The sequence below is a fragment of the Schistocerca gregaria genome, chromosome 9, assembly GCF_023897955.1.
Source record: "Schistocerca gregaria isolate iqSchGreg1 chromosome 9, iqSchGreg1.2, whole genome shotgun sequence".
NCBI classification, from domain to species: Eukaryota; Metazoa; Arthropoda; class Insecta; order Orthoptera; family Acrididae; genus Schistocerca; species Schistocerca gregaria.
Genome location: NC_064928.1, coordinates 28,248,164 through 28,320,252, shown reverse-complemented (window position 1 = coordinate 28,320,252; position 72,089 = coordinate 28,248,164). Strand labels below are relative to the sequence as shown.

Below are 72,089 nucleotides of genomic sequence, written 5' to 3'. Positions count from 1 at the left end.
AGTACCTCTATCGGTTTCCCCTTCTATTCCAGTCTCGTATTGTTCGTGGAAAGAAGGATTGTCGGTATGCAACTGTGTGGGCTCTAATCTCTCTGATTTTATCCTCACGATCTCTTCGCAAGATATACGTAGGAGGGAGCAATATACTGCTTGACTCCTCGGTGAAGGTATGTTCTCGAAACTTCAACAAAAGCCCGTACCGAGCTACTGAGCATCTCTCCTGCAGAGTCTTCCACTGGAGTTTATCTATCATCTCCGTAACACTTTCGCGATTACTAAATGATCCTGTAACGAAGCGCGCTGCTCTCCGTTGGATCTTCTGTAACTCTTTTATCAACCCAGTTGCGACATCTTAAACATTTTCCGAAATACTTGAGGTAAACGGCTTAGCTGAGCCAGAAACTATGTACTGGGCAGAACGAAGTGAAAATTTATCTTTAAAACAGATACACGTTAACTTGATAAATTAATTGACGTTAGCCACTTTCCTTTATAGGTTGTTGAAATAAAATGAGTTATCTAATCGTATTTATTTATAAAATTACAGGATACCCAGCAGGGTGCTGAAGATATTTCGAGGGAGAAGACACTTTTGCACTTCCATCATGTTCTGCAGAAGCAACAGTTGGGTCATCTGCGTCCTCGTGGCAGTAGCCATGGCCGCTGACGATAGTGGCTCAGAGTCCACGAGAGGTAAGCTGATAAATACTGGAGCGCGAAAGAAACTCGTCTAGGCATGCATATTCAAATACAGGCGTATGTAAACAGGCAGAATAAGGCCCTGTGGTCGGCAACGCCTCTGTAACACAACAATTGTCTGGTGCAGTCGCTAGATCGTTTACTGCTGCTACAGTGGCACGTTATCAAGATTTAAGTGAGTTTGAATTGGATGATATAGTCGGCGCATGAACGGTCGGACACAGCATCTTCGAGGTAGCGATGAGTTGGGAATTTACCCATAGGACCATTTCACGAGTGGACAGTAAGTATCAGGAACCCAGTAAAATATCAAATCACCGACATCGCTGCGCCCGAAATAAGATTCTGCAAGAACGGGACCAACGATTAATGAATAAAATCGTTCGAGGTGACAAATTGCTGCAGATTTCAATGCTGGCCCATCAACAAGAGTGAGCGTGCGAACCATTCAAGTAAACACCATCGATATGGGCTTCCGGGGCCTTAAGGCCTACTCGAGTGCCCTTGATGACTGCACGACACAAAGCCTTACACCTCGCCTCGGTCCGTCAACATCGACAGTGGGCTCTTGACGACTGTCGGACGAGTCTCGTTGAAACGTCCCCTTTGAACAATTATACTAGACTGTGGTTAAACTGAAACACAATATTTTTGGCGCAACGCAATCTGACTTCCAAAAATCCCTACGAAAGAATGGCCCTGACTAACATTAACCTATACCTTTCACAAATCACTTACCTCACAAAAATCTTCGTTACTCAAGCTACTGCAATACAGCGAGCGCCACTACTGCCAGCTAAATAAAAGATTCAAACTACTGAAGGCACTAACTACTGATAGGCATTGTTAGCAAATGAAAGATTTTAATACAGAACAAACAATGTATTTAACTTAATAGTCATATTACACTCCTGGAAATGGAAAAAAGAACACATTGACACCGGTGTGTCAGACCCACCATACTTGCTCCGGACACTGCGAGAGGGCTGTACAAGCAATGATCACACGCATGGCACAGCGGACAAACCAGGAACCGCGGTGTTGGCCGTCGAATGGCGCTAGCTGCACAGCATTTGTGCACCGCCGCCATCAGTGTCAGCCAGTTTGCCGTGGCATACGGAGCTCCATCGCAGTCTTTAACACTGGTAGCATGCTGCGACAGCGTCGACGTGAACCGTATGTGCAGTTGACGGACTTTGAGCGAGGGCGTATAGTGGGCATGCGGGAGGCCAGGTGGACGTAACGCCGAATTGCTCAACACGTGGGGCGTGAGGTCTCCACAGTACATCGATGTTATTGTCAGTGGTCGGCGGAAGGTGCACGTGCCCGTCGACCTGGGACCGGACTGCAGCGACGCACGGATGCACGCCAAGACCGTAGGATCCTACGCAGTGCCATAGGGGACCGCACCGCCACTTCCCAGCAAATTAGGGACACTGTTGCTCCTGGGGTATCGGCGAGGACTATTCGCAACCGTCTCCATGAAGCTGGGCTACGGTCCCGCACACCGTTAGGCCGTCTTCCGCTCACGCCCCAACATCGTGCAGCCCGCCTCCAGTGGTGTCGCGACAGGCGTGAATGGAGGGACGAATGGAGACGTGTCGTCTTCAGCGATGAGAGTCGCTTCTGCCTTGGTGCCAATGATGGTCGTATGCGTGTTTGGCGCCGTGCAGGTGAGCGCCACAATCAGGACTGCATACGACCGAGGCACACAGGGCCAACACCCGGCATCATGGTGTGGGGAGCGATCTCCTACACTGGCCGTACACCTCTGGTGATCGTCGAGGGGACACTGAATAGTGCACGGTACATCCAAACCGTCATCGAACCCATCGGTCTACCATTCCTAGACCGGCAAGGGAACTTGCTGCTCCAACAGGACAATGCACGTCCGCATGTATCCCGTGCCACCCAACGTGCTCTAGACGGTGTAAGTCAACTACCCTGGCCAGCGAGATCTCCGGATCTGTCCCCCATTGGGCATGTTTGGGACTGGATGAAGCGTCGTCTCACGCGGTCTGCACGTCCAGCACGAACTCTGGTCCAACTGAGGCGCCAGGTGGAAATGGAATGGCACGCCGTTCCACAGGACTACATCCAGCATCTCTACGATCGTCTCCATGGGAGAATAGCAGCCTGCATTGCTGCGAAAGGTGGATATACACTGTACTAGTGCCGACATTGTGCATGCTCTGTTGCCTGTGTCTATGTGCCTGTGCCTGTGGTTCTGTCAGTGTGATCATGTGATGTATCTGACCCCAGGAATGTGTCAATAAAGTTTCCCCTTCCTGGGACAATGAATTCACGGTGTTGTTATTTCAATTTCCAGGAGTGTATATATATATATATATATATATATATATATATATATATATATATATATATATATCAGTTCATGACACCAATTCTTACAAATTTCAAAACTCCGCCATCTCTCTCCCCACGTCCACCACTGCTGGCGGCTCACCTCCAACTGCGCAATGCTATGCGCTGTCAACATCCAGCCACCCAACACTACAATGGCGAGTATTACAACAATGCCAACAAGCCACTGACTGCACACAGCACAGCCAGTGATTTTTCATACAGAGCGCTATGTGGCGTTACCAATAAAAAAAACCTAAACAGCCTACCTACATAGCCCACAGGCTCCCCACAAAAAATTTTACAAATTGTTTTGGGCAGTGGCTAATACAGATTTGAAAAAATTTTTCATAATTACAATAACGAAGATATCAACTGCATACACTTACTGATACAATGTTGGTCAAATATTTTCTCACAGTCCATAAAGACAGTCCTGATCGTTCATCACAGCAAAATTGCGGTGTTTTTCTCAAAGTCTGAGTAGTAAAAGAAAATGCACACGGAAGTAGTGGATTTCCATGCAGTCTTGAAGAAGTAGTGTTGTCCTTCCAACGGAAAGACAGTGCTGACTCTTGACATTCAGACAGGTAATGGGCCACAACAGAGCAAACCCACAGCAGAGTTAGTCGAAGTTGAAGACTATTGGTAGGTAGGTCATCACAGAGCAGACCCACTGTAGTCCTGGTAGAGATTATGGTATTGGTGGGCCACCAGAGGTGCAGACCCACTCCAGTCCTTGTAGAAATAATGGTATTCGTGGGCCATCAATGATGCAGACCCACTGTAGTCCTTGTAGAGATGGCTAGCAGCCATCTGTTGCGACTGTGCAGGTGCACAATCACCATCAAAGAGTCTTGCGGACAACATAGCAAGTCCATAAACCACCACTTGTGCACGCACAAAGTTTTTGGAATTGTCCTTGCTGAATTATCAACACACATGCAAACACTAACAGTCCCTACTTCTCACATATTGTCCATATACTATGACCAACAGAAACATGTGCAGTGAAATGTAATTTACAAATTACTTAATTTGATGAACTGGTGTCAATTACAATTTTATAACATGAGAATACCATAACAAAGGTACAAAATACATCATTAAAGAACATAATAGTACAGATAACATTTGCAGTAATACAGGCTTTACAAAAGAATCGAAATAACAAATACATCAGTGTTACAGGAATTATGACATAAGTAAATACATAAAAGATCAAAATAACTTTTGAAACATCAATTTCACACATGAGCATTAGAACAAAACAGAATAAATAATGTGTAAACATCTTTACAAAGTAAATAACATGTTATTAATGCAAATTATATTTGAGGATAACAGTATTCCTCATCATAGTTAATGTAGCTTAGTATTAGAAGAGAGAAAATTCTGTGACACAGTACACAGAGACAGGAAGAAAATAAATACACAAGGGTACACAAACACATAGTGGGATACACAAAAGGAAAGGACAGGGTTTGTTTTCAGGGTAACATTTGGTACTGCAGTCCAACCCAAAACTTCATACCATAGATCGTCCCTCTTATTTCAACATTTGCTCCAGCCAAAAAAAATCCTATCCAAGCATGCTTTCTGTATTCTGTTCTCATCCTCTTTCAAAAATAGTTTTTCTCCATTGTACACTACTTTTTTGGCCAAACCATTTTCTTATAGCTTCTCAATGCTTTTTTTTTCAATTCATCATAGTTAGTTTCTTATATAGTCTACTCCCTCTTAAGCTAACTTAAACCTACTGAGTTCAGATGCTAAACTAAGGGACGAGGCAATGCAGCAGCACAAAACAATTAATACAAACAGCAATGAAAAAAATGGAAGTTGTCAAAGCAAGCAGCAATATTACAACTAATATAAGGCAATCAAAAAAATGGAAGTTGTGAAAGGAAGCAGCAATATTAGAACTAATATAAGGCAATGAGCAGCAAACAAGAAAAATAAATCAGTCGTAAAACTAGCTTAACAAAGTAATACAAAGTGAAATTTAGTAGCACTATGCCTGGCAAACAGCAGCTGCAAATGCAATAACTTATATCTAAACATGAGAAAGCTCAAGCAGAAAAAATATTACAGTAAAGGCAACAATGCAGAAAAGGGAAGTGTCTATTCACATATTAATATCTATGTCATGAAAGTGGTGCACCACAAGAAGTTATTCTACCATAAAAATTACCAAGTACTTGAACATAAAATTATGTATGCATTTCCTGTGGAGGGAAGTCTTTTTGTGCTCCTTCGTTTTTAAGTACATCATAAAGTTATTATTTACTGGATCTGTAGGCATAAAATATCTATATTAGTACATCCATTAAATTTTATTGTAACCATTGCTGCAGTGCAGCTAGAAACTAGATATTAAACAAAATATGCAAAGCAAGGAGTGAAACGTCATTTGCTAGCCATAAGTCATTTCATAATGCAGTAAACAATCTTCCAACTAGCAAGACAATAGACATGAAATGTTTCTCATCATTTCATTTCAGTAAATATCACAAATTAAGAACTCCAAAGTGTAAATGTTTTCAAATTAGAGCGTATCGTATTTGCGACGCTTTCTACAAAGAAATGTCAATAGCGAGGATAATGGCCTCTTTTTTTCTCCACCTAATGGCTTTCTTTTCTCAGACGACTACCTCTCAGCTGGGCGCCCAAAACGCATTACGTCAAGGTCACTTACCTTTCTTACTGAAATATTTACGACAGCAGTTTCCACTACAGTGACAGTCTAAAATAAAAATATTTCACAGGTCAAGAATTTGCGTTACAAATCTGTAGAAACCAAATCCTATAAATATAACAGTGTCCAGAAAATTTTCGTCGGCATTGTAATACATTCACGCATTTACATGCATTTCATAACTCTTAAAGTACGATTCTTGGTTTCCAACAACCTTTTTCACAAACCAGAGTCCCTAACCACTACTCATTATTCCTTACCTTATTCGTCGACACTTCTTAAATATTTCATCATAACAGATACGTAGCTTAATCAAATAACTCATACGGTAGCATCATCTTATTGATCATAAACATACCTCAACAGCATAATACATATCGTCGTCGTAATAATATCATAACATCTCAGTCAATTCTCAAAAACGTTGTAGCTTTCTGCAATAATGTCAAAACCTAAAAAATTCTGTGCTCATTTCAATATTGTCATCTACCTCAAACGTACTTTAAAAATCATGATCTCATACCAAATACGACATTTAAAGTTCTCATACTATCACAACGGATCCGAAAAAAATATAAACAGTTGACAAAGTACAGACAAATACAATTTCATAAGTGTGAAGTTATCCAACGGTGTAATTACGTAAACATCTGTCATTGATGTAGTAAAATAAATGTTTGTCTCTCTCAGTTAAATAATCAGATAGCTGTGCAATTTATGTGTTAGAGAAATATGGTACCGATGTGTAAATTTGTATAAGCAAATACCATATTAGCTAGGGCTCCTTGTGCTTGCCATACACATGGTACACAAAGTAAGCGTGTACCCTCCTGAGGATTAATGTAATTATATCCTCAGGTGTTACAGATTACAGTAATGGAATGAAATGTATCACAGAAAACTTTCTTTGTAATTCAAATATGTTGAAAAATAAATTGTTTAATGCGTGTCCTGAAGCGCTAAATGTGCGTCTTGCTGTAAGACAATCTCTGTGGAAGTGTCGTAGTTATTGTCCTCCGAAAGCTAAGTTCTGCAGAAGTCAATGTACTTACCTCATGATAAACGAAAGTGAAATGCTTTGCATATAGATATCGTAGTTATTACGCTTATTGTCGTGATGAAGTAAGTACTGTACTGTACGTATTGTTGTGCTACGAAAAAGGCTGTCTCATTGTAGCTATGCCACAAACGTTACTACTAAAACATGTTTTGCTTTCCAGAATAATACAGAAAAACTGTGCAGATATAAAACAGATACAGTGCAAAAGCAACATTGTAAATTGTCACTCATTAGTAGCGTCGTGATAAAATCGTGTATCTGTCACATAAACTAACCACTGAGTCATCTGGTATCTCACAGAAAGTACTTTAAATCCAGAATTTATTTTCAAGTAAACCAAAATGTTGTATTAAAATCTCATTAACAGTACTGGTAAATGTTCTAAGTATGTCAGCCTTATAGTCGTTACGTAATCGTGAGACTAACAAGCAAGAATGTACACACACAATAACACTGTGACGTCTGTTCACTATAACAATGCATTCGTAATTTCTGTTTAAATAAGTTCTCTTGGTTCTTGACTGGATATTTAACTTCAAACATGGTTGCATGTTAACAGAGTCTAAGTCTGACAAATTGTACTAGTAGCGTGAAGTGAAAAATTTTATGGCAAAGACAAAGTTAAAAAGCAGATTATCTTTCAACAAACGGTTTTACATGTGAAATGTGGTGTAAACCTTTACTCTTCCTAATACGCAGAGTTTCAACTTCAACGCAATTATCATGTGGTATACGTCGGTAAAGAAGACCGAAATTTTTCTCAAGGTTAGCGTCTTATGTTATTTTTCTGTGAGCCAGCCGGCGCACGTGGCTGCCTGCGGTGCGAGTCATTGTCTGTCTCTTTGTTGGCGCGCGCCGTTATTGGGATTAGGAGACCTAACTTCTACAAATTCACCTTGTCGAGAGGGCCCTGCCCTGTTTGAATCCGCCAGTTCTGATGAAATTCCGGTCTGTCGTTATGATTATATCGTCTGTCGTCATGTCGGTAGTTCCTGTAGTTTCTTTCTTGTCGGTTACGTGGTGGAGAATTTCTCCCTGAATCGTAACTGCGCGCTGGTCCGTTGCGTCTCAAGTTTTCCTGTCTCCGTTGATAATATTTATTTTGGTTCCCATATTGTCTGTTTCTCTGGTAATCTCTGTCATATTCATTGCTACGGAAATGCGATCTTTCTCTGTAACTATTATTACTCTGCCAGTGGTTGTCATATGGGTGGTGTCTGTTTTGGTCACGATTTGTGTTGTGAGAATAGCCTTGTCGTGTCCAGTTATTGTTTCTGTCGTCACGGAACTGTGACAGATGTGACCTGTAGTGATTGTTTTCTTGTTTTCGTATCCGGCTACGGTCTGTGTCAATTTCTAATTCTTGTAAGAATCCCTGAAAAGCTTCAATGTCATCTTTGCAACGTCCTGCCAAAATAATATTACTTAAATTTTCAGGCAATTTGATTAAGTAAATGCGGATGAACTCTGAGGGGCTGTGTGGGTTTGACAGCTACTGATTCTTGTGCAACATGTTTTCAAAATATTTCACAAGACTGGAAAATTCAGATTGTTCGAAATGTTTCATCATAATGATGCTATGTTTTACTCGGTCTTGTGTAGCTTGAGACCAATATGCTGAGAGGAAGGCATGACAAAATTCTCCTTCACTGTGACAATCTTGAATGACCGATTGCATTCTTACAGCTGGTTCATTCTCTAAGTAGCCACACATAAATTCTAATCTGTGCTCTAATGACCAGTTGGGGGGGGGGGGGGGGGGGCGAAACAATGAGAGAATTGATGAAGCCACGCTTGTAGATGAATGTTGTTGCCAGAATTTCTAAATGTTTCGAATTTACGTATAGTAATGAACAGCTTATAGTCAAAATCATAGTGTCGGCGAGTAGCATATCGGTCATTGTTACGTCGTGTCGGCGGTTCCATTTCAAAATTCGGTGCACCTTGCCAATTTCTTTAATGATTTCCGAAATGCCCTGTGTTATTATTTTGTGGCAGTTCCGTATTTTTATGTCCCTCTTCCCGTGTTGGAGTGCGAGTGTCCTCTGAAATACGTAATTCTTGTATTACCTGTGTCAGCTGATCTTGTACTTGCCGGATTTCTCTTTGGCGTTGCGTATTAATTTGATTCAGATTTTGTTTGAATTTCCTAATTTGTTCGCACTCTTCTGTGTCTTTAAAGACTACCGGTTTTGTGTCATTCAGATTATCATCTACCTTCGTAGATAAATTATTTAGCTGATCCGAAAGTTCAACTACTTTCTCTGATAATGAACTAATGTCCTCCATGTGTCCTTCTGAACCAATTTTCAGAGTATCTACTGTGTCCTTTAAGTTTTCTTGAGTTTTTGCAAGTTGCGTAACCGAATCGGTAGATGCAACTGAGTCAATTTTAGCTTGCAAGGTCTCATGATTTTCTTGAACAATAGTTTGCAGTTCTTTTATGGTTGCTTCCTGATTCTGTAATGCATTTTCATGCCGCGAAAAAATAGGTTAGAAATGCTCACAAATTTGTGTTTTTACGTCATTACAGAATTTTTGACATTTTGATTCGTTTTTATGTAATTCAGTAGTTAAATCTTCACGTGTTTGTTCAAGCGTATGTTCCACTGAGTCTAACTTTTGAAGCTTTTGTTCCATTGTGTCTAACTTTTGAAGATTTTGTCCCATTTGTTTCTGATTTTGTTCAAGCGTTGTGTCTAACTTTTGTAGCCTTTGTCACATTTGTTGCATTAACTGTAATAACAGTGCACTGGTGTTTGAAACATGTTCCTCAGTGCTTTTCGGCAGTGAAGTTGCGCCGGCAACATTCACATTTTGACGAGAAGAAAATGTGTCTTGACTTATTTTAGAAAACGGTGAGGACGCAAAACCTGAATGTATAGTATTTGCAAGATTGTGTCGTGTCATTTCGGATTCCTGACGCGAGCTGTTGCCGACCGATCGATCGATAATGCTTCCCTGTTCACTAACTGTTTCACTTCCTACACCATTAATTGCAGCCCGCTCCATTTCCCTATGCACTATTACCAAATTACTACTTTGAACGTTAGTGAATTCATTACATGGTGGCGCTAACACACTGCTTTCGTCTTCACTGTCATGTCTCAGTTTACTTTGGAGCCTAGTATTACGTTTTTCACACGCCATTATTGTCACAATATTCCACACGATAACACAGAAAAGCACAACTTAAAGAGCAAATATAAGAGAACACATTAACATAGCACTGAAAATAATATCTAGTTAATTGCAAGCGCAGCTGTGAAATACTTGGTGCAAATCTACATGCATACCACAACTGTTTTACTGTACAGCAATGAAAAACTACAACTACAGAGGAGATTCTCTCTACAATTACGCGCTAGCAATAAACAAATTCTACACTAATTACACAAACTACAAGAAAAAAATCAGAAGATTCCAGTGAGGTATCCTCGGCTAAGGGTCGAAATATGAAACGGCCCCTTTGAAAAATTATACATGACTGTGCTTAAACTGAAACACAATATTTTTGGCGCAACGCAATCTGACTTCCAAAAATGCCTACGAAAGAATAGCCCTGACTAACATTAACCTATACGTTTCACAAATCACTTACCTCACAAAAATCTTCGTTACTCAAGCTACTGCAATACAGCGAGCACCACTACTGCCAGCTAAATAAAAGATTCAAACTACTGAAGGCACTAACTACTGATAGGCATAGTTAGGAAATGAAAGATTTTAATACAGAACAAACAATGTATTTACCTTAATAGTCATATTATATATATCAGTTCATGACACCAATTCTTACAAATTTCAAAACTCCGCTATCTCTCTCCCCACGTCCACCACTGCTGGCGGCACACCTCCAACTGCGCAACGCTATGCGCTGTCAACATCCAGCCGCCCAACACTACAATGGCGAGTATTACAACAATGCCAACCAGCCACTGACTGCACACGGCACAGCCAGTGATTTTTCATACAGAGCGCTATGTGGCGTTACCAATAAAAAAACCTAAACAGCCTACTTACATCGTTTCAAATTGTATCGAGCGGATTGAAGTGTACGGTTATTGGGACAGCCTTATGAATCCATGGACCCTATATGTCAGCAGGGGACTGTTCGAGCTGGTGGAGGCTCTGTAATGGTGCAGGGCGTGTACAGCTGGAGTGATGTGAGACGCCTGATACGTCCAGATACGACTCTGGCAGGCGACACGTACGTAAGTATCGTGTCTGATCACCTCCACCCATTCATGCCCATTGCGCATTCCTACGGACCAGGGCAATTCCAGCAGGACAAAGCGACACCTCACAGATGCCTCCAGGAATACTCTTCCGCTGCCACCACACTCCCTAGACGTGAACATTATTGATCATATCTGGGATGTCTTGGAACGTGCTGTTCAGAAGAGATCTCCAGTCGCTCGTACTCTTACGGATTTATGGACAGCTGTGAAGAATTCATGGTGTCAGTTCCCTCCTGCACTACTTCAGACGTTAGTCGAGTCCGTGCCATGTCGTGCTGTGGCCCCTCTTGCTTGCTAGCGGGGCCCTACGCGATATTAGGCAGGTGAACCAGCTTCTTTGGCTCTGCAGTGTATGTCCCAAAATGATACTGAATAACAGATTTATAGTAAGTGAAGATCCGTTTGGATTCCGGGGAACATTAGGAAACGCGGTGCAATACCGACCCTACGACTTCTCATATAAGGTACGTTAAACAGAAGCAAGCCTACATCTATAGCATTTGTAGACTTAGAGAAAGCTTTGAACGACGGTGACTGGACTACTCTGTTTCAAGTACTAAGAGTGGCAGGGTAACGTAGAGGCAGTGAAGGACCATTTAAAGAAACCAGATGGCAGTTATCAGAGTCGAGGCAATGAAAGGGAGACAGTGACTGAGAAGGGAATGAAACAATGTAATTCAACCTGTTCACTGGACAAGCAGTAAAGGAAACAAGAGAAAACTTTTGATAAGGAATTAATTTCCAAGGAGAAGAAATAAAAACGTTGAGGTTTGCACATGGCATTTGCGGTTCTGTCAGAGAGAGCAAAGGACTTGGAAGAATAATTGAACGAAAAAGTGATTTGTAAAGAGGATATAAGATAAACTTCAACAAAAGCAAAACGAGGATAACGTAATGTAGTCGAATGAAATCAGTTGGACAGTAGGACGCATTCTGAGGCATCAAGGGAGCACCAGTTTAGTATTTGAGCGAAGCGTGGCGGTTAAAAATCTTAGAGGAACACCGAGAAGTGACTACAGTAAGCAGATTTAGGAGGATGTAAGTTACAGTAGTCACTCTGAGATGAAGAGGCTTGCACAGGTTAGAGTAGCATAGAGGACTACATCAAACCAGTCTGTAGACTCAAGATCACAACAGCAAGTGATATAATATATATTAAATTCTTTCGTTGAGATTTATATGAATTTCTTTTTCTGGATCTGATGCTGGAGTGACAGTAAATCGTTTAAGAACCGACGATCCAGGTAAGTATTTATTCTCCACTTTTCCTAAAGACATCTTATGGATCAATATGTTCATTTGGAGCCGACTTATCTCATTGCGCCAGTCTTACTTCGTTATTTAATAACTGTTTCCAGTACAGTGTAGTAATATTATTAATGTGAATGAACTGTAGAGTATCATTAAGTTTCGGTATATCACTACTCTTGATGCTGCACACTATGCTAGTTGGGATGACATTTATTTACTTGTTGCATAGAATTTCCATATATTATTACAGCGACAATCGTAGTTGGCTGTGGAACGTATCAATGCCATTTTCACTGAAAATTACGTGTACAACCCATGTCAGTATAGAACGCGAGTAAACTATAAAATTGAAGAAGCTACTGTGTTACGAACGCAGTGCTAACATTCATGCATTTGCGAACTCTTCCAACATTACGATTGAACATGTACAACCTATTCAGGACTCCCTAAGAAGCACCTTACGTGCACAATAGTTACATAGCCAAATAGAGAATACAAAGCTGATAATGGCAATAATTTATTGTGAACTCGTGTTTACAAATTCACGAATAGACTAGAAGCAGCTGTCATACATAAAGAGTTGCATTCAGGTAATGCGTTCTCTATTTCTGACACTTTTTGAGTCCAGTCGATCCAGAATTGTGACACCACTGCATCTAAGGTGCCCATTCACCAGCGGCAGTTTTTCCTGTCTGTATCAGATGCCGTTACTGTGTCTCATTTGCTTTCACAAACAGCAGAGTTCGTGACAACAACCCTCATAAATTGTGAAGCAGGTTTGTGTATTCCTAACTGTCTAAACGATTCTCAGCAAGAGGTTCTTGGACATATTTTACAAATTATTCTACTCAGTTTCTCTACAAAGGAAAAATTATTTGAAAAGGAAAAGAGTTTTCTTAAAAATTATTTAAACGGCACACAATGGAATGCACACGAGCAAAATGGGCAGCTTTATAACTCCCTGATCGCTAACGATATAAAATCAATAAAAAGACCAATACTCATTAGCTCTCCTATTCAGAGTGTAAAACGTGATTTGTTTCCAGTTTTGTTTGTAACCTGAGCGAATACCCTTAATTTTTTTGCGATGGCCTTCCTGTAACAACTCGTTACCGTACGCTAGAGACACTGAATCTCGTTGATCGGATATATGTTGGTTGAAGGGGGGTTTGCAGTAAACATGTTGGAAAACAGGGAAAGAAAGTTACTGGTGTATGCACACTTTTAATCAACCTGTTGGTCTCATCTGTAAGCAAACAATGTACACTTTCCTAACGTTGCTGTGAGCGGGTTGTTACCAGAAATTGGAAACCAACGGGAACACCTATCGGAACACAGAAATACGGAACTCTCTTGTGTGATGCTACATACCGTCGGTTTCAGCGAGACAAGATTTCAGAAGCCTAGCTGATGAGCCACTGACGCTATAGTGTTGAGCGTTTGCCAATAGCAGTTTGTGACCAACACAGAGCGGCAGTCGAATCACAGCATGTAGCTACTGCCAACCAGTCTCTGATGTATCATTCACAGCTGTAAAGACTGGAACATTCCTCTGAAAGCCACACTATTGCAAAACATTCTTCTAGTATGAATTAGTCTGTAGATTAATTTTGAAAAAATAGGAAGAATCTAGACGAGTCGGTAGTTGGAGGTCAACATATGTGTTCTACTTTTCGTGTAGTCGTCTTGCGAAACCCCAGAGGTGCACAGAAATAAAAAAAAAAAAAGCACTCCGTCTTCAGGCCACAAGTGGCCCATCGGGACCATCCGACCGCCGTGTCATCCTCAGTTGAGGATGCGGATAGGAGGGGCGTGTGGCCAGCACGCCGCTGTCCCAGTCGTTATGATGGTTTTCTGTGACCGGAGCGAAGCTTCTACTATTCGGCCGAGTAGCTCCCCAATTGCCATCACGAGGCTGAGTGCACCCCGAAAAATGGCAACAGCGCATGGCGGCCCGGATGGTCACCCATCCAAGTGCCGGCCACGCCCGACAGTGCTTAACGTCGGTGATCTGACGGGAACCGGTGTATCCACTGCTTCAAGGCCGTTGCCTACTCAGGAATAACACAGGGTTTACTGTCGCAGTTTCTACAATGCCTGTGAGTTCCAAACGCTGATTATGATGTCTCAGTACTTTAGGATATCCCTTCTTCACGCACTGATTCTTGTTGAAGTTTCTGTTAAATTTCAACCCACTCTTCTTGATTACTAAATTGTGGTCTCAGTCTGTCTGCTCCTGACTATGCGTTACAGGCCAATAAGTGATTCGAAATTTCTGCCTCACAGCGACGTAGCCCAGGTGGTGGCTGCCTGTGCACCAGGGCCTCTCCCAGTGCACTTGCCTGCCGTGTGACTTGCAGCACTTTTATTGCAGACCTCAATTCCTCTTATTCTCGTCTCATTTATGCCAACAAACCCGCATTACTGGCAAGTCTGTCTCCCGTTCCTTCATATACTTGCAGTACATCGTTCTAATCCCGCTCGATTATTAATGTGTCATGGTGCTTCAGACACGTAGTTACCCGTTCAGTGTCCTCTTAGACTCTCTCCACGTCTTCTCCTCTTGCCAGTGATGCCGATACGTATAGCTGAACTATCGTTGTTGGCGTCCCCAGATCACTGTCGACTCTGATGAAAGTCCTGTCACTGAATTGCTCACAGCAGCTCACTCTGTGCCCTAACTTCTTGTTCGTAACAAGTCCCGCTACAGGTATACCATTTACTACTGCACTTGAAATATCCTGCATTTATCTGAGCAGAAATCTTTCCTTCCATTGTTCTTCACTTATGCCCGCTGTATCTACGAGGGTCGTTCAGTAAGTATTACACTACATTTTTAAAAAGCTATTAGTAAACATAGACCAACGCCCTTGTTGGTTCTTCACATTTGATGTTAGTTCTGTGCGCCGGTGAAATCTCGAACCGTTGTGGCCGGTGATAGAGCCGTACTACAGCGTCAAAGTGACGTCTACATACGACTCACGTTACAAGTAGCGTGCTGTTATTGAATTCTTGTGAATAGGAAAATTAAACCATAGTGAACATCCAAAAACATTTGTGTGCAGCATATGACGATGCTGCAGTTGATAATCGAGTTGCCACGCGGTCTAAGGCGCCATGTTACGCATTACGCGACCCCTCCCGCCATAGGTTCGAGTCCTCCCTCGGGCGAGCGTGTGTGTGTTGTTCTCAGTATAAGTTAGTTTCAGTAGCGTGTAAGTCTAGAGACCGATGACCTCAGCAGTTTGGTCGCTTAGGAATTCACACACATTTGAACATTTGAGTACAGTTGGGCCACAGCTAAAGGAAGTTACAGTTTCAGGAAATGTAGAAACAGAGCTCCATCATCAGCCACGCTCGGGACGTCGTGTCACAGCCACTGCTTCAGGCGTGCTGAATCGTGCGGATGCCATTATTCGCGCGGATCGGCGCATAACAACTCGACAATTGGCTTTACAGTTGTCGGTCAGCATTGGAAACAATGATCGAGACTCGCAGATATTCAAAGAGGTGCTCACGATGGGTTCCACGGATGCTCACAGTGGACTACAAGATTAACAGAAAGGTCATTGCATCTGAATTGTTGGAGCGTTCTGAGACCGAGAGAGAAGCCTTTGTGTCACGGATCGTTACGGGGGACGTAAGCTGGGTGCAGCACTTTGCACCCGAAACATAAAGGCGGTCCATGGAGTGGCATCATGCTCATTCACCACAAAAGAAGAAATTCGAGACAAACCCGTCTGCCGGAAAAGTCACGGTGACAGGCTTCTGGGATTTTGATGGCGTCATTATCGTGGATTTGATACCAAGAGGGTCAACCATCAATGCAGAGGTACACGCGAAGAATGTGAATAAACTCAAGAACCGTTTCCGACGCGCTCGATCGGACAAGAATCCAGCAGAAATCTTGCTCCAACAGGATAACAGATGACCACACACAAGTCTGAGAACCCGGGAACACGCAGCCGAATTGTGTTGGACGTCACTGCCTCACCCACCCTACAGTCCAGACCTGGCACCCTCGGACTTTCATCTCTTTGGGCCGCTTGAAGATTCTCTACGGGGAACACACTTTGAAGATGACGAGAGTATGTGTCATAAAGTGAAAACATGGCTACGCCGGCAGGGCAAGAGCTTTTTACCAGCACAGAATACATGCTCTTCTACAACGTTGGCGCGCGGCCATAGAACGTGATGGAGACTACGTAGAAAAACAGCACATGGACAAGACACGGTGATGTATATTGTCACCAACTCTGACTCTTAAAAATAAATATGGTCTGAGAAAAAAATGTCGGCAATTAACTATTGAACGACCCTCGTGTATTTGGCCCTTGCATTTCCCTTTTCAGATTTTCTGGCTTCGCTACCGCACTGACATTTCTTACATTCTGTGCTCCAATAAATAGAATGTTATCATTTAGCTGAGTGCGGTATTTAATCTTTTTCTCACTGTCACCCCGTGATTGGCAGTCCACTCCCAGAGAAAGGTATGGAGGACTAATCCGAAATCTTTTTCCAATGGAGAGTGCACCATGGTGACGTATTTGTGACTTACAGGCCGCGTCTGCTGTGGAGACACGTCACGTGCCTTTGATGCAGTGGTTACCACTGCCTTCCGCATCCGGATGCCGTTAGCCTTTGTCGGCAGGGTACAGGTTTGGCGAACCTGTAATCCTAGGCTCTCCTCTGTAATCCTAGGCTCTCCTCTCACCCACTTCTCGATCACGAAATGCGGATTCTCAGCCCCGCGCCATTTTTTCTGATTGACGAAACCATCCAAATGGAAGTGGGCTTTGTCGCTGAACCAAAACATGCGTGCGTGTACTAATTCCCACCATGCCCCGCCGCCAACGTCCTGCCGAAACCGTTCAGAAGTAAGGACGGTTTCATTTCAGTAGCTGCCACCCTGTATTCACTGCCTGCACAGTCCAGCCACCGCACAGCGACTGCCACTTTGATGCAACGCCTCAGCGTGTAGCTCAGCCAGTACCTCTTGGAATGAGTACTGAAGTAGTGAATAAACCTGGCACTCTCATTACACATTGTGCTCACTTGTGCTATAGGCAGAGGAAACAACTTGCCCGAGTCCCGGAAAGGGCCGACGGTAATGAGTGATGAAATGCCAATAACAAGGCAAGGCGTCGTTTTCCTTATTTTACGATGGTTCTTTCATCTTCATTGTCATCGGCATTGCTGCAGTGGTAACAGCGGATCCCGTCAGATCACCGAAGCTAAGCAATATCGGGCTCGGTTAGCACTTGGATAGGCCACCATCTGCGTCTGCTGAGGGCTGTTGCAAAGCGGGGTGCACTGAGCCCTCGTGAGGCCAATTGGGGAGCTACTTGACTGAGAAGTAGCGGCTCCGGTCACAAAAACTGCCAAGGGCCGAGAGAGCGGTGTGCTGACCACATGCCCCTCCGTATCTGCATCCTGTGGCTCCTATCACCTGAGGATGACACAGCGGTCGGTCGGTTCCATTGGGCCTTCCGAGCCCTGTTTGCACTCGCCACACAGTGTTTGATACAGGTGGCACACATAGAATCGAGCAAAAATTCGAAATGTAACATGCGCAGACAGTTCCGGATCTACGATATTTCTGAACCGAGGCAAAAACTAGATAGTGGCGTAGTGGCGCCTCACCTCCCCCCCCCCCTTCTGGGGCTAGAGGACATTACAAATTCAAAAAAAAGTTGATTTTTCAAAAATACACGAATTTTGCAGTGCACATCTCTTTGAAGAACTAGATATATTGAGCATATATGTTCGAGGAAACGTAAGACATATTATTCGGTCTTAAGTGCTCCAAAGTGCAGTACCACGCCTCTCCACACAGTATTCTTCCGGCCCACGTCTCTGTATTACGCTCTGTGGAATTCAAACGTGTACATTTTGTAATGGAAGCCATCGAACCTACTTTCAGGACAGCTGAAATTAAGGTGTCCTGTGGTGCCTCTCCTGCACCCAGACTGCCTGATTGACATCCTACCCGCATCACAAAAAACGTAAATACTGGGTGGGATTATTTGTGACCGGGAGAGCAAGAACTCTTCAGAAAAGCTGCACTCTTTATTGCCTATTACCTAGTGACTTTCTCTTTTGTGAGACATAAAATTAAATTCAGGAAACAGTAAACCGTAAAGACAAGAGACAAGCAAGATGTTACTCATTTCTTAAACCGTTAGGTGCCAGTACTTTATTTCTCTAATCTTGCTGCTGCTTCAACGGCGTGCTTTCATTTCTGCGAAAGAATTATTACCTCATCAAAGTTCGTCAGACGTTTTGCTAATAAAGAATAGAAATGTTCTTGTCTAATGCTGAAAAACTGTTAATACGAATCGTCACTGTCTGCTACATAAAACGAAATATCCCTTACTAATATTGCAGCAATTGTAACACATGCCATATAAGTGACACTGTTTTGGCACAAGTGGTCAGTTTTATGTACTTTATTTATATAAATAACGCAACAGAATATAATTCACAAGGTATGAATATCAAATGCGTATTTTCCCTGTTACAAGCAAAATGTCTTATACGGGGATACAGTTTCACATTTCATTCACATGCTCCAGTTTCTCAAGCATAAGATTGAAAAGTAGTAGTACGACATATTTATATAAATTTGGAATTCTCATGTTCTTCCATATAATTTGTGTGATTTCCCCATTCCTTTTCCTTTCTCGTTCTAACAAACATTCTTGTGATCACTAATTCTGGAAATATTCCTATTGTTGGCAAAACTTATTCTCCGGTTAACAATGACTTTCACTACATTCCTCACTGATCCTTTCCTTTTCTGTCTCCCAACTTATTCAAGCTTTCACATATGCTACTCAACTTCACATTCTCTGAACGATTTACATATATGACTCAGCTGATTGACATGTAACTCCATTCTCTCTCCCCATCTTGCACACCACTCTTAATAAGCCCCTAATACCTTGGTTTCTAATTATCACAAACATCCACATTTTCTTCAATACTACATCTTATTCTAATTTTCTTATCATAATTTTCAACTGGAAAAGTTATTCAAGTTGTCTTCTTCATTATTATCTGTCTTGCCTTTTTTCGAACGAAACTACGTAATTATGTGAGACTGGCCGAGCGGTTCTAGGCGCTACAGTCTGGAACCGAGCGACCGCTACGGTCGCAGGTTCGAATCCTGCCTCGGACACGTATGTGTGTGCTGTCCTCAGGTTAGTCAGGTTTAAGTAGTTCTAAGTTGTAGGGGACTGATGACCTCAGAAGTTGAGCCCCGCGCTGCTCAGGGACATTTGAGCCAATTATGTGAGATCTGAGAATGAGAAGTGTGACCGTAGCTGCCCTCTCCTCTAACCCGCAACACATCAGGTGTTTACTGTTTCACATGTTGCTTCCCACTTCGGAATCATATCACCTGTGACTGTAGTAACCTCCATGTACTCTATAATAAGTATGACCTCTCCCTTCTCTAATACCTCTGAGGCTCATATTAATCATAAATCTCCTCTTTTCTTGAAATCCTTCACTATGTCGGGAATCATAATTCCCTTGTCGTTTATCTGTCTCTCCCACTCTTTACAAAATTCTACTAGAGTATGAATACTTCTTATCAGACTTCCTCTCTTATTATAGGGTACTTTTCTTTTATCAAATTTATGGTATCTTTATTTGTATAGGAGTCATACGAATGTTTTTAATTTTTGGTTAGTTTTCTACAATATTCCATAACAAAAGTATCAAAATTTTCAAACCTTGCCAGAACATCGGTATTAAAATTTTAACTTCACTTTTTTGGGAAGCATTGTGCTTTTATTTTATCTTCCCTGTGAAACCGTCATGAAATTGGCTCCTCAAACTATTTATAAAAGTGATGACGTAACCCGATTTAAACTTCCCCCGCTAATATTTAAGTCTGCCCAATCAATCAGATACTTACTTTGGGCCCCCACCCCTGCATGATTTTCGGTTTCAGCCTACTGAACTTATTATTTTATCCCCTTCCCTCTCACTGAAATTTTACCTGTAATCTTACATTCTAGTCTTCTCACTTAACCTGACATTTTTTAGCTGTAACCGTAGATTCTACCCGTTTCACTCCCTCCAAAATTTTACGAATACCTGTCATAACATTTGCCACATGTCGTCCATACCCTATTTCTCACCCTCGTTTGTACTGGCGTTTAAATTCATTCCTGTTTCTTTACTAATAGTTTCTGGGTAAGTGCTGTTGCGTTTTATTTTACTACTTGGAAACTACACCCCACTTCTTCTTCACTGATGTTCATTTTGAACAAAATTACCAAAATAATGATAAATAGGTCTTTGTGATCCACTTAACAGTTATGGATTTCTCCTCTCAAAACACAGGATCAGGACTCTTAAATACAAAAATCTTAAGACCTATCACATATGATGCTACGTATACTGAGTTTTGTACCATGACACAGTGGAGTTCATTATGAGAACGCTTAGTCTTGTTACAAGTTTGACTGTGTTTTAGGCATCATGAATTTCTGTAAGAACTGAAAAACTACTTTTGAACAACTATACCTATCACAGAACAACTACACACTCATTTACTTCCTTGTTTTCCAACAAATCGATCAGTTATACTAAGCAGATTTTGCTGTGATTTGGCAAACTTAACCTGTATCTTTGGTAGGCCTAGACCAAAACAAAGTGCCTGCTACAAAAATGACAGACACAAAAACAGATAACATAATCTATAAAAATTTTATAAATCATTGTCCTCCTGTCTGTTAGCACAAGTGTACACTGATGTCGGCAATGCCGACACGTTCATAGTTTCATAGTCCACATTCGTGTCAGTGGTTTCATACGTGTCACTCAAGTTTCTGATCTCACGCTATGTTATAAATAAATAGTGGCTTCTACTTAAATGCAATGTAGCTGTCATTTATCGTTTTAATTGATACTTGTCAGTTGTTCAGTGCAATGCAACACTACTTTAATAGTGATTGATTAAACAAATATTTGTTTGAGAAGTTTATTACACTGTCTCACTAACTATTACATTAACAGAGCAATAACGGCAGCTACTAATTGCAGGACGGGGAACCATTTGTCTGAAGCTCAAGTATTCACCATTGGCCAAAACAAACGTTTGGACCACAGTTCACAATTAATATAATCTTCTCGGAAAAGTGTCTGAATTTCATAAGTGGCCAGTGCACAAATTAATTAGAGGCTGGACGTAACAAAGCGATACTCAGCACATTACCGCGGCGTTGACTCGTAACTTGTTGCCAGCTGCTGCAGTCTCACGGACCGGGAGTCCATGCACTGCGTGTTAGTGGACAAAAACACTGCCAGGACCTCCGTCAGTGTACTCTCCAAATCAGCTTCTTCTGCTAATCTGCATCCACACACGTTCGGTAAGAAAAATCCATAACCAGCTTACTTGAGATATCCTTTCTCCCGCAGACATCCCACACAGTTATCAATCAAAGACCATGATACCCTGTTAATAGATAACTCTCAAAATGTTTGGATGTACACAACATAACTGCACATAAATTTTCAGTTTAATACGACATTACAGTTAGAATTATTTAAAGCGTACAAACAATAAAAGAAACGGAAAACTTCACAATTCATGTGTCTTAACGTTTGCGTATTGCAAATAGTTGTGATAAAAGTAACTGTTGGCAGCAGATAACAGCCAATATGTCCTTAGAGATTGCTGTGCAGTGGCTGAAGTTATACTGACAACTAACACAGGGCAGTTGCATTCAGTCACAGCCAGATTACTTATCGGACTGTGAAACACAAAAGATCGAAAATAATATTTATGCACCAATCACCGTATTGCTACAACCAGGAAACAAAGTTATTCAGATGAAGAGCTTTCCAGTTTGAAATATCATTGACATACTCATTCATTAAAAGGTTTGCACTTTTGTTGTCCAGAAAAGTAAGCGTAGAACAGTTTGTCGAAAATCCTCTCTCCATTGTATATACAACAAATACTGGGCACCACGTTATATTCTGCGTTTTATGAATATCGTTCAAGCACTGTTCTATTGCAGAAGAACCCACATTGCAGAACATCCAAATGGTAACTGACCCCAGTATAACAGCTTATTCCAGAACAAACCTACCAGTGCTGCAGGTTTAGTGTGATCGTAATCCTGGATGAAATCATAATTGAAGAAGCATACGAGCAAACCAAGAAGTGGAACATTATCGAACTTCTCAGTACTGAAACTTTGGCTCCATGAAGCAAGTGGTATGTAACTGACCTCAAAGCTATAAATCAGTATATTCACGAATCATAACTACATTCGTTTGTGTGGAATCTGTATGTGATAGAACCATCTGGAAACGTGTGCAGCATTGCATTAAACGCTATGGTTGTGTACTAACAAAGAGTTATTGTCACTTCCAGTACAATCAAATGGTTCAAATGGCTCTGAGCACTATGGGACTTATAATCTCAGGTCATCAGTCCCCTAGAACTTAGAACTACTTACACCTAACTAACCTAAGGACATCACATACATCCATGCCCGTGGCAGGATTCGAACCTGCGACCGTAGCGCTCGCGCGGTTCCAGACTGAAGCGCCTAGAACCGCTCGACCACACCGGCCGGCTCCAGTACAGTCACCAACCATGTTTAAAATGTATCACCAGTAAGTTATCAGAGGCAGTCAAAGAACTAATTCCTGCATTATCGACTATTGCTCACGGTCATTCATAACAGATCATTGGATACTGTCAGATAAATCATTTAATTCTTGTGAGTTGCAAGTTACATTAGATGGTGTTTAAGAAACTGAGATTCAGCTATGCAATACGGAGAAGTTGGTACGTTTACCATATTTTTTAATCTTTTCAGTTAAGTAAAATAGCTATAAGGACAAAAAATAAATAAATAAAAAACATAGAAAGTGTATGTTTTGTGCAAACATACACCTTCTTAAATACAGCAATGCTTATTGACATTAACAAACGAAAAGTGGGATAAATTAGAATGTCAGTGGTGTTTACTGCAAGATTCTAGAGTGAGTCATCTATGAGATACCGTATTTTGAAAAGTTCCCACATTGACACTTGTACGATACCTGTGGCAGCATACACTAAAGAACAACACGTGTGCATACACTATTTATGTGGATTCTGAGCAGTAACGAGACGATTCACCATTACAGTACACACTGTGTTCAAAATGACCACCTGCTGCGGCATGCACGCTTCCACACTGGTATAGAACAACTGCTGTACACGTGCCGGCATTTCAGCGGAGATGCCCGAGCAGGCTGCAGTAATACGACGTTGCGTATCATCAGGAGTAGTTTGCGTGTCCTTGTAAACAGCGTCTTCTTGCTTTCCACACAGAAAAAAGTCTACAGGCGTGAAACCTGTGGAACAGGCCGGGCAAGGTACAGGCCCTCTGCAGCCAGTCCGACGATTTGGAAATATTCCATGAAGACACGGTGCAGTACTTTGTGCACCTTGACTGGACAGCCATCATGCTGGTAGCCCAGGTACCGTCTAGCCTGCAGAAGAACGCCTTCTAGCATCCGTGGCAGATCGTCTGTTAGGATACTGCGAAACCTGTGCATGTTCAGTGTTCTGTCCATGAGTATGTTGTTTTAGTATCCCGCATCATACCTGCACACCATGGATGCTGATGCAGCAGTGCATGTTTCGGCAGTGTACCTGGCCTCGATTGGTAAATGTAGCTTCATAACTAAACAAGATGAATGATACATCAGGGGTATCCTGCATTAATGCCCAGACACACCACTTGGAACGATTCTCATAATGGCGCCCATACAGCTACTGATGGAGAGATACGTGAAGGGGTGGGTCCTATGTCCACGGAGAATGCTTAGCACACTCGCCGGCTCATTCCTCTTCCTCGTGCGATTGTGTGGGAGCTAATGTGTGGATGAACTGCAACAGCAGCAAGAACATTAATTTCCCCTTCTTCTGTCGTCTCTTGTTTTCTTCTGTTACGTTCCGTAGGTGTTACACTACTAATTTCACGTAACTGGTTGAAGAAGTTGATAAATAATTGCTGAGATGGTTGATGTGTATCGGGATATCTTGCCACATACACACAAGCGAACTGCATTCTTCCTGCACTGTCCATACACCGTGAGCATGTTGGCTTTTCCTCCATTGGTAAACTCCCTCCTTCACTCACGACCTACACTAACTGACTAGCATGTCGCAATGCACTAGAAACACACTGTACACAAACAAAACGACATCATACCTAGCAGTTACGCAGGCTGAATTGCACAAAAAAGCCTTAGTGTGCAAACTTTTCAAAATACAATATCTCATTAATGACTCGCTGTAGAATCGTGCTACAAATATCACTAACATTCTAATTTACCTTACTTTTAGTTTGTTTTTGTGAATGTGTATGTTTGCCCCAAGCCACTATCTACCAATACTTTATGTGATAACTACACATCAATAGCTCTTTCCATTCCTGCTATACATACAGTGAAAATCTGATGAAGCTTTGCACAGATGCCTTGGACTCTGCGTCTAGTACGCCCATCATATCGCTCTTTTCAGTTCTGAGCTCACAGTAAGAACGCAAAAAAGATGGCTAAAAATTACCGTCTACCGCCAAGTATAAGGGTCTGGCCAAATATTTCGCCTGAAGCTATGCAATCCACATAACTGTCATGCAGTTCGTTCTACACGACAATTCTCTGCCGCACTCTGCAGGGGCAATGACGATACGCCTGCAGCGTTTTCGATGGGAAGTGTTTGATCACCGACAATAAAGTCCGTAATTGGCTACCCCTGAGGTTCATCTCTTCTCAAATGAACCACTGTCTATGAAGACAATATTTTGACACAGACAACGAGCTGCAGTCCGGAGTAGAAAATTGTCGAAAAGCACTCGCGGCTGTCTTCTATAATGAGAGTTTAAAAATGGTTCAAATGGCTCTGAGCATTATGGGACTTAACTTCTGAGGTCATCAGTCCCCTAGAACTTAGAACTACTTAAACCTAACTAACCTAAGGACATCGCACACATCCATGCCCGAGGCAGGATTCGAACCTGCGACCGTAGCGATCGCTCGGTTCCAGACTGTAGCGCCTAGAACCACTCGGCCACCACGGCCAGCTATAACGAGAGAATTGAAAAGTTGGTACAACGCTACGACATATGTCTACGTCTGAGCGGCGACTGTGTAGAGAATAAGGTGGAAGGTGTATCTATCTGTTGCAAATAAAACGGTTTTCATTTTCACTGTGGTTTTCATTCCGCGACCTGCCGTTCCTTACTTTCCGAATAGCTCTCACATATGGTGAATATGTACATATTCTGTGGACGTATTTCAGTGCCTTGCACTATAGCACCAGACAGTGCTGAAAATTCATGACTGTGGACGAAGTGTCTCAGCCGCTTTTCTTTGTAGTAATGATCCTGCACGATTAATGAGGGAGTGCTGATTATGAGTCTTTGGGCTGGAGGCATTATTTGTCTTTTGGGGGCGGCAGGGGGATGGTAGAGATTTGTCACAATTTCCAAAGTGCCTTGCAGCAGTGTGATTTAAATTTTCTTTTTTAACTTCTATATTTCAGAGATAAGTGAATGTCTACTTACTACTTTACTACGACGTATGAATGGATGTGGTTGACTGCAATTACGCAACCGCTCACTACAGAGACCAGTGCATTCGTTTAATAAAAAATAAAAAATGCAATGAGGCACTCCATGTTTGTGCATAAAAGTTACTACAAATATAGACACCGACAATAAACGGAAAATGAGATTTAAGGATTTTCAGTGGGTTCTGCAATAATGTTAAGAGGCAATTGAAGGAGTGTGGCAAAGTACTGCGTTTCGCAGTGGTCTGGTCCCATCTTGAAGCTCATCGAATATGGTCGTTAGAGCTCTGAGTGGGCGACTGTGTGCCTGTTGACGGCTGCCATCACTGAAATGACAGAACTGCCAGCAGTGATTCATGCAGCGAGTCTGGCTTCTGATGCGAGACAGCAGACACAAACATCATCGGCTGTGAAAGGTTTATACGTAGAGAAATTATAGCTGCTGGTAATGACGCAGTGGGAGAGAAAAAGCAATGAGCTGTAAGGCAGCGTGGCCTACTATAAGGAACAGTGTGGTTGCCAGAGGCCTACACGTCACTGACTATAAGGTGACACGGCTGAGAAATTTTCAACTGTTGTGATTCGACATACTTAAGTTGGTACACGCCGATGGGGAGAGGTAAAACACTGCAACAGTAGTTATTAAGTCGCCTAGTCTAGAGTGTGCCAAGGACTTCTGTGCCTCCAGTTCTGAGCCCGAGGACCTGATGACAGCACATCTGTGGTTTTCCAGTCTTTCTGCCTTACTGTTCATTTCTATGTAGGCGTTGCAGCAGACATCTTTTATAGTTTCATAGATATACTCCACTTCTTGTCTCCCTCTGCACTTTTTCCACTGATATTTATGTCTGTTGTCGCTTTTAGGCACCGCTCATACATCCATAGATGAGGAACAATCTCAACTCTTTATTTGAGGACAGCATTCCATAGACATCTCCTCCGCTCTTTTAAGGACATCGCCATATGTCTTTTGTCAGTCCGTTTGATTTTCAGGATGCGCCTGTTACACTACACCTCAGAACTATTTAGCCTCTGTGTTTCCCCAGTCCTCAGAGGCCTGGTCACATAACCATACATTCGCTCACTCCAACCATTTGCTTACATAAAATTCGTGATTCGTGGGCTGTTACTTCAAGAAATTGACATAATATGCATTCTGTTGTAGACATTTTGTTCTTAGACAATTGTGCTTCTTCTTTCTTCTTTGCTCCTTCCACAACTAGTGATGTTGCAGTATCTTGTCACATACACGTAGTCGAACACTGGTTTGTCACCTTTTGTCAAAAAAAATCGATTTAGATTTAGGTTCTTTCATGTTCTACGCTTCCCCCACTAATTTATCCCTTTTGTTTAAGATGGATTCGAGATCTCGTTCCCTTGCAGGTAAAATAACAGTGTCACCAGTGTAGCAATTCTTTTTTAGTGTATTACTGCACCTATGTCTAACAATTACCTTTAATTTTTGTACAGAGGTAGGAGATCTTGGAGCAGGAGAGGCACCACCAGATATTTTAATTACACAGTCTATACTTTTACAAATAAATTCATAAAACTGTGTCAGAATGAGCAAGAAGAACTCAGGATTCACGGTCATAGCAGTGGAAGTTCAAAAACATAAGAAAATAACTTTTTTTACATATGAAATTTCATAATTTTTCCATTTGTTGCTGTAGGTACACTTTTATTCATAAGTAAGAGAGATTCTTCGACGAATTTTGCACAGCGTACAGACCATACATACAGGTGTGTGAAACTCTAGAATTTATTTAATTTATGAGAAAATAAATGAGCTGTTGACATTTTAAACTTCATACTTAGAAAAAAACTCAAGTTTTATGGTTAACTATCTCAACTTTTACCGCAGTTTTTTAATAGCAAGTATGGATTGAATTCTGTGCAAAATTCATCGAAGGACCTCCCTTATTCACGAAGGAAAGCGTATCTGTAGCAACAAATGCAGCCAACAGTAAGTGAAAAAATGATGAAATTTCACATGTTAAAACAATTTATTTTGTTACATTTTTCAGCTTCCACTGCTGTGAGTATGAATCCTCAATCCTTCCTGGTCATGCTGTTAAAGTTTTATGAATTTACTCGTAAAAGTGTAGACAGTGGAAATTAAAATGTCCTGTGGTGCTTCTCCTGCTCCATGTCGGCCCGTTTGACGTCCTACCCAAGTTCAAAAATGGTTCAAATGGCTCTAAGCACTATGGGACTTAACATCTTACGCCATCAGTCCCCTAGAACTTAGAACTAATTAAACCTAACTAACCTAAGGACATCACACACATCCATGCCCGAGGCAGGATTCGAACCTGCGACCGTAGCAGTCGCGCGGTTCTGGACTGCGCGCCTAGAACAGCGAGACCACCGCGGCCGGCCCTACTTCAGTGCCTCCTCTTTGTATGGACTGAAAATAATTGCTGACAGTGGGCATTATTGCTGGAATCCTTTCTGGATATGTACCTCTATGTGTGAAGAGCGCCAACCAGTAACACTCTTCTCATGTAAACTGTCAGTCTCTCTGCTTTATTTTCACAGGACATCACTTAGCCATTTTACAGTATCAAACACTTTCTGTGTATTTACTCAAAACAAGAGAAGTGGCGCAGTGGTTAGCACCACGGACTTGCATTCAGTAGGGTGACAGTTCAAACCCATGTTCGACCATACATATTTAGGTTCTCCGTGTTTACCTAAAATGCGTCCAGGCGAAAGCTGGGATGCTTTCTTCGAAATGGCACATCCGATTTCCTTCCCTGTCCTTGAAACAATCCAAGCTTGTGGTTCATGTCTAATGACCTCGATGTCAAGAGATCGTTAAACCCAATCTTCGCCCGCATCTCGTGGTCGTGGGGTAGCGTTCTCGCTTCCCACGCCCAGGTTCCCGGGTTCGATTCCCGGCGGGGTTAGGGATTTTCTCTGCCTCGTGATGTCCTGGATGTTGTGTGATGTCCTTAGGTTAGTTAGGTTTAAGTAGTTCTAAGTTCTAGGGGACTGATGACCATAGATGTTAAGTCCCACAGTGCTCAGAGCCATTTGAACCATTTTTTTGAACCCAATCTTCCTTCCTTCCTTTATTTACTGAGACTTTATATTGGAACATCATTTCAGTACATTTCTCTATTCCTAATGTGAAAGAATATATCTCTCCCCTGATTCCTCTGTTTTTGCCAGAAGACAAACTGATTTCCTGAGTCCACTGTTTGAGGACAATCGAGATTATTGTTTTAGGATGCATTCACAGCTAGACTGAGCGTTTTGTAATTTTTGCACATTAAGACGTTCTTATGCTCAGGGATGGACACTTGTGATGTCTCAGGTTTTACAGAATTCATTGAAATTCCTCTATTGAGATGAATGCACCAACGGCTGGTGTTGTTTGATACAAAGTACAATAAATCAGTAATTATTTAAACTCTTATTTAAAGGATAATTGCGACCATTTATTGCGGGAATGTTAGATGCTGAGTGTGAACAGTAGCAAGAATTACACCATGTAACTGAAAATTAAGAAAAATTTTCGAAATTTGACGTAAAAATGGTTCAAATGGCTCTGAGCACTATGGCACTCAACTGCTGTGGTCATAAGTCCCCTAGAACTTAGAACTACTTAAACCTAACTAACCTAAGGACATCACACACGTCCATGCCCGGGCAGGATTCGAACCTGCGACCGTAGCAGTCGCACGGTTCCGGAAATTTGACGTAAGTACCTAGGCGACCAAATACCTGAGCTCATTGGTTCCTAGGCTTACATGCTACTTAATCTACCTTAAACTAACTTACTCTAAGGACAACACACACACCCCCATGTCCGAAGGAGGTCTCCAGCCTCGGACGGCGAGAGCAGCACAAACCGTGGCAAGGCGCCTCAGAGCACGCGGACAAAAATTGAGGCCTATGTAGTTATAAGCACCGTTCGCAAAGCTGTGGTAGCACGACGTCAGTCACTGATCGATGTCACTTTTCTCTATGACTGTGTCTGGCAGACTGGGACACGACTGGGTAGTGAAATACTGGGCTGTATCACAAGGCTATCAGAGTGAATTGTTGTCTAATTATGCAGTCTGCATGGGAACATGAGGAACTAGCGGTTAAGAGCAGAGTAATACAGAAGATATCCATGTTTTCTGAAATAACTACAGAGAGCAAGAGGATAATTCGTCGATTTACTTAAAAAAAGTTCTGTATCACATCGTTTCCGAGTTCCGGAACCTGTACAGCAAATTGGAACAGGGATCAATATAAACATCATTTCCGCCACTTTATTGCTCATGAAAACCACACATTGCATGTTGTACCACCATACAAAATACCTTCAGAGGTGGTGGCTCAGATTTCTGTACACACCAGTACCTCTAATACCAAGTAGCTCGTCCTCTTGCGTTGATGTATACTATCCACAAGTTGATCAAGGCACTATTGGTGCAGATTGTCCCACTCCTCGACGGCGAGTCGGTGTAGATCCTCAGAGTGGTTGGTGGGTCACGTCGTTCATAAACAGCCCTTTTCAACGTATACCAGGCATGTTCAATACGATTCAAGTCTGGAGAACATGCTGGCCGCTCTAATCGAGCTATGTCGTTAACCTGAAGGAAGTCATTCACAAGATGTGCACGTGAAGACGAATGCCTCGCCAATATGCTGCCTATATGGTTGCACTGTAGGGTGGAGGATGGCATTCACGTCTTGTACAGCCATTACGGCACCTTCCATGACCACCAGCATACGTCGACCCCACATAATGCTCCCCCTCCCCCTCAAAACAAGATGAAACCTCCACCTTGCTGCTCTCGCTTGTATAGTGTGTCTAAGGTGTTCAGCCTGACCGGGTTGCCTCCAGACACATCACCGACTATTATCTGGTTGATGGCATATGCGACACTCAGCGGCGAAGAGAACGTGATGGCAATCCTGAGTGGTCCATTTGGAATGTTGTTGGGTCCATTTGTACCATGCTGCATGGTGTCGTAGTTGCAGAGATGGACCTCGCCATGGATGTCCGGAGTGAAGTTGCACACAGTCTGAGTCATAATACTACGTCCTACGGCTGCACTAAAGGCGTTAGTCAAAATGATGGCGTTGCTGTCAGGGTTCCCCCAAGCCATAATCTGAAGGTAACAGTCATCCACTGCAGTAGTAGCCCTTGAGCGGCCTCAGCGAGGCATGTCATCGACAGTTCGTGTCTCTCTGTATCTCCTCAACATCGCTTTGGTTCACACTGAGATGCCTGGACATTGCCCTTGTTGAGAGCACAAAGTAACAATGCGGACGCGATCGAACCGCGGTATTGGCCGTCTAGGCACGGTTGAACAAGAGACAACACGAGCCGTGTACCTCCTTCCTGGTGGAATGACTGGAACTGATGAACTGTTGGTCTAACAGCCACTGCTGATGCATAGTTGTTTACATCTTCGGGCGGGTTTAGTGACATCTCTGAACAGTCAAAGGGACTGTGTCTGTGATACAGTATCCCCAGTTAACATCTATCTTCAAGAGTTCTGGGAACTGGGATGATGCAAAACTTCTTTTGATGTGTGTAATATAATATCCTCTGGACTCGTTACTGTTGTTCTAGATCCCCACTTTGAATGACTTTTGCATATCTGTGGAAAGATATTAAGGAGGCGAGGTCTCCACTCCTTCTGGAGCAAACAAACAATAAATCCTTTAAACGGTATTGTCAAAGGTTTTGCAGCTATTCGCCTGTTCCACCAGTTTTAGATATGGCAAAGATATCAGGCAGTTACGGCACGTAGCTAAATATTGATCTGCCTGTGGCTCGAGCAAGTGCAGATGGCACTGTGTATAGGAAGAGAGCTGCTCAGTGACGCCGTGTTCCAGCAGTCGGTGAGGGTGGAGAGACGGTGGCCACTGGCCTGGCTGCCCTGACAATGCGAGTAGCGGCGCTGTGGTGACTCTGGCACAGGGCGAGGTGCGGGCCGGCAGCGGCCAGGTCGGCGCCGCAGACGTGTGGGGGCCGCTGCCGCTGCTGCGCCGCCTTGTGCCCCCCTGGCCCCCCAGCTGTCCGGCGCGGCCCCCCAGCTGCTGGACACCGCCGACAAGTTCGCCCTGCCGGGGCTCGAGGCTGACAGCGAGCAGCAGGTGGCGATGCGAAGCCAGCCCGAGGACTTGCTCCGAGCGATTCGGCTGCTGTCTCATCGGCCAGACAAGACCAGGTAAGCATCTGACAAGCCGCTCCGCTGCATTTCCCAGTTTTACGAATATATGCATTGCCAAACCTACAGTTTTTGCTACCAAGTTTCCCCAGATGTGTTGGTGCTATGCAGTAGATGACTATTTTCTAACAGCTCATTGTGCTTTCATTGACATCTCAGTCTGCAGCTCTTGGTCTAATGGCTAGCATTGCTGCCTCTGGATCAAGAGGTCACAGGTTCGATTCCTGATGGCGTTGGGGATTTTCTCCACCCGGGGACAGGTTGTTTGTGTTGTTCTCATCATGTCATCATCATCATCATTCGTGGCAGTGGCTAGATTGGAATGTGTAAAAAGTGAACTGTGTAAAAATTAGGGCTTGTACAGTTCTGATGACTGCCCAGTTGAGGGCTCCACAAACCAAACATCACCATTTGTTGTAACTGCGGCCGGGATGGTTGTGGGGTAGCACTGACAGGAAGCGTGGCTGGACCCGCGGAGAGGCCCGCGAACAACAACACAATGGAAAAGGACGGACACGACCACTGCAGGATAGAACGAATACAACAACACCGAACAACAGAGTCACAAGGAAACAAACTTGTACACGAACCAGAAAGAAAGCAGTCTGGCGCAAGCTAGGTGTAAACCGACGTAAGCGAGATTAGACTGACTGGCTAAGCGAGAGGCAGGCGCTTAAAGTACTCTTTCGAGGGCGCCGCTATTGGCCGCTGGGACCACGTGTTCATCTGTGGTGGCCTCACCCTAAAAACAGGCCAGGAGGTGCGTGCCGCCACAGCTTGGTGCAGAGACCTCTAAGGGTCTTCCATGTCCATGATATCTGGTGGGGATTCAAATTCTGCAGCTCGGGGTACCAGACCATAGACATGTCGTAATAGGTTCATCAAGTTTCTAAACTTAACTGTGTTTACCAACAAGTAAGTTAGCTAACGAAAACTGTGGGAGGGCCAAATTTTACGTAGCATGCAAGCGCTGTGATCTTATTTGCAGTCACCAGTTGACTTAAATTGTGCAACACGGTGTTATTTAGGTTGTGGTGTAAAGCATCTGAACAGAAAGTATGTCGACTGTGTAGATGGCAGCACCCACTCTGCCTGTGGACGCTACGATGTGCCGCTCACAACAGAAAGACACCAGACACAGAGACGTGTATAGTACGCAGTTGGCGCAAGCGAGCGTGCAGTCTCTACAATGTGTGCTGCACAACTCACTCCACGTCTCATTATTGTTGCAAGCTGTCTCTCTTTCAGTTGACAACGAGCTACCTTTAAATGGTGACGTGATATGCTGACTGAAGGAAAGGCGGTGATGAGAAGCGAGTCTGGCACCCAGTACCAGCACCACAAATGCTTTGGCACGCTGCAGCACAGCTTACAGAGGGTACAATACATTTAAAATTTCCCATTTCTGATGTCCCCACGCTATAAATATTCACCAGTGGGAGACTTAGGTGAAGTGTATTCCTACTTCAATACTACAGTTGATATCATGTGTAGTTCTCTTTCACATTGGAGGTACATGTGTGCCATATATGTACAACTTACATATCAAAATACGTCTGTTCTCTCCAGGTTGGTATAACTTCTAAGATGTACATTAAACTACAAAAAGAAGGTTGTAAGTTTGAAGTTCTTAATCTGAGCATGTAATGGCTCTGAGCACAATGGGACTTAACATCAGAGGTCATCAGTCCCCTATAAGTTAGAACTACTTAAACCTAACGAACCTAAGGACATTACACACATCCATGCCCGAGGAAGGATTCGAACCTGCGATTGTAGCGGTAACGCGGTTCCAGACTGAAGCGCCTAGAACCGCTCGGCCACACTGGCAGGCCAACATGCAACACCCACTCACACTCGCCAGGCGGCGCGCAAGTTGTGCAGGGCGGATGAAGCGTGGTGCATAAACGAGGAAACAGTGCAGCCGCCACCACAGTGCAGAAACGGAGCGATTTATCTGACGTCCAAACATGCACGAACATCAGCTTTCCGGCCAAGAAGCATTTTCGAAACTGCCAAGATTGTAAGCTGCATGTGTGCTGTCGAGATATTATTTCTAAAAAGGAAAGTTTTCTCTATTTTCAGTTGAGGTCTTTAGTGGGAACTCAAAAATAAATTTTGATAAGAGGAAATTAACTGGAGTGCCGTTACTTAAAAGAAGCAGCCAGGTAAAAAGAATGGTATGACAGCAAACGATATGTCCGGCAGTCTCGCAGTTCTTCTAACTGAGACATAGAAAAGTTGGCAGGCAAGGTTAATGTTAATGAACATTGGTTCATATACTGACGATACTGAGACACCCTGCTAAACCCGCAGTACAGGACAGGTAGTTTAAGTTGTGGAAAGGGGCCAAAACAACCGGCGGTCAGTTACAGTCGAACATACAACCTTTTATTTGATCAAACATTACAAGTGCAAAGAAAACAATTAAAAAAAGACACAGCTGTAGTTTTGGAACTTAATTAGCGGCTGAATACGCCGTGCAATCTCATGCCTTAAGGGCAAGTCCACTTTAATTTAAAAACCGCTGAAAGCCAATAACTTAAAGCTCAACCAAAATCAGAAATTTAAAAGGCAAAGCCTTATCTTAATGTAGTTCCTTAATTAGGTTGAAGGCTCAAAGAATCTGACACTAACAGCAAACAGCTTAAATTCGGAATCGTCTGACGGCGCAACACGTAAGACTCAATAACATTAATTTTAAAAATGCCGAAGTCTTTACTTAAAACAGTTATTAAATTATGCTGAAGGCCCAAACCATCTGACGCAACAACCTTAATCTAAAAATCGGCTAGAAGCCATACAAGTACAAACAACAAGAACAAACAAGAAAAGGGAGCTCAGAAGTTCCGAGTGTCGGCCTGGAATTCAAACACTAATGCTCACTTAGGTGAGACATTCAGTTGGCCCAACCATTGTCGATCTGACGACAACCCAACCGACAGGCAGTCAGTGGACCCACCGACAAGATAACCTCCACTTCACCCGACCAGCACACAACAGGGAGTTCAATGGAACAACGTAGAAGGTATTAGAGCCCACATTGAGCTGTCAAACTACACACCGTGCTGGACAGCGAAAACACGATGTGGAAAATACACTGCCTGAATTTACGTCAACGGCCAGGGCAGGTAACAGGAACATTAACGGCCACAAGGCAGAATATTCCGCTGGTGCACTTCAATTCAAATAACCAAGTACAGTTAAACTTCACCGGAGGATTTCTAAAATTTGCCAACTTGAAAACACACTTTGTTGCTCGAGGGAATATCCCAACAGCCGACAGCGAACTCCAAACGACACAATGTAAACAGCCGTGACTTGCTCGTAGATTAAGTGAAAACTCAACTTTCATATGTAGGACCGGTGAGCCACGAACTTCGTAGCAACGGGAACAGCACCACACACTCCAACACTGCATAGAGGCCGTCAGTGGGGCCGGCCAAACTACGCGCCGCGGAGACTTCCTCGCCGCTCCACGCCAACCGACCAACTCCCGCACACAGCCCAGCCAGGAGCTATAAGCGTCAGGCCAAAGATAGTCCAAGGAGCGAATATCGATACACACCGCTGCTGCCACCCGCAGAAGGGGAGGATAATAACTTAATCGCGATAACTGTGGGAGACTATACACAGAATAGAAAACAAGGTCTAATCCAATGCATAGCATAAGCCAGCCACGGCTCAGATACTTTTACATAGATAAGCACTTTACACACCTTGAAAATGTCTTTGAAGTACAATTGCCTATCACAAAATCATTCGAGAGAGCGATCATTAAGAGCGATCGACAAGAGCGGAGACACCGGAAGAGAGCGGGCCTCAGGAGAGAGAGATATCGAGAGAGACCGATCCAGATTCAAGTAGACAACAGAAGGCGACTCTACTGTCATTTTTCCGCAGTCTCTTACTGTTCTGGGAGCCTCTTGCAGAGGAAAATGTTAGAGAGACTTCGCTGCGCTCCTTTCCAGAGCGACTGATCGAATAAAATTTGATTGTTGACGCCTCTTGCGCTGTATCCATTGCATTATTATCAATTAATAAATACAATTGCTCTCTTTCGCTAGTTTTAACATCTGTATGCTCTCTCACATTTAAATATTAATTAAAATTTTACATTATAAGACAACTTAAAGACAATATGCGGAATTTATACAAAAATACGATGTTTCTGACGTAGGTTTACGTAAATTATTTCAATTTTGGGACTTAAATTTATTTACAGATAAAAAGAAATATTTCACCGTCCTGGTTAAAGTACAATATGCATGGCATAATGGCGCCATCCAAAACCGTTGCCAAGGCAACTGCGGTGCATTGCGTGCCATGGATGACAGTGGTGAATGATGGCTGCAGAGGAGTGCATGAGCTGACAGATATGCAGCCATTGAGCAGTTGACTACCCAGATGAACTAAGGGGATGTCAACAGTGCTTATTCAACGACCATTCAGCGAATGTTGGTGCATATGGTCCTGCTGTTCATCAGTGACAAATTCGCATGGCATCATCAGAAGTAGGTGTACATTCAATGGCGAGAAGTGGTCATTTCAAATGAATCACGTTTTAAGGTCGATCAGCGTGAAATTTCCGAAAGCAAACACCCTGCAACAAACATCGGAAAGGTCTAGGCTGCCGGCAGGTGTGCGCGAGCGGTTCTAGGCGCTACAGTCTGGAACCGCGCGACCGCTACGGTCGCAGGTTCGAATCCTGCCTCGGGCATGGATGTGTGTGATGTCCTTAGGTTAGTTAGGTTTAAGTAGTTCTGAGTTCTAGCGGACTGATGACCTTAGATGTTAAGTCCCATAGTGCTCAGAGCCATTTGAACCATTTTTGGTCTAGACTGGAGAAAGGAGTATTCTGCTCTGGAGAATGTTTCCGATGTATTCGCTGGATGAACTCGTCATTCTGGAAGGCACAATTGATCGGCACAAGTATGCATCTATCGTTGGGGAACATGTCCACCCCTACAAGCAGTTTTTTTTCCTCCGCGTGATTGCATCTACCAGTAGGACAATGCAACGTGTCACACAGCTCGCAATACATGTAGATGGTGTGAAGAGCATCAGAGTGAGTGGACTGTAATCCCCTCCCCACCAAACTCCCGCGTTTCAAACCAAACGAGAATCTACGGGACCACTTTGATCAGGCAGTCTGTGCCACGGATTATCAACTGAAAAACCCAGCACAGATGGCCACGGAATGACAGCACGTGCCTGTTGGTGCCTCTCGGAACATCCTTGGTTCTCTTGTTGCATGTCTCGCAGTTGTTCATGCTGCGAACGGCGGTTATTTAGCCTAATCAGGGTTTTGACAGGTGATTACATTAATGTAACTGGACACTGTATGTATGTATATAACACAGGGTGTACGGGTACGACTGCAGATATTTTTGTCGGTGACTGAGATCAGTGAATGCACGACATTATGCGGTATGTAATTCATTTACAGTCTAATAATAATAGATATTACGAGTAATATGGTTTTAGGTTGGTTAGTACACGTGTCGAGAGCGGGGCATTAACACTTATTTTCCCCTGGGCAGCAAGGCAGGTGCTGAAGTGTGGACACGTGGATGTACATCGTGAGTCTATACTGACAGATGTAGTCCACTTACTGGTGCAGCAGTTGTGACCATGCAACAACATCCGATAGTAAATTATGTGACGTATTTTTGGGAACACTGTTAGACACAGAGGAAAAACAACTAACACTCAGGAGTACGTAGATCTTAAGGTACCAATGATGACAATATCTGCACTTGTCAGGCGTATATGTATATATACATTGTTTCTGTTTTCTTTACTGGCGTTACTCAGACACTTAAACCTTACAGTCAAATATCCAACATTCGCCAGATCAGTGAGGGTGCTCATTGGCTAATATGAATCAAATCCAGGTATTAGGAAATGTTTCAGTTTCTTTGATAATAATTTTAACAGCAATTAAATGGCTCACTGGAATGGCTTCATAATATCGCAAATTTTGTAACCCTTGCTTCTCTTAACGTCCTCCCCACTAGTACAAAAGCTGCTCTCCTCGTTTTGCACCTGTGGCTTTACAGCCCGTCCGTGACACACGAGCTGGGAACATCATCCAGTGACTGCAGTGGCCCATCAGTTTATTTAAAGTTTGTTCCAGTTGTAGTTTCTGTGTTATAGTCGTTTTTATCTATTCAAACTGTGCTGCACAATAGCTGTATCTCTCCACTATAACTATCGACCCTTGTATGTACCTCTCATTTACATACTATTTTATACAAAATGTTTTTTGGTATGCAAAGGAATTGTTGTGAGGATCTGAGGAGAAGCAGTGTGTGAGCTGATTAGCTCGATGGCAAGGCATCCCCTTTGTAGACGCGCTGCAGTCGCTGGCAATGTGTGTTCCATTGTTAAGAATGACAACCCCTTAGCAGTAGTGGCTGTAATGAGGTGCTCCCTGGCCTCCTCGCTAACACGGTGTCTCCCTCGGTCCAGAACTCCAGCCACAGGAGACAGCAGGTCCAGCGGGCGCAGGTGCACCCCCGTGGCAGCCGCGCCGCCACTGGCTGCCTGCCCCACTCCAGCACCTGGGGACGCTGCCGTCTCTCGCATGAGGTGAGTTCCATCGCGACGTGTCCACGTTTTCCACGTTTTTTTAATAAGGCAGTTTATCTCTACATACTTCCTTACGTTCACAGAATGAATAGCATTCAGTTTGCAGATTAAATGTCTTATCATTGATTAACGGTGTAGTTTTCTCAGTTCACCAGGTGTCTAAATTACCTTCCCTCAGTTGTTTTATAGTATGCAACATTTGTAAACCTCATCAGGTCTTTAACAGAAAGTGTTTCCACGTTGCCTGGCACTTATCCTCATGGGTCATTAAAGTAGCAACATAAAGGAAAAATACTTGTAACAGACAGCTATTGCCTCACAGTGGCTGAAACTCGTGGAAGTTTAAGAACTGGTCACGGCTGGAAGGTCACTGAATCTTAATTGTTTGGTGTTATACAGGGTGTTACAAAAAGGTACGGCCAAACTTTCAGGAAACATTCCTCACACACAAATAAAGAAAAGATATTATGTGGACATATGTCCGGAAATGCTTAATTTCCATGTTAGAGCTCATTTTAGTTTCCTCAGTATGTACTGTACGTCCTCGATTCACCGCCAGTTGGCCCAATTGAACGAAGGTAATGATGACTTCGGTGCTTGTGTTGGTTTGCGACTCATTGCTCTACAGTACAATCAAGCACATCAGTACATAGCATCGACAGGTTAGTGTTCATCGCGAGCGTGGTTTTGTAGTCAGTGCAATGTTTACAAATGCGGAGTTGGCAGATGCCCATTTGATGTATAGATTAACACGGGGCAATAGCCGTGGCGCGGTACTTTTGTATCGAGACAGATTTCCAGAGCGAAGGTGTCCCGACAGGAAGACGTTCGAAGCAATTGATCGGCGTCTTAGGGAACACGGAACATTCCAGCCTATGACTCGCGACTGGGGAAGACCTAGAACGACGAGGACACTTGCGATGGACGAGGCAATTCTTCGTGCAGTTGTCGATAACCCTAATGTCAGCGTCAGAGAAGTAGCTGCTGTACAAGGTAACGTTGACCACGTCACTGTATGGAGAGTGCTACGGGAGAACCAGTTGTTTCCGTACCATGTACAGCGTGTGCAGGCACTGTCAGCAGCTGATTGGCTTCCACGGGTACACTTCTGCGAACGGTTCATCCAGCAATGTGTCAATCCTCATTTCAGTGCAAATGTTCTCTTTACGGCTTCATTCCAACGAGATCAAATAGTAAATTTTTACAATCAACATCTGTGGGCTGAAGAGAATCCGCACGCAATTGTGCAATCACGTCATCAACACAGATTTTCTGTGAAAGTTTGGGCAGGCATTGTTGGTGATGTCTCGATTGGGCCCCATGTTCTTCCACCTACGCCATCATGATTTCATACGGGATACTCTACCTGTGCTGCTAGAACACGTGCCTTTAGAAGTACGACACAACATGTGGTTGATGCACGATGGAGCTCCTGCACATTTTAGTCGAAGTGTTCGTACGGTTCTCAGCAACAGAAGCGGTGACCGATGGATTGGTAGAGGCGGACCAATTCCATGGGCTCCACGCTCTCCTGACCTCAACCCTCTTGACTTTCATTTATGGGGGCATTAGAAAGCTCTTGTCTACGCAACCCCGGTACCAAATGTAGCGACTCTTCGTGCTCGTATTGTGGACGGCTGTGATACATTACGCCATTCTCCAGGGCTGCATCAGCGCATCATGGATTCCGTGCGACGGAGGATGGATGCATGTATCCTAGCTAACGGAGGACATTTTGAACATTTCCTGTAACAAAGTGTTTGAAGTCACGCTGGTACGTTCTGTTGTTGTGTGTTTCCTTTCCATGATTAATGCGATTTGAAGAGAAGTTTCTTTATTTGTGTGTGAGGAATGTTTCCTGAAAGCTTGGCCGTACCTTTTTGTAACACCCTGTATATCTGCTTCTTGTACACAATAACCAATTTTTATATTCTAGGATACATAAATTCAGTATTTGTTGCTGTGGGAAACGAGTCACAAGTGGCTGGGCAGAAATGACACGTCTGATGGCGCCAGTGCGTTTGGCACGGGAGCAGTGGCTCCCGCTGTGCACGGACATAGACAGGACCTCTTTTTTGTGTCGAGTCATCCGGCTGGCCCAGTGGCACAACCGGTGCAGCCTCTGGGTTGATTTTCACACATACACATCACAACTCGGTGTCCGGAATGAAATTACAATCAAATGAACACCCTTAGCTGCTTACAGGCGTTGACATAGGTCAATGGGGACAGATGAAAATGTGTGCCCCGACCGGGACTCGAACCCGGGATCTCCTGCTTACGAGGCAGACGCTCTATGTATCTCAACCACCGAGGACACAGAGGATAGCGCGACTGCAGGTTTTTATCTGTGGCACGCCTCCCGCGAAACCCACATTCTCGGCGTACTGTCCCGCACTACATTCGAAGTGCCCCCGCCCCCCCTCTCCCATTATACTCATTACTCGCGGCGCGTTGCAGATCCCGTAAGAGTTCGGGCACTGCTCGTGCATTCGCACAGAGGAAGAAGATGGTCAAGTGGCCGGTGAGCCTTAACTATATATTTATACTAAGATGGTATCTGTTCTTTCGGACATGTCCCTGTGTCCGCGGTTGCTCAGATGGATAGAGCGTCTGCTATGTAAACAGGAGATCACGGGTTCGAGTCCCGGTCGGGGCACACATTTTCACGTTTTCATCTGTCCCCGTTGACGTATGTCAACGCCTGTAAGCAGCAAAGGGTGTTCATTTCATTGTAATTTCATTCTAACGAGCTGCATGGTCACCGATGGTATCTGTTCCTTCGGACATGTCCGATAGAACAGGTACCATCTTACTACATATCGGTGTCCGGAATGCCTGGCGTTTAGCGCTGTCTCCATCTCCATTCCAAGGGAGAACTGGCTGCAGTCCCTGTGTGCTCTCGCGGCACGCAGGTGTCACTGGCCGTTTCTGGGGTCACCAGTAGTGTCAGAAAGCGACTTCACACAACATCGTATCACTGGTACAATTCACACATTCGTACTTTTATTTCCCATTATTTCGTAGTTCGACGACTTTCTTGCAAACACCAGGCATGGAGTAGCAGAAAAGCGTTTTCTGTACCCTTCCTTCTACAGCCCGGATCTCGGCAAGAGCTGCAGACACCATCTAAACATCATAGTACCAATTAAGTACTCCTAAAGATTCTCGCCGGTCCTCTCCGACGTCGGATGCCGCCTGGAGCCTGGTGGCGTTGCGGGCTCGTGATGCGGCAGCAAAAGTATGTAAGCCGTGCAGACACGAACGGAGGAACACCCCAGCGAAGATGGGGGTAGAAAATGGGAAAAATCAATCGAAACAAGAGACTTTGCCAAACGGCGGATTATTATTGCACAGAAGCTGTGAACGACTACCTCGGAAGCAATGAAGCTGGTCGAATGTTCGCGTGCTACTGTTGTGAGCATCTACGGGAAGAGGTAGAAGGACTGTTAAACTACCGTTAGGAGCTAAATGGTTGGAAGTCCAAGACTGTTCCAGAACGTGGGTTTCGGAGGCTCGTCTGTTCTGTAACGTAAGGCAGATTGCGATCTGTGCCATCTCTGCAGAAACAGCACACTGCTGGCGTACGCTCAAGTGTTTCGGATTACACTGTTCGTCGTACATTGCTGAAAGTGGAGTTCTGCAGCAGACCACCCCTACGTGTTCAAATGTTGACCCAGCGACATCGTCACTAACGATAGCAGTGGGCACAGAATCTTAGGCATTCGACCGTCGATCAGTGGAAACGCATCGGCTCTTCGGGTGAACCACATTTTTGCTACACCAGGTCGCTGGTCGTCTCCACAACGCCGTCACCGAGGAGAACGGCGGCTCGGAACGGCAGCGCGCCACTGACGCAGGTTGGTGGGAGCAGTGTTATGCTACGAGAGACATCCTCCTGCGCTTGTGGTAACAGAAGATACGCCGACAGCTGCGAACCACCCGCATCCCTTCATGCTTAATGTCTCCCGCGACGGCGATGTCATCTTTCAGCAGTGTAATCGTCCCTGTCTCGGAGCAAGAACAGCGCTATAGTGCCAGAATGAGATTTTCACTCCGCAGCGGAATGTGCGCTGATATGAAACTTCCTGTCAGATTAAAACTGTGTACCGGACCGAAACTCGAACTCGGGACCTTTGCCTTTCACGGGCGAGTGCTCCACCAACTGAGCTACCCAAGCACGACTCACGCCCCATCCTCACAGCTTTACTTGTGCCAGTACATCGTAGAGCACTTGCCCGCGAAAGGCAAAGGTCCCGAGTTCGAGTCTCGGTCCGGCACACAGTTTTAATCTGCCAGGAAGTTTCAGCGCTATAGTGATTTGAGGAGCATTATAGTGAAGTCACGTTGATGCCTCGGTGGCCAAATTAGCCTGATGTAAATGCCATGGAAACCATCTGGGTCGCTATCGAACGACATCACCGGGTACGCAAATCAGCGGCTGGTTATTCAGACGAATTTTATGACCTGCGCGCAGACAGCTGATGCCACATACGGCCAAAAATCTACCGACAAACTGCAGGACCCCTGATACGCAGACTCAGTGTTGAACTTCGTTCCAAAGCCGGAAAAATAACCTGTTCAGCAGGCGGTCGTAATGTTTTGCGTTATCAGTGTATATTCAGTTGCAGAAAGAAAGTGTACGATATTTGAGGGGAATAGATGCTAAAGGAATGACAAGATGAGAAATAATAACATTGTTGCGAGTGCTGTATCTCTTCGGGTCTAAGAAAGAAATCTACACTGATGGCATAGATCTGTGGACAGCAGATGGCACAGGGGTGGAGAATACGAGAACTGTGGTGTGCTACAGAAGATTTCTGTTCCTTTTATACTGTACTTGTTTTGACAACAAGAACGTGAGACAAGAAAGAAGAGTAAGTGACAAACTTATTTCAATAACGAAAATAATACTTTGTGGTTGAAGGAATGACTAGCGAAAATGAATGTGGCTACACGGAACAATGACATCCAAATGTTCCACCATAAAATGACTCATCATTTAAAGCTGGTCCAGGTGCTCGCCAGGGTAAACTCCCGCGCTCTCCTCGGGATTCCAGACAGACACGACTCATAAGCAGAGACTATTTTGACCGGTGACTGCTTCCGCTCTCCAGTTCCACTGGCCGCACAGAGAGCCGACTGGCTACTCGCGGTGCTCCGTGCTGGAGTCCTGCATGACCGAGTAAAGCGAGCACAAAATACGGGATGGGGCGAGCACACCCTAACTGGGTAGGCTGCCCGCACTAGTTCCGGTGACCGAGCATAGAAGCCGTGACCGAATACGTAGCACGTAACTTCAAACACATTACACGTGCGAGACTGCAGCCAGTACGGGCTTTTCATTTGTGGTGTCTCACTCCCTCTGTAATCATGCAGCGCATGGCAGCCAGTGCAGTAAGACGTAAGATTGAAACCAATGTTTACACATTGAAGAAACGGGAAGGTCTAAAAATCCAAGTATGGAGTAAATTTTTGTTGGTTGTGGATGAAAACAGTGCGTCTACTGGGTACGTATCGTGCATAAACTGCTCCACATTGTTGTGTTTCCAGTCGGGAACCACCCACTCATTTAAAGAAACATTTGCAAGAAACCTCACAAAGATGCAGCTCCTTCAGGGATACAGGGAGTAATAAAAAATAGTATTACAGCAAAGTGTGTTGCAATGTGTGCTAAAGATATGAGAACTTTTAATGCTGTTTCCGCTGAAGGTTTCAGAGAATTAGGCCAAGAATTAATACATCTAGGTGGCATTATGGAGAAGTTAACGGGGCTGATGTCATGCCACATCCCTCTACTATAAGCAGACATGGCAAAGAACAAGCTGATGCAATACGAAACAGCATAATGCCTTCTGTTATTGTGGAAGTTATTAATAAAACATGTGCTGCGACAGTTGATATGTGGACCGATACGCATAATCAGGTGCACTATTTGACGCTTACAACACATTACATTAACAGAGATTGGTCTCTTGTGAACAATATTTTACTTACAACAAAATTCCCGGACGTTAAGAAGACGGGAGTAAATATTATGAAAGAAATTGAAGAGAGGATGGCTGATTCGGACATTTCGCCGGACACGTTGTACAGTTTTGTTTTTGTCTCCGAGCAGGGTGCCAATGTAATAAAGGCTTTGGAACATCACGAAAGGATTCCTTGTGCTGCTCATTGTATAAACACAGCACTTAGCCATACTTTCGATGAAGATAACTTCTTGTTACATCATGGCCCCAACATCGCATCAACAATAAATACTGCAAAATGCATTGTAAGGTACATTAAGAAAAGTGGCCTCTGCTCGTCTTTGAAATCATCGTTGAAACAAGAGGTCTGCGCACGCTGGAACAGCTGGAATCCTTACACACTCAGTATAACGAAGTTGCTGCTTTGTCGGCGGAAAAGGATTCCGCTTAAAGATTGCAAGGATATGATAATGAGCTTGCAGGAAAAATTGCGTATTTTCTGAGACCAGTTAAAGAGGCCACAGATGAATTAGAAGGCGAAAAAGAACCGACAATTCAGTTAGTTCTTCTTTGGTTTAACAAACTGCAACAAGTCTGCAGTGTCAGTGACACTGACTGTCAGGTGAATAATTACTGCAGTTTAAAGCACTGTTTCATTATGATACGCGATAGATTTATAACTAACTAGCGTAATAGATGTGTACTAACAGATATGTATTTTGTAACAGGAGGTACAAAGGATTAAAAATCGAGCCTTGACTTTCGTTTGTGAGATGATTGTCATCACTTCCAGACATAAAATTCCTACGTTTCTTTGGTCATCTTTCCGTGATCTTAATATGCTTGAAATCAATGAAAAGCGGGAAATTCCTAGCAATGTGCGACAAATGTGTGCTACTTACGCAGGTACAACATGCAAAGATTAACATAATCGTTTTTGCATAGTTAGTGGATAGTCTATCGTAGAGAAACGGGAATGTTATAATTGGTATAATATTTCATTAACGTAAAACACCTCGTTTTTGCGGGAACGTTTCGATGATTTGCACTTCAGTTCTGTATTACTTGTCTCTTTTGTTTATTATCATAGATCCTTCAAGTACTGTGTCATAACCCTCCAGAAAGAGAGATTGTTTCAAGAAATGGAGAAACAACAGATCATCCGCAGCAGATGAAGTAGATCTCTACATTTTAATGCACCCCGGAGATGATGATGACATCTTAAAGTGGTAGAGCTGACATGAAACAGATCTGCCAGGCCTGACTGCAGTTACAAGACGTATTTTATGTATCCCAGCAACAAGCGCACCTAGTGGAAGATGCTTTAGTAAAGCCGGCGTGTTACTAACAAATCGCCGCAGCCAATTAAATCCGGAACGCGTTAGTAATTTACTGCTGATCAGCAATAAGTATAATTATGTTTCTGTTGCAAACAAGTGAAAAGTATGACAAGTTACGTCTGCAAATGTTTAATGTTCCTTGTATGCTTTCTTTATGAAGGTGGTTGTCTTCTAGAATACGGGGGGAGGACTTATTTAATGTTTCCTATTAATGAAAGGAAAAATATATCTTGTGTTTGGAAATGAGACTCGTCTTCTATCAACGATTATATTAAAATATCATTTTACTTTCCAAGTGCTTTCTGAATTTAGCTGTGTCACGTAACCGTTCTTGGAAACGCTACTTTTCCATCAAAAGAGAGAGAGAGACAGAGATAAATACATTCTGTGTTTGTGTGTGTGTGGGGGGGGGGGGGGGGGGGAGAGAGAGAGAGAGGCGTCAGATTTTCACAGTACAGTGCAGCGAGCAGGGGCGAGGCGAGGAGAGATGACAGCAGTGAGCGGTCATGCTGGGTTATCGGCGTGTCCGGAATCCGGACATCAGGCATGGGGCGAGTACGTGGCAGAGCCGTGTCGTGTGGGGCCGGACACGGGCGGCTCCGTCTCCCCGTCAGCAGGCGAGCCATGGCCGGTCAGACATCGAGCGTTGCAGCACTCTACTCCGTGCGTTAGTGTGTGTGTGGGGGGGGGGGGAGAGAGAGAGAGAGAGAGAGAGGCGTCAGATTTTCACAGTACAGTGCAGCGAGCAAGGGCGAGGCGAGGAGAGACGACAGCGGTGACCGGTCATGCTGGGTTATCGGCGTCTCCAGAATCCGGACATCAGGCATGGGGCGAGTACGTGGCAGAGACGAGTCGTGTGGGGCCGGACACGGGCGGCTCCGTCTCCTCGTCAGCAGGCGAGCCGTGGCCGGTCACACATCGGGCGTTGCAGCACTCTACTCCGTGCGTTTGTGTGTGTGTGTGGGTGGGGGGGCTGGGGAGAGAGAGAGAGGCGTCAGATTTTCACAGTACAGTGCAGCGAGCAGTGGCGAGGCGAGGAGAGACGACAGCGGTGACCGGTCATGCTGGGTTATCGGCGTGTCCGGAATCCGGACATCAGGCATGGGGTGAGTACGTGGCAGAGCCGAGTCGTGTGGGGCCGGACACGGGTGGCTCCGTCTCCCCGTCAGCAGGCGAGCCATGGCCGGTCAGACATCGAGCGTTGCAGCACTCTACTCCGTGCGTTAGTGTGTGTGTGGGTGGGGGGGGGGGAGAGAGAGAGAGAGGCGTCAGATTTTCACAGTACAGTGCAGTGAGCAGTGGCGAGGCGAGGAGAGACGACAGCGGTGACCGGTCATGCTGGGTTATCGGCGTGTCCGGAATCCGGACATCAGGCATGGGGTGAGTACGTGGCAGAGCCGAGTCGTGTGGGGCCGGACACGGGTGGCTCCGTCTCCCCGTCAGCAGGCGAGCCGTGGCCGGTCAGGCATCGAGCGTTGCAGCACTCTACTCCGTGCATTTGTGTGTGTGTGTGGGGGGGGGGGGGGAGCGAGAGAGAGAGAGAAACGTCAGATTTTCACAGTAGAGTGCAGCTAGCAGGGGCGAGGCGAGGAGAGACGACAGCGGTGACCGGTCATGCTGGGTTATCGGCGTGTCCGGAATCCGGACATCAGGCATGGGGCGAGTACGTGGCAGAGCCGAGTCGTGTGGGGCCGGACACGGGCGACTCCGTCTCCCCGTCAGCAGGCGAGCCGTGGCCGGTCAGACATCGAGCGTTGCAGCACTCTACACCGTGCGTTTGTGTGTGTGTGTGGGGGGGGTGGGAGAGAGAGAGAGGCGTCAGATTTTCATAGTACAGTGCAGCGAGCAGGGGCGAGGCGAGGAGAGACGACAGCGTTGACCGGTCATGCTGGGTTATCGGCGTGTCCGGAATCCGGACATCACACATGGGGCGAGTACGTGGCAGAGCCGAGTCATGTGGGGCCGGACACGGGCGGCTCCGTCTCCCCGTCAGCAAACACGCGATCTAGTGTCAGACGTCAAGTGCTGCAGCACTCTACTCCGTGCGTTTGTGTGTGTGTGTGTGGGGAGAGACAGAGAGAGAGAGAGAGAGAGAGGCGTCAGATTTTCACAGTACAGTGCAGCGAGCAGGGGCGAGGCGAGGAGAGACGACAGCGGTGACCGGTCATGCTGGGTTATCGGCGTGTCCGGAATCCGGACATCAGGCATGGGGCGAGTACGTGGCAGAGCCGAGTCGTGTGGGGCCGGACACGGGCGGCTCCTTCTCCCCGTCAGCAGGCGAGCCGTGGCCGGTCAGACATCGAGCGTTGCAGCACTCTACTCCGTGCGTTTGTGTGTGTGTATGTGGGGGGGGGAAAGAGAGAGAGAGAGAGGCGTCAGATTTTCACAGTACAGTGCAGCGAGCAGGGGCGAGGCGAGGAGAGACGACAGCGGTGACCGGTCATGCTGGGTTATCGGCGTGTCCGGAATCCAGCGGACATCAGGCATGGGGCGAGTACGTGGCAGAGACGAGTCGTGTGGGGCTGGACACGGGCGGCTCCGTTTCCCCGTCAGCAGGCGAGCCGTGGCCGGTCAGGCCTCGAGCGTTGCAGCACTCTACTCCGTGCGTTTGTGTGTGTGTGTGTGGGGGGGGAGAGAGAGAGAGAGAGAGAGAGAGAGAGAGAGGCGTCAGATTTTCACAGTACAGTGCAGCGAGCAGGGGCGAGGCGAGGAGAGACGACAGCGGTGACCGGTCATGCTGGGTTATCGGCGTGTCCGGAATCCGGACATCAGGCATGGGGCGAGTACGTGGCAGAGACGAGTAATGTGGGGCCGGACATGGGCGGCTCCGTCTCCCCGTCAGCAGGCGGGCCGTGGCAGGTCAGATATCGGGCGTTGCAGCACTCTACTCCGTGCGTTTGTGCGTGTTTTTCGGGGGGGGGGAGAGACAGAGAGGCGTCAAGTTTTCACAGTACAGTGCAGCGAGCAGGGGCGAGGCGAGGAGAGACGACAGCGGTGACCGGTCATGCTGGGTTATCGGCGTGTCCGGAATCCGGACATCAGGCATGGGGCGAGTACGTGGCAGAGCCGAGTCGTGTGGGGCCGGACACGGGCGGCTCCGTCTCCCCGTCAGCAGGCGAGCCGTGGCCGGTCAGACATCGAGCGTTGCAGCACTCTACTCCGTGCGTTTGTGTGTGTGTATGTGGGGGGGGGGGAGAGAGAGAGAAAGAGGCGTCAGATTTTCACAGTACAGTGCAGCGAGTAGGGGCGAGGCGAGGAGAGACGACAGCGGTGACCGGTCATGCTGGGTTATCGGCGTGTTCGGAATCCGGACATCAGGCATTGGGGCGAGTACGTGGCAGAGCCGAGTCGTGTGGGGCCGGACACGGGCGGCTCCCTCTCCCCGTCAGCAGGCGAGCCGTGGCCGATCAGACATCGAGCGTTGCAGCACTCTACTCCGTGCGTTTGTGTGTGTGGGGGGGGGGGGAGAGAGAGAGAGGCGTCAGATTTTCACAGTACAGTGCAGCGAGCAGGGGCGAGGCGAGCTGAGACGACAGCGGTGACCGGTCATGCTGGGTTATCGGCGTGTCCGGAATCTGGACATCAGGCATGGGGCAAGTACGTGGCAGAGGCGAGTCGTGTGGGGCCGGACACGGGCGTCTCCGTCTCCCTGTCAGCAGGCGAGCTGTGGCCGGTCAGCCATCGAGCGTTGCAGAACTCTACTCTGTGCATTTGTGTGGGGGGGGGGGAGAGAGAGAGAGAGGCGTCAGATTTTCACAGTACAATGCTGCGAGCAGGGGAGAGGAGAGGAGAGACGACAGCAGTGACCGGTCATGCTGGGTTATCGGCGTGTCCGGAATCCGGCGGACATCAGGCATGGGGCGAGTACGTGGCAGAGCCGAGTCGTGTGGGGCCGGACACGGGCGGCTCCGTCTCCCCGTCAGCAGGCGAGCCGTGGCCGGTCAGACATCGAGCGTTGCAGCACTCTACTTCGTGCGTTTGTGTGTGTGTGTGGGGAGGGGGGGAGAGAGAGAGAGAGAGACAGAGAGAGAGAGGCGTCAGATTTTCACAGTACAGTGCAGCGAGCAGGGGCGAGGCGAGGAGAGACGACAGCGGAGACCGGTCATGCTGGGTTATCGGCGTGTCCGAAATCCGGACATCACGCATGGGGCGAGTACGTGGCAGAGCCGAGTCGTGTGGGGCCGGACACGGGCGGCTCCGTATCCCCGTCAGCAGGCGAGCCGTGGCCGGTCAGACATCGAGCGTTGCAGCACTTTACTCTGTGCGTTTGTGTGTGTGTGTGGGGGGGGGGGAGAGAGAGAGAGAGGCGTCAGATTTTCACAGTACAGTGCAGCGAGGAGGGGCGAGGCGAGGAGAGACGACAGCGGTGACCGGTCATGCTGGGTTATCGGCATGTCCGGAATCCGGACATCAGGCATGTGGCGAGTATGTGGCAGAGCCGAGTCGTGTGGGGCCGGACACGGGCGGCTCCGTCTCCCCGTCAGCAGACGAGCCGTGGCCGGTCAGACATCGACCGTTGTAGTGCTCTACTCCGTGCGTTTGTGTGTGTGTGTGGGGGGCGGAGAGAGAGAGAGAGAGAGGCGTCAGACTTTCACAGTACAGTGCAGCGAGCAGGGGCGAGGCGAGGAGAGACGACAGCGGTGACCGGTCATGCTGGGTTATCGGCGTGTCCGGAATCCGGACATCAGGCATTGGGCGAGTACGTGGCAGAGCCGAGTCGTGTGGGGCCGGACACGGGCGGCTCCGTCTCCCCGTCAGCAGGCTAGCCGTGGCCGGTAAGATATTGGGCGTTGCAGCACTCTACTCCGTGCGTTTGTGTGTGTGTGTGGAAGGGGGGGGGAGAGAGAGAGAGAGATAGAGGTGTCAGATTTTCACAGTACAGTGCAGCGAGCAGGGGCGAGGCGAGGAGAGACGACAGCGGTGACCGGTCATGCTGGGTTATCGGCGTGTCCGGAATCTGGACATCAGGCATGGGGCGAGTACGTGGCAGAGCCGAGTCGTGTGGGGCCGGACACCAGGCGGCTCCGTCTCCCGTCAGCAGGCGAGCCGTGGCCGGTCAGACATCGGGCGTTGCAGCACTCTACTCCGTGCGTTTGTGTGTGTGTGTGTGTGTGGGGTGTGAGAGAGAGAGAGAGAGAGAGAGGCGTCAGATTTTCACAGTACAGTGCAGCGAGCAGGGGCGAGGCGAGGAGAGACGACAGCGGTGACCGGTCATGCTGGGTTATCAGCGTGTCGAGAATCCGGACATCAGGCATGGAGCGAGTACGTGGCAGAGCCGAGTCGTGTGGGGACGGACACGGGCGGCTCCGTCTCATCATCAGCAGGCGAGCCGTGGCCGGTCAGACATCGACCGTTGCAGCGCTCTACTCCGTGCGTTTGTGTGTGTGTGGGGGGGGGGGGAGAGAGAGAGAGAGAGGTGTCAGATTTTCACAGTACAGTGCAGCGAGCAGGGGCGAGGCGAGGAGAGACGACAGCGGTGACCGGTCATGCTGGGTTATCGCCGTGTCCGGAATCCGGACATCAGGCATCGGGCGAGTACGTGGCAGAGCCGAGTCGTGTGGGGCTGGACACGGGCGGCTCCGTCTCCCCGTCAGCAGGCGAGCCGTGGCCGGTCAGACATCGGGCGTTGCAGCACTCTACTCCGTGCGTTTGTGTGTGTCAGTGGGGGGGAGAGAGAGAGCGTCAGATTTTCACTGTACAGTGCAGCGAGCAGGGGCGAGGCGAGGAGAGACGACAGTGGTGACCGGTCATGCTGGGTTATCGGCGTGTCCGGAATCCGGACATCAGGCATGGGGCGAGTACGTGGCTGAGCCGAGTCGTGTGGGGCCGAACACGGGCGGCTCCATCTCCCCGTCAGCAGGCGAGCCGTGGCCGGTCAGACATCGGGCGTTGCAGCACTCTACTCCGTGCGTTTGTGTGTGTGTGGGGGGGGGGGGAGAGAGAGAGAGAGAGAGAGAGAGAGAGGCGTCAGATTTTCACAGTACAGTGCAGCGAGCAGGGGCGAGGCGAGGAGAGACGACAGTGGTGACCGGTCATGCTGGGTTATCGCCGTGTCCGGAATACGGACATCAGGCATGGGGCGACTACGTGGAAGAGCCGAGTCGTGTGGGGCCGGACACGAGCGGCTCCGTCTCCCTGTCAGCATGCGAGTCGTGGCCGGTCAGACATCGAGCGTTGCAGCACTGTACTCCGTGCGTTTGTGTGTGTGTGGGGGGGGGGGAGAGAGAGAGAGAGGGCGTCAGATTTTCACAGTACAGTGCAGCGGCAGGGGCGAGGCGAGGAGAGACGACAGCGGTGACCGGTCATGCTGGGTTATCGGCGTGTCCGGAATCCGGACATCAGGCATGGGGCGAGTACGTGGCAGAGCCGAGTCGTGTGGGGACGGACACTGGAGGCTCCATCTCCCCGTCAGCAGGCGAGCCGTGGCCGGTCAGACATCGGGCATTGCAGCACTCTACTCCGTGCGTTTGTGTGTGTGTGTGGGGGGGGGGAGTGAGAGAGAGGGTCAGATTTTCACAGTACAGTGCAGCGAGCAGGGGCGAGGCGAGGAGAGACGACAGCGGTGACCGGTCATGCTGTGTTATCGGCGTGTCCGGAATCCGGACATCAGGCATGGGGCGAGTACGTGGCAGAGCCGAGTCGTGTGGGGCCGGATACGGGCGGCTCCGTCTCCCCGTCAGCAGGCGAGCCGTGTCTGGTCAGACATTGTTCGTTCCAGCACTCTACTCCGTGCGTTAGTGTGTGTGTGTGGGGGGGGGGGAGAGAGAGAGAGAGAGAGGCGACAGATTTTCACAGTACAGTGCAGCGAGCAGGGGCGAGGCGAGGAGAGACGACAGCGGTAACCGGTCATGCTGGGTTATCGGTGTGTCCGGAATCCGGACATCAGGCATCGGGCGAGTACGTGGCAGAGCCGAGTCGTGTGGGGCCGGACACGGGCGGCTCCGTCTCCCCGTCAGCAGGCGAGCCGTGGCCGGTCAGACATCGGGCGTTGCAGCACTCTACTCCGTGCGTTAGTGTGTGTGTGGGGGGGGGAGAGAGAGAGAGAGAGGCGTCAGATTTTCACAGTACAGTGCAGCGAGCAGGGGCGAGGCGAGGAGAGACGACAGCGGTGACCGGTCATGCTGGGTTATCGGCGTGTCCGTAATCCGGACATCAGGCATGGGGCGAGTACGTGGCAGAGCCGAGTCGTGTGGGGTCGGACACGGGCGGCTCCGTCTCCCCGTCAGCAGGCGAGCCGTGGCCGGTCAGACATCGGGCGTTGCAGCACTCTACTCCGTGCGTTTGTGTGTGTGTGGAGGGGGGGGAGAGACAGAGAGGCGTCAGATTTTCACAGTACAGTGCAGCGAGCAGGGGCGAGGCGAGGAGAGACGACAGCGGTGACCGGTCATGCTGGGTTATCGGCGTGTCCGGAATCCGGACATCAGGCATGGGGCGAGTACGTGGCAGAGCCGAGTCGTGTGGGGCCGGACACGGGCGACTCCGTCTCCCCGTCAGCAGGCGAGCAGTGGCCGGTGAGACATCGAGCGTTCCAGCACTCTACTCCGTGCGTTTGTGTGTGTGTGTGGGGGTGGGGGGAGAGAGAGACAGAGAGGCGTCAGATTTTCACAGTACAGTGCAGCGAGCAGGGGCGAGGCGAGGAGAGACGACAGCGGTGACCGGTCATGCTGGGTTATCGGCGTGTCCGGAATCCGGACATCAGGCATCGGGCGAGTACGTGGCAGAGCCGAGTCGCGTGGGGCCGGTCACGGGCGGCTCCGTCTCCCCGTCAGCAGGCGAGCCGTGGCCGGTCAGATATCGGGCGTTGCAGCACTCTACTCCGTGCGTTAGTGTGTGTGTGGGGGGGGGGGGGGGAGAGAGAGAGAGAGAGAGGCGTCAGATTTTCACAGTACAGTGCAGCGAGCAGGGGCGAGGCGAGGAGAGACGACAGCGGTGACCGGTCATGCTGGGTTATCGGCGTGTCCGAAATCTGGACATCAGGCATCGGGCGAGAACGCGGCAGAGCTGAGTCGTGTGGGGCCGGACACGGGCGGCTCCATCTCCCCGTCAGCAGGCGAGCCATGGCTGGTCAGACATCGAGCGTTGCAGCACTCTACTCCGTGCGTTTGTGTGTGTGTGGGGGGGGGGGGGGTGAGAGAGAGAGAGGCGTCAGATTTTCACAGTACAGTGCAGCGAGCAGGTGCGAGGCGAGGAGAGACAACAGCAGTGACCGGTCATGCTGGGTTATCGGCGTGTCCGGAATCCGGACATCAGGCATGGGGCGAGTACATGGCAGAGCCGAGTCGTGTGGGGCCGGACACGGGCGGCTCCGTCTCCCCGTCAGCAGGCGAGCCGTGGCCGGTCAGACATCGGGCGTTGCAGCACTCTACTCCGTGCGTTTGTGTGTGTGTGTGGGTGGGGAGAGAGAGAGAGCGTCAGATTTTCACAGTACAGTGCAGCGAGCAGGGGCGAGGCGAGGAGAGACGACAGCGGTGACCGGTCATGCTGGGTTATCGGCGTGTCCGGAATCCGGACATCAGGCATGGGGCGAGTACGTGGCAGAGCCGAGTCGTGTGGGGCCGGACACGGGCGGCTCCGTCTCCCCGTCAGCAGGCGAGCAGTGGCCGGTCAGACATCGAGCGTTCCAGCACTCTACTCCGTGCGTTTGTGTGTGTCTGTGTGGGGGGGGGAGAGAGAGAGAGAGAGAGAGAGAGAGGCGTCAGATTTTCACAGTACAGTGCAGCGAGCAGGGGCGAGGCGAGGAGAGACGACAGCGGTGACCGGTCATGCTGGGTTATCGGCATGTCCGGAATCCGGACATCAGGCATGGGGCGAGTACGTGGCAGAGCCGAGTCGTGTGGGGCTGGACACGGGCGGCTCCGTCTCCCCGTCAGCAGGCGAGCCGTGGCCGGTCAGACATCGAGCGTTGCAGCACTCTACTCCGTGCGTTTGTGTGTGTGTGGGGGGGGGGGGGAGAGAGAGGCGTCAGATGTTCTCAGTACAGTGCAGCGAGTAGGGGCGAGTCGAGGAGAGACGACAGCGGTGACCGGTCATGCTGGGTTATCGGCGTGTCCGGAATCCGGACATCAGGCATGGGGCGAGTACGTGGCAGAGCCGAGTCGTGTGGGGCCGGACACGGGCGGCTCCGTCTCCCCGGCAGCAGGCGAGCCGTGGCCGGTCAGACATCGAGCGTTCCAGCACTCTACTCCGTGCGTTTATGTGTGTGTGTGGGGGGGGGGGGGAGAGAGAGAGAGAGAGGCGTCAGATTTTCACAGTACAGTGCAGCGAGCAGGGGCGAAGCGAGGATAGACGACAGCGGTGACCGGTCATGCTGGGTTATCGGCGTATCCGGAATCCAGACATCAGGCATGGGGCGAGTACGTGGCAGAGCCGAGTCGTGTGGGACCGGTCACGGGCGGCTCCGTCTCCCCGTCAGCAGGCGAGCCGTGGCCGGTCAGACATCGAGCGTTGCAGCACTCTACTCCGGGCGTTTGTGTGTGTGTGTGTGGGGGGGGGGGGGAGAGTGAGAGAGAGGCGTCAGATTTTCACAGTACAGTGCAGCGAGCAGGGGCGAGGCGAGGAGAGACGACAGCGGTGACCGGTCATGCTGGGTTATCGGCGTGTCCGGAATCCGGACATCAGGCATCGGGCGAGTACGTGGCAGAGCCGAGTCGTGTGGGGCCGGACACGGGCGGCTCCGTCTCCCCGTCAGCAGGCGAGCCGTGGCCGGTCAGACATCGGGCGTTGCAGCACTCTACTCCGTGCGTTTGTGTGTGTGTTGGGGGGGGGAGAGAGAGAGAGAGAGAGAGAGAGAGAGAGAGAGAGAGAGAGAGAGAGAGAGAGAGAGAGAGAGAGAGAGGCGTCATATTTTCCAGATTTTCACAGTACAGTGCAGCGAGCAGGGGCGAGGCGAGGAGAGACGACAGCGGTGACCGGTCATGCTGGGTTATCGGCGTGTCCGGAATCCGGACATCAGGCATCGGGCGAGTACGTGGCAGAGCCGAGTCGTGTGGGGCTGGACACGGGCGGCTCCGTCTCCCCGTCAGCAGGCGAGCCGTGGCCGGTCAGACATCGAGCGTTGCAGCACTCTACTCCGTGCGTTTGTGTGTGTGTGTGGGGGGGGGGAGAGAGAGAGAGAGAGAGAGAGAGAGAGAGAGAGAGAGAGAGAGAGAGAGAGAGAGAGGCGTCAGATTTTCACAGTACAGTGCAGCGAACAGGGGCGAGGCGAGGAGAGACGACAGTGATGATCGGTCATGCTGGGTTATCGGCGTGTCCGGAATCCGGACATCAGGCATGGGGCGAGTACGTGGCAGAGCCGAGTCGTGTTGGGCCGAACACGGGCGGCTCCGTCTCCCCGTCAGCAGGCGAGCCGTGGCCGGTCAGACATCGAGCGTTGCAGCACTCTACTCCGTGCATTTGTGTATGTGTGTGGGGGGGGGGAAGAGAGAGAGAGAGAGGCGTCAGATTTTCACAGTACAGTGCAGCGAGCAGGGGCGAGGCGAGGAGAGACAACAGTGGTGCCCGGTCATGGTGGGTTATCGGCGTGTCCGGAATCCGGACATCAGGCATGGGGCGAGTATGTGGCAGAGCCGAGTCGTGTGGGGCCGGACACGGGCGGCTCCGTCTCCCCGTCAGCAGGCGAGCCGTGGCCGGTCAGACATCGGGCGTTGCAGCACTCTACTCCGTGCGTTGCAGAACTCTACTCCGTGCGTTGCCTGCCCTCTGTCACCGCCGCCAGCCGAGTCTCCTCACCTCGCGAGCCGTGGCCGAACTACACAGAGGGCGCTAGCCAACCAGGACGCCGCAAATCGCTCAACTATCCTGCCGAGAGCATCGCGAGAAATCACGGCTCATATACCAAAAGTAGCGAGGTTTCAGGGGTCATTGTTCTGTTGTTCAGCATATCCCGAACAGTCCAGTGTGGAACGGCGTACAGGTTTTTGTTTCAGCAGATGCTGAAGCATTCCTCACAAGTGATACTGAAGTGACCTGTGGGAAACGACCTACATGACCAAAAGATGCTTCCATGTTTTCCTCTGATGTTGCAATAAGGCATATTACTCACACTGGGGTATTCAGAAGAAACCGTACGATGGTAAACTGCTACATCCGCTGCTCCTTTAGCCACCTCCTTGTTCAAAAGCGGCTAAAAAGGATCGGTACACTGAGAAAAAACAAACTCAAGATGCCACAAGAATTTTTGCCTAAGAAAGCTAGCTAGCGCTTTCCATTCCCGTCTGTTTTGTTTCTGGAATGATATCAGTTTCCGATAACCGAAGAAAAAGAAGGCACCAGGGATACTTTTCAATTACATTATGGAACATCCCCTTAGAAAAATTTATGAATGACTGTGCTTATAAACCCATTATGTTATTTTATTTTTAAACAGGTGAGCAAAACTGTACGTACTCAGACATTACTCTCTTTACTTATTCTGATCAACACTAAACTGACACACAATATTTTTAGCGCAACGCAATCTGACTTTTAATAATCCCTACAAAAGAATGGCCCTGACTGACAATAACCTATACCTTTCAGGAATCACTTACCTCACAGAAATCTTCGTTACTCGAACTACTGCAATACAGCGAGCGCCACTACTGCCAGCTAACTAAAAGATTCTAAATACTAAAGGCACTAACTACTGACAGCCATAGTTAGCAAATGAAACATTTTGATACAGAACAAACAATGTATTTACCTTAATAGTGTTCAAAAGTCATTATATATATAGCAGTTCACGACATCCAGTCTTACAAATTTACTGTCTCTGATGGACACACGTCCAGATCGTCCGCTCTCAAAACTCCGCCATCTCTCTCCCCACATCCACCACTGCTGGCGGCTCACCTCCAACTGCGCAACGCTATGCGCTGTTCACATCCAACTGCACAACACTACAATAGCGAAATTTTCAACAATACCAACCAGCCTCAGACTGCACACAGCACAGTCAGTGATTTTCATACAGAGCGCTACGTGCCGTTACCAACAGAAAAAAACCTAAACTGCCTACGTACAATTGTTAGACCTCTAATGGATATAGCATGAATCAATGTCAAATAATTTTTCAAGCGGAAGAGGTAAATCCGAGAAGAAGAGAAGGATTTTCTTTTAAGACTTAGCATTTTCCCTTATGAACCTTTAGCTAGTGCAGAGAGTTAAGGTTCTTTCACTTCGTACCGACGCACCAACTTTCCTCGAGAAATGGGAAGAACCGTTGGTTGAAACAACTGAGGAGAGTGATACCTAGAAAAGAGGATGGAGTGCGTCACACGGACGAGCGGAAGACAACTCCATCACCACCAGGTGGCCTTCATGCCGCAGCTTTGTTTGCGAAAGGAGTGTGAAAACAACGGATACGTGTGAGAAGTGACAAGGAGTTCTCGAAAATGCGCAAGAAAATTAGTGGTAACTGTGCAATCATAAGAAAAACTGACTACTCATACTGCTTCAATATAGAGACCCTATGTCGCTTTGTATTTGACAGAGAGGCGTTCTGCAGTTGTAAGGTGTCAGGCAAATCCCACACCTTCCATGAAAACCCCGACATAATAAGCAAATCTGCTAGTATGTCACATAGCTCCGAATAAATCGTGACATTAAATTAACCAAAGTAATCCAAGTAACGAGTGAGCAAATGGAATGCCACAGACCAACACAAGAATGCCTAAATGCATGTTGTACCTTCCCACCGTGAGGCAGATGCAGTTCTGAGGGGAGAAACGAGGACAGAAGCCGAGAGCAGAACCGTGTTAAGCTAGAAGGCCCTACGATAAGGGACGGACACTCACGTCTCCAGCTAACCACTAGGGCTCACCACCCGCACGTTTTAGCGTGAGAGTTTTACGCGTCTCAGGTACGTCAAGGACCACCCCCCAGCCCATGTTAAAAGATAGAGCCCTTCAGAAGAACAGTATAGATCTTAAGATAACGCTAAAAGGACCACACTAGCTGCAGGTTTTAGCATGAGACTTTTTAGCGTCTCTGTTACGTTGCAAACTTTAAAAACATTGCCCCGCCACGAAAAGTATAACGTTTCTCATTGGATAAACAGAATTTTTGTAGGCGGAGCTTAAGGTTAACATTTAGACCCTGATTGGTCAGATGAAAACATAGCCAGATAGTTTTTTTTAAACTAACTTCGGTAAATTGTAGTAAGGAGAAGTTAAGAGAGAGTGAGTTCCGAGACGGCGAGCTGGATGGCTGCTGCGCCGGCCGCTGTCGCCCTGACGCTGCCTGAACACCGACAAGGTAATGAACGCACGCGATGCCGCATTTTTGAGCGCATCAGGCTTCACTCAGAACTGCAGAAGTCTCATCTGTTACACCCCCTTTTTTGCGTAATACTAGTGTCGATCGTTAGTTAAAACTCATGGTGTTCACATTTGCCACTTGAAGTAAAGATCTGAAACGCGATGATTTTTCTTTTTTATAGATATTGAGAAGCCACATCAGCCACTGTAATTTACGACAGGTTAGATAAGTAATTAAAGATAATTGAGGGTCACTGTAGACCATTTTGATAGTTTTCTCTTTTGTGAAACTTAATTTAAACCTAGATTATAGATGTGATATGGCACATAGGTCATCCTTCGATCCATTGTAGAACTTGGAAAACCACTCAGGGAATATTCGTTCACATTTTTGTTGAACGCAGTTGGTTTTTACCATCCTGTATTGAAACATTTCCTTTTATCAATATTGCAATTTATAAACGATGTTTTAAGAGTAGAATAAAATTATCAATGGTAAACTTAACTGTTTTTTCTTCGTTATTTTACCAGCTAACTAAAAATAGGAAAGCCTTGAACCCTTTCCACCATATTTAGTTAGTATTAAGATTCTTTTACAGGGAGTGCAGTGGAGCTGACGCTGAGATCATTTAGTATTTGGTTATATCATCGCTAGTCTCACTGAACTCTTCTGAATTCTACATGCCATGTGTGGTCTGGCGTCTCCTTACCAGCAACAGGTCCCAGGTTCAAACTAGTCAATTCCCTAAAAAACACGCTCAGAGCGTCGTTGCGCGAAAGTGGTAGGGAGACACGATATAGAACAAACAGACACCACCATGAATGTTTAGAAAATGGCGATCCTGCCAAGATGGTAAAATACCATGATTGAAGGTCGACCACATGCCTAACTAGGTCAGAAAAATATCTTGTTGAAAAATTTTTGTAAAAAAAATTTTTTCTCGAAAGTTATACATAGTCGAAAACAGTAGCTGCAGCGATAGATAGTAAAAGTATTCAAGAAAGACATTCTACCAGAAACAATAGCATAATTAAGTTATGAATTTTGAAAATTGTTAGAATTAAGTTTTCTCTCCAACGCAAGTGCACAGGTGGCGGATACATTGTTGACAAGTTGGTTCTGACCCAACAAGTAAGTGAATGATTTGTCAGTCTTTGTAGTGTCACGTCGTGTGAACAAAAAATTTATGAAACGCGTGAGATCGTATGAGCGCATGTTGACGTGAAGTAGGGCGCGTGAATTGCTTTTAAAACAGAAAATAAGGGATTCGGAAATATTAGCAATGGCAGATCGAGACCTTGACCGAATTGAGGTAGTGACCCAGCATGAAAGTGGACAGAGAATAGAGGACAGTACAACAGACGATGCAGCATCGAGAGAAATAGGACAGATAACGCACCATAACGAGGATAATGTACGCCAAGGCACAGAAAATCTAAGTCAGCATACGACAGAGGAGCAGCAAAGTTGAGAGACAGTCGATGAGGATTTTAACTTGCGTCTTGAATACGTAGAACCCACAGTACAAGTAATCAGAGCTCCCTCACCACAGACTACAAAGAATGCGAGCAGAAACGTGTCACAGCACAGCTCAATGCAATCGGTTGCGAACCAACACTTGGGCGAAAACACAGAGCGTAGGACGTCGGAAGAAAACGCAATAGGACCCACCAATCTGGCAGAATTATTACAACAAATTACGGAAACGATGACAAGGCAAAATAAAGACATAGCGAACCAAATTCAAATTCAGAATGCAAAAACCACGAGACAAATGTGTGAGATTAAAGAACAAAACAAAAAAAATCAGTTACACCTAAGTGACATTGAAGACGAGGCAAAAGAATCTCGAGAAGTGATAGGAAACTTAATAACAGGTCACAATCAATTGAGAACAGACATTGACAAGGTACAAGCGGACGTACAAACATTGCGTAATGACATTCAGGACGAGATCAAAACATTACGTAACAACACCGAGGGAGAAGTTGAGAAACTAAAGAAACAGATTACCGAAATTACTAGACAAGCAGCAGGTACAGCACGTGAGATTGTTGAAAACAGTGTGTTACACAAACGTATCACAAAAGCAGCGCTGAAAAGATATGATAACCGCATAGTCAAAATAGAAGCGCAAACGAAGCGACAATTTCAGAAATTGCGAGCAGAGTAGTTGCAAACCATTGAAGAGCGTAGTGAACAGCATCTAACAAGCACAGAGTCTGTAGCAGCACCGGAAAAACAAGCAATTAACGAAGATATTACGCATTTGCGATTCCAATCACAGGCGGAAAGTACCACATGTGAAATCAGACAGCCTGCACCGCGGATACGCGAAAGTTACAGTGGATCTACCACAACCGAAAAGAACGACGGGAGAAATGATCAGAAAGAAAAGTGGCGAAGAATCACAAATTTCATATGGAACTATGACGAAGTACGACAACGATCATTTCCTCACAGTCAGAAAATTTCAACACTTTCGAGAAGGAAACTCATTACATACACGAACTTTTATTGATCAATTCCGAGTAGGATTACCAGAACACTGGACGTTAGCACACAAATTAGACTTTATATGTGCACACATGTCAGGAACAGTCGCAGAAATCATGCAAAATGTTGCAGCGACATGCCGATCGTACGAAGATTTCAGAGAGACGTTTCTCGCACGATATTGGTCCAGCGAAGCACAGAACAGAGTGAAGTACGAATTATTAGAGAACCCATATTTTGAAAATTCTGGAGAGAAGAGTCCCGTGCAATTTTTCGAAGCAATGGCAAACAAAAATCAATTCTTAAATGTACCATACAGTGACGGAGAGTTGATTAAATTATGCGCGATGAAGCTACCATTGAAATACCAGCAATCATTAGTAAGTCGCGAAGCCAATGACGTCGAAACATTTAAATGTGTTCTAAGGGAACTAGAGTTCATATTTTCGGAAGATGACGCAAGAAAAAGACGAAGTGCACGTGAAAACGAAAGCAAAAAGCAGTGGAATCCACAAGACACAGTACGAAGAAACATTAATTACGAACCACGTGATAACTTCGCACCAAGAAACGACAATAGATTTCAACAAAGAACCGGTTATGGATTTAGAAGAGAATATGGCAATAACTATAATTCACCCAGGAACGGCAACAACTATTACAGAGGGAATAACGACAACCGGAACGGGTACTGGAGAACCAATAGACCGACAAATTATCAACAAAGAAACCACTATCAACAAGCTGAACAAGAAGAGAGAATGCATATAGAAGAGTTGGAAGTAAGACCACCAAACCCTGATAAACGTTCGAATTGCAGCTAAGTGCCCATTCCAAAGAGAATGACGCGCCGACCCAGGACAATTGCAGCACCTTGAACAGAGAAGTAAAACTCTTATCATGAGAAGAGAAGAAGGAAGAAACAAATCCGCAGGGACCAGATGAAAACGAAGACAAGAAAATAACAATATCGTGTTGGGACAAAATTAATTGGGAGAATACTGACGAGGAAGATGAATTACCAGAGGCATGCACAACGAATGTAGGAGGAAAGGACGAAGTAATGAGTATTGCAGAGTTATTTGAGATGAAAACCAGGGAAAGCGAGTTCAATGAGGAACATGCGCAGTCGACAGAAGTTGAAAATAAGTTACGAGTGGGCACACAACCCAACATATATAATGAAGGAAGTTATGAAGCGATAATTAGAGCATTTAGATGCGATAATGTGGAAGTAGCGACGAAGAAGGAGAAGATAGACGAGGATGAGGAAAAAGTAGGCGATGTAGAAGAAAGCGTGAATGAAGGAAGAAATAGAGAAGAGGAAATAAAAGAAAGAGAAGTAGCAGTCGAAGCTTATCCTACAGAAAGTTCGAATTCACAAGGGAAATTCCTAAAAAGACTCATGTATGATTCAGTGGAGGATTGGTTGATGCAAGAAGAAGAACAGAACCAACCCTTTCAAATTCAACCAGTTGTGAAGGCCATGGTAAAGCATATCCCAGTCAATATTGTAATTGATAGCGGAAGTGAACTGACTGCAATCTCAGAAAATTTATTCATACAATGTAATGCCAATGAGGAATTGCCAGTTCTGAAAACACGTAAGATTAAAGTAAGAGGTTCTATTAGAAACAATGCTGCGGAAGTTACGAGACAAACAAGGTTAACTCTTTCGTGCCAAGGTCAAAAGATCGAAGCCAACTTCGTGATTATACCTAAACTAACTGTAGATTTGATTATAGGTGCAGATTTTTTAAATGAGAGACGAGCGATAATAGATAAGGGGAAAGGTAGCGTAACATTCGGGAATGTCACACTCCTATTTGAGCAAAAGCTAAAATTAGAAGAAATATCAGTTATAAACAAACAATTAAGAATGATATGAGATAAAGAGGATGAAGAATTATAATGGTATGCACAAAAGAAGGAATCGCCTCAACTCATGTTAGAAGTCCATAAAGAAATCGACGAAAAATTGCAAGAAGTTCAAGGTATTTCGGAACACAGTAAAAGAGAATTAGAGGGTATTTTACGAGATAAAGCAGAGGTACATTTATCTAAGACTGGCAGTATTAAACACTTTCAGTACAAGTTTGAAGATTAATTTTACTACTGGCAAATAATCAGCACAATATTTCAAGATTATGTTGCAGATAGGATCGTCAGGAGAAAGAAGAAAGGAAGGTGGGAAAAAGAAAGTAGTTTCAATAATAACACCAATAGTACCATAGATTAAGGTGAAGGGATAAAGCATAGATAGTCTAACAGCATGGAATACTAATATGCTATACACCACGACACTACACAAAAATAAAAAACGAATTTGAGGATTCTTGAGTAGACTTTAAGACTCCAAATATCTTAGAATTGTAACATGGAAAGGGCGCCGAAATTTGTAAAGTTTTTTAAGTAGGCGTAAAACAAGTAGGTACTAGATATATGTTAGATGATTATAAGTAAAACTTTTTGTAAGAAACATTGTAAAAACTCCAGCAAGGAAGAGATGCAACGACCCACATGTTGCAACGCGAGATGTATCAAGAAAGAAAAGGGAGTAATGGGAGTAATTAGCAAGACACGATTCCTACATTTCAGGAGCGTCGAGAGAAGGGAAAGGACAGCGAACCAACAGAAGGCCGTTGTAGCGAAAGTGGGCAATAAATTTGCCCGCTAGGAGGAACCCTGCTCGGAGGGAACACCGAGCCGCACAGTGACAGACCCCTGCTGAGACGCGGCGGGGCGGCGTTGGGACGGCGAACGCCGGAAGGGTCTCCGAACCCTGAATGAACGGAGCGAGCAAAAAACGGCCCGACGAGAAGACCGCTTGGGCAAGCCACCACTGGCAAAAAATATCCGTAAAAGTCACACTACTGCTCTTAAACAGCACATGCGACACATAACGATGACTTTCACGCATACAAAGCCAGTAAACCACGAGATTCTGCACTCACAGCTCCATTCCATTATGGGACCTCCACAACAGCAACACACACTTGCAAAGCGAACATGGAACGACGAACGAAGCTGTACATCAAATACTTGCCCACATCCATCTCGCTCAAGTCCATCACGTTCATGCAAAAACATTCGCCAACCTCATGCTTGAACATTCATAGGATTGTGTGAATGTGTGAAATCAAATTATGTGATATAGGAATTGTACAAAAGAAATATGTGAAAAACTAAATAAGTTAAGCACACCAGACAGCCAATAAACTACAAAATAACAGTCATTGACTATGGACTGAAATAAAGAATAGACTATCGATAAAAACAAGTCATTATTTCTTAAATGGACAGTATATAAAGAAACAATATGCCACTTATTTTCTCCTCATGAAAATAAAAGAATAACTATATTTTACTTATTTTCTCCTTATTAAAACAAAGAATAAAAAATTATCTTGTTGGATGTTTTCCCTTTCTTTAACATTTGTACCATTTATTAGGATAATACCTTAACACGTGTGTATGTATATTTCTTTGTCAAAGCAATTTTTTTAAACATTTGTACCATTTGTTAGGATAATATCTCAATACTTGTGTATGTATATTTCTTTGTCAGAGCAATTATTGGAAATAATTCTTATTTGTTAGTGTAACAATGTTGAAATGAGTGTCTCGAAACAAAAACATTTTACTTGCACATGATATTTAGAAAATGTGTTAGGAATATATTTTACTTAATTACTACATTTATAAAAACAATATTTCTAAGAAAATCGATGTGAAAGACTCCTCACTTTCGATAACAAACTTCTTATAAAACAAACTTCACACTTAAATAAAGAAAGAACTTAATTAAAAATTAATAACAGTATAAAAATATTCTTCTCTTGTCATTTTAATTATAATGTGGAAGAATATAAAAATATAAATTAGTAATACAAACTAGCATAGAACAGAATAACGTGGCTGAACAGTAGGCAACAAAATTTAGACACCGGAATAATTTTTGACTGACTTAGACAACGATTCAATCATTGCCAAAATTCAGTGAAAAAATTAAGTTCGAAGGGTGGTGATATGTAAGGTGTCAGGCAAATCCAACAACTTCCATGAAAACCCTGACATAATAAGCAAATCTACTAGTATGTCACATAGCTCCGAATAAATCGTGACATTAAATTAACCAAAGTAATACAAGTAACGAGTGAGCAAATGGAATGCCACAGACTAACACAAGAATGCCTAAATGCATGTTGTACCTTCCCACCGTGAGGCAGACGCAGTTCTGAGGGGAGAAACGAGGACAGAAGCCGAGAGCAGAACCGTGTTAAGCTAGAAGGCCCTACGATAAGGGATGGACACCCACGTCACCAGCTAACCACTAGGGCTCATCACCCGCACGTTTTAGCGTGAGAGTTTTACGCGTCTCAGGTACGTCAAGGACCACCCCCCAGCCCATGTTAAAAGATAGAGCCCTCCAGAAAAACAGTATAGATCTTGCGATAACACAAAAAGAGCCACTACCAGCCGCAAGTTTTAGCGTAAGACTTTTTCGCATCTCAGGTACGTCAAGGACCACCCCCCAGCCCATGTTAAAAGATAGAGCCCTTCAGAAGAACAGTATAGATCTTAAGATAACGCTAAAAGGACCACACTAGCTGCAGGTTTTAGCATGAGACTTTTTAGCGTCTCTGTTACGTTGCAAACTTTAAAAACATTGCCCCGCCACGAAAAGTATAACGTTTCTCATTGGATAAACAGAATTTTTGTAGGCGGAGCTTAAGGTTAACATTTAGACCCTGATTGGTCAGGTGAAAACATAGCCAGATAGTTTTTTTTAAACTAACTTCGGTAAATTGTAGTAAGTAGAAGTTAAGAGAGAGTGAGTTCCGAGACGGCGAGCTGGATGGCTGCTGCGCCGGCCGCTGTCGCCCTGACGCTGCCTGAACTCCGACAAGGTAATGAACGCACGCGATGCCGCATTTTTGAGCGCATCAGGCTTCACTCAGAACTGCAGAAGTCTCATCTGTTACACCCCCTTTTTTGCGTAATACTAGTGTCGTTCGTTAATTAAAACTCATGGTGTTCACATTTGCCACTTGAAGTAAAGATCTGAAACGCGATGATTTTTCTTTTTTATAGATATTGAGAAGCCACATCAGCCACTGTAATTTACGACAGGTTAGATAAGTAATTAAAGATAATTGAGGGTCACTGTAGACCATTTTGATAGTTTTCTCTTTTGTGAAACTTAATTTAAACCTAGATTATAGATGTGATATGGCACATAGGTCATCCTTCGATCCATTGTAGAACTTGGAAAACCACTCAGGGAATATTCGTTCACATTTTTGTTGAACGCAGTTGGTTTTTACCATCCTGTATTGAAACATTTCCTTTTATCAATATTGCAATTTATAAACGATGTTTTAAGAGTAGAATAAAATTATCAATGGTAAACTTAACTGTTTTTTCTTCGTTATTTTACCAGCTAACTAAAAATAGGAAAGCCTTGAACCCTTTCCACTATATTTAGTTAGTATTAAGATTCTTTTACAGGGAGTGCAGTGGAGCTGACGCTGAGATCATTTAGTATTTGGTTATATCATCGCTAGTCTCACTGAACTCTTCTGAATTCTACATGTCATGTGTGGTCTGGCGTCTCCTTACCAGCAACAGGTCCCAGGTTCAAACTAGTCAATTCCCTAAAAAACACGCTCAGAGCGTCGTTGCGCGAAAGTGGTAGGGAGACACGATATAGAACAAACAGACACCACCATGAATGTTTAGACAGTGTCTGCTGAAGTAAACCGTTGGGGTAGATTGATACACGTCAACCGCGACAAAAACAGTGACACATTGGAAGTTCACTTTTTGTATTATTGAATTAAGCAGCGATTCAGCTCACGTAACGTAAGTTTAATTTATCGTTGTATAATTAAACTGTAAGTAAACTATGATTTGGCTCATATGTTGTTACTTTGGTAACGTAAAGACGGTTACTCTCGACTACAAAGTTCGTCGCTCGTCCATCCGTGTTACGGGAAACGGCGTGCCCGCTCTAGGACCGACAATGAGTCCGCTTCTCCAGTGCTTGTAATGCCGTGCAGCAGACACAACGCCGTATTGAGCTGGAAAAATTCTGCAACTAAATTCACACCTTTTACCACTATTTCAAAGTTAGAGATTACATAAAGGGTTACGATAACAGCTCACGCTAAGCGCTAAGCAGAAAATCTCGATTGTAGTTCTCTTCTGACACAAATTTGAACCCATCATGTCAGTTCTATTTCTTTAAGTTGCACGTGCAACATTTATGAGCGCTTTGCACTGGCATCATTTCATTTCAGCGCACCTTCACTGGTTCCCTTTCTGCACAACACCCTAGACACTGTTCTTCAGAGAGAGAATGCGCGCCCACACGTTGCCGCACGAACGAGCGCCTTCTTGGCGTCACAGGATGTCAGCCTTTTGCCCTGGCCCGCCAGATCAGCAGACTTGCTGCCAATCGAAAATGCGTGGGATGTGGCGAAATGATGTGCGCTACGCCGTGGCCCAATGCCGTCCAGCACAGATGAACTTCGCCGGCAGGTGAATGCAGTGTGGACGGCTATACCCCAGACAATTCGTGCCTTATACGCGTCGATGCCATCACGAACGGAACAAGTTGTCACGGCCCATTGCGGACGCTGTGCCTACCGAGCAACACCAAACCTGCTGAACTGAGGTGACTGCAATATTTATAATTTCCGCAGAACATACTGGTGTACATGTGCTGTGGATATCAGATCTTCAATCGTTCAAGGTGTATTTTTCGTGAATATGAGCCTACAAGAAGCCTGGTCGTTACAATGTAAGATTTCTGACTGAATCATTGTTATTAACGAAGTTGATATACATGTCGCATCTGCAAAAATTTTTACAGAAAAGTGCTAAGTAAGCTTAAAAACTGAGAATTTTCAGTTTTGTACCATATATACAATATTGCAATGCCTGTCTTACTCTGATTACGATGCAAAGTTCCTTCGGACATGCATGCAGGTCTGAAGCAACGTTGGCGTTCTGGCTTTGACCTGTGTCAGTGGTCTGTGTGTTATAAAGCTATGTGGCACCATTACTAGTATTCCACGTCTGTGAGTCAGTGTTAACAATAGTTCAAATCAGAAGCAAGCAAAGATGCATGGTCTCCACCTTTCAAGGCACTATGCGACCTTCGGTTGTTGGCCACTGTAGGGACATCCAGAATTAACATTTTTTGCTTCGTCAGTGATTGGAAATGATCAAGAATCAAGAAGTGAACAGTCGGGAGAACACTACGATACATTTTGAGTGTATTTAGTGTATGATTTTCACTTGAAGCAGTAGCGTCAGCCCTACCATCTGCATATTATATTTTGTACAAGTAAAAAATGAGTATTTGATTGATTGGCAGACTGTGAATTTCTCATGTGTAACACTTCATTTGGCACAGAAAAAAACTAAATTTGTTCTTAACGTCTTTCGCTTACAAAGGTTTTGCTACATTTTACATCTGAGGAAATGCAACAACTCAGCTTATAGTATTAGAGTGTAAGAATTGTCTGTTAGGGTTGTTGTACAGAGGGGTTCGTTCACTGATGACATTACGTTGATCTTTTCTCAGTATCTACAGCAGCATAAGAGGTGCCAGAGTTGTTCAGGGTGCTCAGATTCGCTTGGAGCAAATCTTTATGTCGTGAATTAGGCAAAAATGCATGAAATATGCATTTACTCTTAAAACCTGCATGTTTTGCTGTTGTCTTGAGATACATTGAAACCAGAAGAATTAAGACTGGAAGTCTCTCTCTCTCTCTCTCTCTCTCTCTCTCTCTCTCTCTCTCTCTCTCTCTCTCTCTCTCTCTCTCTCTCTGTGTGTGTGTGTGTGTGTGTGTGTGTGTGTGTGTGTGTGTGTGTGTGTGTGTGTGCGTGCACCAACATGTGTGTTTGTGGAAGGGTAAAAGAGGCGAGTTAGCGATGTTGCTAAATCTGAATCATTTTGGCTAAATGGTTTCTTATATCCCTGATCACGGTGTGTCAAGGTAACTGCGAATAATGGAGGTGAAATTATTTCTAGCGTGACAGGAGAGTTTCTGTGTGGACCTGGAGATTAGCTTGGTGAGATTTGCAAGTGTCTGAAGGGACTGCTACAAGCAGAGCACTAGTACTAGGTGCAGGGGTCGCCAACAACAGCATCCAGAGGGCAGAGGGAAATACTGACAGCAGTCAGTATGACAAACTGTGACTACTGAACGGAGAGATTGAATGTAGGACTTTTCAATGTAGAGTGGATGAACACTTTGAGAGGGCGATACCGCTGTACATCTGTACCTTAGTATACAGAGACTGCTCTGCATCACTGGAGGGAGAGATGTAAATTCATCATTTGTCAGTGCACATATGTTGGTTGGTTGGTTCATTTGGGGGAGGGGACTGTAAGTAGGCTGTTTAGGTTTTTATATTGGTAACGTCACGTAGCGCTCTGTATGAAAATCACTGGCTGTGCTGTGTGCAGTCTGTGGCTGGTTGGCATTGTTGAAAAATTCTACATTTTAGTGTTGGGCAGTTGGCTGTTAACAGCGCGTAGTGTTGCGCAGTTGGAGGTGAGCCACCAGCAGTGGTGGATGTGGGGAGTGAGATGGCGGAGTTTTAAGAGCGGACGATCTGGACGTGTGTCCATCAGAGACAGTAAATTTGTAAGACTGGATGTCGTGAACTGCTATATATATAATGACTTTTGAACACTATTAAGGTAAATACATTGTTTATTCTCTATCAAAATCTTTCATTTGCTGACTATACCTATCAGTAGTTAGTGCCTTGAGTGGTTAGAATCTTTTATTTAGCTAGCAGTATTGGCGCTCGCTGTATTGCAGTAGTTGGAGTAACGAAGATTTTTGTGAGGTAAGTGATTTGTGGAAGGTATAGGTTATTGTTAGTCAGGGCCATTCTTTTGTAGGGATTGTTAAAAGTCAGATTGCGTTCCGCTGAAAATTATGTGTGTCAGTTTAGTGTTGATCAGAATAAGTAAAGAGCGAAATATCTGAGTACGTTCAGTTTTTCTCAGCTGGTCGAAAATCAAATAACGTAAAGGGGTTTACCAGAATAGTCATTCTTAATTTTTCTAAGGGGACGTTCCAGGACCAAACAGTGAAGTCGTGAGTCCCTACAGATTAGGTAAGACTGTGGAAGGAAGTCAGCCGTGCCCTTTCAAAGGAACCCTCCTGGCATTTGCCTGAAGCGATTTGGGGAAATCGTGGAAAACATAAATCAGCATGGCCGTATGTGAGTTTGAAACCCTTTCCTCCCAAATGCAAGGCCAGCGCGCTAAGCACTGCGCCATCTCACTCGGTTTGCCAGGAAGTGCTTATAGAACTCTCCGTAGTTCTGCTTCCGTGATAATTTTCTCAATCAGATGTGTGTATGGTAACGTGTGAGAATTTCTTTGTTTTGTGCAGGAGACTTTCTGCAAGTGAGAAGGGCAGGAGGCTGCTGGAAGCAGCTAAGCAGTCGCGGCTGTCAGAAATACGGGTACTGCTGGCTGCCGGTGTGGACGTGGGGGAGACGGACGGCGACGGTTTGACCGCCCTGCACTGGGCGGCAAGGAACGGACAGGTGGAGGTGGCCGAGTGCCTGCTGGCAGCAGGGGCAAACGTCGACGCGGCGGACCAGTCCATGTGGACCACCCTGTACTGGGCAGCGAAACAGGGGCAGCTGGAGGTGGCCAAGATTTTGCTTCCCTCAGGGGCCGACCTGGAGGCGAGGGACGAGTGGCAGAACACGGCCGTCTTCCTGGCCGCCATGACGGGACACGCGGCCGTCCTGCGGCTGCTGGTGCCGTCCTGCACCGACGCCAGCGCTAGCGCCAGGGAGCAGTACGGCGCGACTCCGCTGCCCTGGGCGGCGTACAACGGCCGCGCAGGGGCCGTGGCCGCGTTACTGGAATTGGGCGCCGACGTGAGGGCCACGAACAGATCTGGGCGCACCCCGCGCGACGAGGCCAGCGGGTGGAGCGACCGGCAGCTGATAGACGTGCTCAGCTGAAGCCGGCAGTCCAGCAAAGTGTCTCTTGTGTATAAACAGCTGCGTTTCTTATAATAAAATATACCCAAAAAAACAGGCTCAGCTGAAGTCAGCAGTCCAGCAAAATGTCTGTTGTGTATAAATAGCTTCGTTTCTTATAATAAAATATACAAAACATTAACCTGTTTTCAATTTTTGCACGCATTTTCAAATAGTACATATAAGTAGCGTAACAACATGGCAACAAAAGGTCTAGCTCCTCCTGCCGCGGAAGTGGAACACGCGCTAGAACAAATGGATGTGGTCAGCACATAGAAGGCCCCGCCTCCGAGGCGGCTTTTCCGCGCAGCAGCCCTCGCGCACAGAGGGCGCCAC

General features: G+C 46.0%; 1 protein-coding gene across 1 annotated transcript; it reads left to right on the top strand.

Moving 5' to 3' along the window:
• The first annotated feature begins 31,706 nt into the window (after window positions 1-31,706).
• Window positions 31,707-71,735, top strand: LOC126292067 (ankyrin repeat domain-containing protein 1-like). The gene is made up of 4 exons (XM_049985872.1): window positions 31,707-31,760; window positions 31,860-32,089; window positions 38,564-38,683; window positions 71,150-71,735. The coding sequence occupies exons 1-4, from the start codon at window positions 31,707-31,709 to the stop codon at window positions 71,733-71,735; spliced, it is 990 nt and encodes a 329-aa protein (XP_049841829.1).
• Window positions 71,736-72,089: the final 354 nt, after the last annotated feature.

Excerpts from the sequence above, each read along its gene's own strand:
- LOC126292067 (XM_049985872.1), top strand. The coding sequence starts at position 31,707 with ATGGCACTGTGTATAGGAAGAGAGCTGCTCAGTGACGCCGTGTTCCAG. Across the intron at positions 31,761-31,859 it reads ACGCCGTGTTCCAGCAGTCG|CGGCCAGGTCGGCGCCGCAG; the intron begins GTGAGGGTGGAG and ends GCGGGCCGGCAG. Across the intron at positions 38,684-71,149 it reads GCTGCCGTCTCTCGCATGAG|GAGACTTTCTGCAAGTGAGA; the intron begins GTGAGTTCCATC and ends TGTTTTGTGCAG.